At 39.5% G+C, this 72,089-nt stretch overlaps 2 protein-coding genes across 2 annotated transcripts; both read left to right on the top strand.

Moving 5' to 3' along the window:
- Positions 1-23,117: 23,117 nt before the first annotated feature.
- Positions 23,118-37,482, top strand: LOC109052179 (immunoglobulin superfamily member 10-like). The gene is made up of 5 exons (XM_042770707.1): positions 23,118-23,141; positions 28,676-29,066; positions 29,257-33,045; positions 33,213-34,110; positions 34,600-37,482. Exons 1-5 carry the CDS (start codon positions 23,118-23,120, stop codon positions 36,500-36,502), a joined length of 7,005 nt encoding a protein of 2,334 aa, XP_042626641.1. The 3' UTR covers positions 36,503-37,482.
- A 17,792-nt stretch (positions 37,483-55,274) lies between these two features.
- Positions 55,275-58,160, top strand: LOC109081334 (P2Y purinoceptor 12-like). The gene is made up of 2 exons (XM_019096322.2): positions 55,275-55,666; positions 56,480-58,160. The coding sequence occupies exon 2, from the start codon at positions 56,493-56,495 to the stop codon at positions 57,555-57,557; it is 1,065 nt and encodes a 354-aa protein (XP_018951867.1). The 5' UTR covers positions 55,275-55,666; positions 56,480-56,492; the 3' UTR covers positions 57,558-58,160.
- Positions 58,161-72,089: the final 13,929 nt, after the last annotated feature.

The raw sequence follows: 72,089 nt of genomic DNA, 5'->3' as shown, positions 1-72,089 counted from the left end.
AACAAACAAATACAATCACTAGTCAATAGTATATTTAAAACATGACTAGGCCAATTAGAATCCAGGAAAAAAGTCAAGTCTGCTTTATTGTCAATTCTTCCACATGTACAGTACATACATACAGAGAATCAAAATTGCGTTACTCTCAGACCCCCGGTGCATACAGATAACACTAACAGTAGAGCCTAAAAATCTAGATCAAAATATAAAATATAAGATACAACTATACAATAAGGGAATGTAAAAAAGACATAATAAAAAATAAAAATAAAGTTAAATAAAGCAGCGCAAGGCACATGGCAGATAGAGTGCAAACCAGTAAACAGTGCAGATAAAAAGATTTTTAGTGCAAAAAAAAGCTTATTCAGTCTGATTAAAGTGACAAAAGGGCTCAAGAGCAGATATTTTATTTAAACTGACTGATGAGGTGGTAGAATGATGTCAGTTCCATGGTGAATGAGGTAGTGAGCAGACCAATGCTGCACAAAGTGACTGGTGCATGTCATCGTATATTAGTGGGAGGGGGGTGGAAGGACCTGGGGATGTGGGATCTGGGGGGGGGGGGGGGGGTTCATAGTTCAGTGGTGCCTGGGTCAGAAGAGGGACGGAGGGCAAGTTCGGGAGTGAGTTCAGCTTCCTGACAGCCTGATGGATGAAGCTGTCCTTCAGTCTGCTGGCCCTGGCCTGGAGACTCCGCAGTCTCCTCCCTGAAGGCAGCAGACTGAAGAAGCTGTGTGACGGGTGAGTGGGATCACCTGCAATGCAGAGGGCTTTGCGAGTGAGACGGATTCCGTAAATTTCCTGGAGGGAGGGGAGAGAAACACCAATGATCTTCTCAGCTGCTCTCACTATGCGTTGCAGAGTCTTCCGGCAGTACGCGTTGCAGGCGCCATACCACACAGTGATGCAGCTAGTCCGAATGCTCTCTATGGTGCCTCTGTAGAAGGTGTACATGATGGGGTGTGGGGCTCTGGCTCTCCTCAGTTTGTTGAGGAAGTAGAGATGCTGTTGTGATTTCTTGGCCAGTGCTGCGTTGTTGTCGGTGCAGGAGAGGTCCTCTGTGATGTGCACACCCAGGAACTTGGTGCTGCTCACTCTCTCCACAGTCGCACAGTTGATGGTCAGAGGAACATGCTGAGTGTGCGCTCTCCTGAAGTCAACAACAATCTCCTTCATCTTCTCCACGTTCAGAGAGAGATTGTTGTCAGTGCACCACCTGGCCAGGCGGCTCACCTCGCTCCTGTAGTTTGTCTCATCCTTGTTGCTAATGAGACCCCCCACCACAGTCGTGTCATCCGCAAACTTAATGAACAGGTTGGAGTTGTGACGGTGTGCAGTCGTGGGTCAGCAGAGTGAAGAGGAAGGGGCTCAGAACACATACTTGGGGGGGGCCAGTGTTCAGTGTGAAGGTGCTGGATGTGTTGCTACCGACCCGTACTGCCTGAGGTCTTCCAGTCAGAAAGTCCAACTGCCAGTTGCACAGAGAAGTGTTGAGTCCCAGTTTGACCAGTTTGTGAATGAGCTGTTGAGGGTTGATTGTGTTGAATGCTGAACTGAAGTCTATGAACAGCATTCTGTCGTATGAGTCCTTTTTGTCTATATGTGTGAGTGCTGAGTGAAGGGCAGTTGCGATGGCATCATCGGTCGAGCGGTTGGACCGATATGCAAACTGGAATGGGTCCAGGGAGGGGGGGAGGGCAGACTTGATGTGGTGCATGACTAGCCGTTCAAAGCACTTCATGAGGATGGGAGTAAGTGCAACAGGATGGTAGTCATTGAAGCAGGATGGAGACAGCTTCTTGGGGACTGGAATGATGGTGGTAGCTTTGAAGTATGTGGGGAAAACAGCCTGACTTAATGAGATGTTGAAAATGTCTGTGAAGACATCAGTGAGTTCTGCTGCACAGTCTCTCAGTGCACACCCAGGAATGTTGTCAGGACCCGGAGGTTTGCGTGCATTGATCCTGCTGAAGGATCTCCTCATGCTGTCCGGGGTCAGCGTCATCATCTGGTCACCGGGAGGAGGTGGAGTCTTCTGTGCAGTGGAGCTGTTTTGTTTCTCAAAGCAGGCAAAGAAGGTGTTCAGCTCGTTCAGCAAGGAGATGTTGCTGTCACAGGTCCGTGGTGGGGACTTGTAGTCCGTAATGGTCTGTATCCCCTGCCACAGGCTCCGAGTGTCTCTGCTGTCGCTAAATTCAACACCTTGTCAGCCCCCTTCCCACTTTTCCACACACATAAAACCACGGGATAGGTTGGCCCTGGCTGCCCTCAGGCCCACCTCATCTCCAGCTCTGAATACAGCGTTCCGCGTCTCCAGGAGTCTGTAGACCTCCCCTGTCATCCACGGCTTCTGGTTAGGCCGGACAGTGATGGTTTTTGTGACTGTTACATCCTCAGTACAGTTGTTGATGTAGGCGGTGACAGTCTCTGAGTACTCCTATAGGTCAGTGGTGTTATTGTGCGGGGAGTTTAACTCTAAAAATGCGGTTCTGCCGACATCCAGCAGAAACTTACGACTGTATGCGCGCTTACAGACAGGTAGACGCGATGACGACGTACAAAAACACTGCGACTCACAAGACAAAAAACACGAAAACACCGTTCTGTCGGGACAGAAAGAAGCCGCTGCGTGTGGAAGCTGATGACTCTTGGAGATTCACTAAGTGCTTAAGTATCAGTATCTGTGCTTATGAGAAATATAGGTAACACTTTATTTTAAGGACCAATTCTCACTATTAACTAGTTGCTTATTAGCATGATTATTACAATCATATTGGCTGTTTATTGGTACTTATAATGCACATATTAATGTCTTATTCTGCATGACCATGTTTTAGATCCCTTAATCCTATACCATCCCTAAACTTAACAACTGCCTTACTATTAATAAGCGGCAAATTAGGAGTTTGTTCAGGGGAAACATTTAGTGAATATGTGTTCCCTATTCTAAAGTGTTACTGAAATATATATTTCCATATATTTGTGTGTATATACTGCATGAGTAAATAAACATTCAATATATTTATACACATGCAGTACCATATATTATCACATGTACATCTATATATTATAAAGTGTATTACTGAATATAAAATTACATTCATTCTGATATATAAGTAAATTTATTGTCACATATTTTTTCAATATATGAAAGCAGCAATCCCTTATGTATTATTCAGTATATTGTAATATATTTACACAATATATTATTCTGTATATTTTCTAATATACAGTTATATCATTTAATATACAGTATTGATCATTCATTTATTAGGAAATATGTTTTCTTTGTGTGAGGGTATACAGGCCCCAAGCCCATGCCCTAATTAGAGCAAACCAATTACATCATAAATCATTTCATCACATTTCCATTCCTTTTAAAGGTATTTGTCAACCCAACATATAACACACCACCCAGCAAATAACACTCAATGGACTCGTTGGTTGTTCCGGTTGCATTGCATCAGTTCTGTTAGATTACGTCATAACCGCTTGCCATTGCTTGGTTCGGGTTGGCCAGTGCAACTTTTACACCTGAAAAACTTAAACTTAAAACACAAAACAAACAAACAAACAAACAAACAAACAAACACAGAACATTAGATAATGCATGTGATGTCCAGAGGGTAACCTGTAAAATGTGCTTAGGATAATGTCCGTGAACTGCTGGAATCAAGTGTGCACATTTCTCCTGACAGTACAAATACAGGAGGTGAAAATGGTAATTCATGATTTTATTTCTTCACATCTTGATTATTGTAATGCTCTGTACCACAATGTAAGTCAGTCTTCACTGCAGGCGGTACAGAGTGTGGCCTATACACTTGTTACTTGTTAAAAAAAAACAAAAAAAAAACACAAGTTTAGATTAACTTGTTTAAGATAAAATAAGGAATTGATGTGTGCTTTTAAAGCTTTATATGAACTGGCTCCAGGATATATTTCCAGTCTTATTATTTCCCACCCCACCCAGAGATCTCTTAGATCTCAAAACCAGCTGCTTCTTGAAATTCCTCGGTCATACTGCCTCTAAGTTGAAATGGACTACCAATGTTTATTAGATCTTCTACCTCTGTAAATGTGTTTAAAACATGTTTAAGACATATTTGTTTGATGAGGCCTTCACCATTTTTATTTATCTTTTATTTCCTTTTCGGATATTTATTTTTCTTATATTGTATCTTACTGCATTGTATTATTATTATTATTATTATTATTATTATTATACAGTATTTGATTTGAATGTTCCAATGTTCAAAATTACTGTAAAAGAAATAAAGAAATTTTGGATACAAAGACAAATGTTATAACTGCATGTTTTGTTTAAGATACGTGATGAGTTTTGGACAGGGAGACCTTTTAGCAAAACAGTCAGGTCTGTGCAGACTTAGGTAGTGTACCCTGTGGTCTCTAGAAAGGACAGATGTGTTGTTGCTGCTACTGGTTACTAGTCAGGTGCTTGAGAATGACTTGAGGTGCTTGAGGAGTGGTTATATATGTTACCGTCAGTTGTCAGTTAAAAGCATGTTAATATAGTTTGAATCTAAGGTCTTTATTTAGGAAACACAACAAAACCTAGGACTGTAAATTCATTCAGGTGAATGAACACATAACAAACTGAACACATAACAATGAGGACATCATAAACAGACAACACTGTATAATGAAAAGCAGACGACAGGGAGGATAAAGCAGTAACAGTAATGTTCTGGGCACAAATGGAATGACATAATAGATTTTCTTGCAAGTAAACAAAGCAAGGAACATAGTTTACAAAGTTGCTATGATTGCTAACTTACAGTAAAATCTACACAGAATTTCAAACCAAAAAATGACCATAATGATTTAATTAGTCTTAATTTAACTGGTTTGATGAAAACCTGACCTGCTTTGTCCTGTGTTCTGCTGTACTGTGGTCAGCCAGGCCTAGAGCTGGTAGGTAGGTTTTCTAATGACATCTTGTGGCCAGAAGGAGAATTAAATTGCTGCTGCAGTCTCCACTGACTTCCTCTTCTTAATTTAATTTAATTTAATTTAATTTTTTTAAATGATATACCTGGTTTTTACAGGCTATACCTGATTTACTGATATAGCCTGGTTGAACAGTGATGTTGTTGTACGTCCAGCAACAGGCTGACAGAGACTATAGGCAGCTGTGTCCTTACAAGGATGAGCTGGAGATATTTGTTTATTAAAGGGGACATTCTGAAAGGAGAACAGGAGGAGAACATGTTGTTTACAGTGTCAAAAGCATTAGGAAAGTCCATCAGAATAAGAACCAATGATTTGGAATTTGGGTTTGCCAGTCAAAGCATTGCAGCATCAGACAGAATACTTTCCATGGAGTTCCAGATCCTAGACTGTTTGTGTAGATTGTTAGTTATGTAAGAGAAAAGCAGACAGGGACTAGTCTGGTTTGTAGTTTTCATAGGATTAAGAGCAGGGGTGCCAAACTCAGCTCCTGGAGAGCCACAGTCCTGCAGTCCTTCTCCTCCAGCCCAATCAGGTTTGAAAAATCGAACATAGAAATAAATATATAATTGAAAGAGTGTAAGACACCTGAATCTCCCTGAAATGTTACTAAAAAATAATGTTTAAAAAAAATAGGTATATTATTAAAGATGCTGTTTAAAAATATTCCTAAACAAGGGTTGGTTTAACTTCCTTAAAATAATATATTCATATATATATATATATATATATATATATACACATATATATATACATATATATACATATATACATATATATATACATATATACATACATATATATATACATATATACATACATATACACATATATATATACATATATACATATACACATATATATATATATATATATATATATAATACATAATGATGTATATTATATTATAATAAATTATATTATATTATATTGTAACGATCAGTCCACTGAAGGTGAGTGTAGATGAACCCAAGTGCAGTTTATTTACATAGGTGTAATCCAAAATCCAAACAAGATACACAGACTTGACTAGAACAGACTTGTCGTGGCATGAACAGACTTGACGAAACAGACTTGATGTGGCATGAACAGACTAGACTCACTGACAGCAGGTTGCAATATTACGTTAATACACAACAAGGGCTAAAGGCAAAAACATGACTACTTATAGTAAACACTGAGGGTAACATGACATGAACAAACCAATGGGAACAAGACACATGATTAAAGCAACCAATGAGAACAAACAGAACGTCTCAGGTTACGAATGTAACCATGGTTCTCTGAGTAGGGAACGAGACACTGCGTCCTCTAGGGGTCGCTATGGGGAACACCTCGTCGTGACCCGTGTCTGAAGCATACAAATGAAAAAACACCAACGAGCTGGCCGGCGACAGCCTCTCACGTCACTACCGGTGCGACTATAAAACAGGCATCGGGAAAACACGTCATTCACTTCTTCGTCTGAAGCTTGCGTCCAAAGCATGGCAGGGAGCTAGAGGACGCAGTGTCTCGTTCCCTACTCAGGGAACCATGGTTACATTCGTAACCTGAGACGTTCCCTTTCAAGGAACAGTATACCCACAGTATACTGTTCCGCTATGGGGAACAGTATACCCACGCCGCCATGCTGAGGGGAGTGCAGGCCAGAATCATGGCGAACACTAAGTACCAACTCTACCATTTCAATGGGAGTTGCCCCCGGGACGTTTAGACGGCTGTCTGTGACAATACCCCTTACGGCCAAAGGCCTAAGCTACATACCCAACTTAATTGTTAGGGCCTCGGCCCGGTGGTAGAGCTAAAGGCTTGGAATCAGGAAAGATTCCTTTAAAGGGATACGGCTAGGAACCTAGCATTTTATACTAAGTCTTGCCTGTCACACAGGGGCTACAGCTTGCTTCCGCAAAAGCTTGCTGAAGGAGCTGTCTCAACAGATCTCCAGTAGCAACACCCTGTTTAGATAGGTATCCGAGGATACATGGGTGGAGTGGCGCCCAAGATGAACGGGGCTTTTACCAACTCAAGAAAGGGCACGAAGCAACCGCGCGAAGCCCTCACCATATAGGATTTTAGAAAGAACGCAGAGTACTAGCGTGCGAACTTACCACAGTGTGGATTTCAGAAAGTGTGCAAAGACTTCACGTGCACACTTACCATGTCATGGATTTTCAAATACTGTTCTAAGGAAGGGCTCTCGTGGCACTCTGATAGAGCAGCTCATAGATGGAATGGTGCATCTCAAAAAAAATATGTTTGAGAGTCATCAACTCGATCTGTGGAAATAATGCTGGAGCGCTCTGGGAAAAACAGTGAACTCAGTCTCATATGAGAGGAGAACTCCTGAATCCAGAGTAGCACGCTCATAGGCGACCCTTCTTGGAAAAGGGGAGCGCTGCTAAACTACCACGAGAATCGCCCGAATAGCCCCTCATGTTGAGGGAAGCGATGCTTGAAGTGTATAAACAAATACACACTGGCTGAATGGAGCCCAAGGAACCAAGGTCTAATCATCTCAAGAAAGGGAACGAGGCGGAGCGCGTAACCCTTACCATACAGGATTTCAGAAAGTGCGCAGAGTCTTGCGTGCACACTTACCAATATGTGGATTTTTAGAAAGTGCGCAAAGTGTTCACGTGCACACTGACCACCATGTGGTTTTCAGAAAGTACACAGAGCTTAGCGTGTGTACCTAAAGGTTCCTAAGCATCGCAGAGGCGCTGAACCGCACGGGAGAGGCAAGCTCAAATTTTATAAAACCTCTAGCGAGGGGAGCATCACCTGAGGCAGCATATACAAGAAGACTTCTGTAACTGCCACCTTCACTTCTCGCTGGATGCGACAGCACCTAAGCGGCCAGGAGACCCCTCAGGGTGACCTGGCCGGACATCCATGAAATTCCCTGCAGTGCTGTGCCAGGCCTGATGATCAAGGAGGCTCCCGCAGAAACCTGTGATCTCAGCCGCCTAATACCGGAACATGAAGCCGGATGGCTGGTGCTGACGAGTGTTTAGTGAACACTGTAACTGAGCACTGCAAAGGAAACTCACAGAGTTTATTAGTAGACATAACCACCAGCAATTTACACATAAGTATATACAGAAAGGGTTATTTTTATACTCCCACCCTCCTGCGCTGGAGCCCCGCTCAAGGGGCGCCTCCTTTTAGTCCGGACCATCAGTAAGGTGGTTGCTATGAACATAGGACCAGCCAAAAACATTATAGGTCCAGCATAGGAGACTGTTATGCGTTAGAGGTTTCCACCTAACCTCGATCAGGTGGAGAGCTGGTGGTTACAGGGGAATTAGGAAGGGGAGGATAAAAGCAGAAGTTAAAAATCCCTAAAGGGAACGAGTAGATACCTCAGTATCACTCTGACTCAGACGAGAACGCTGCCTCGTCTGGATCACATCCCTTAGGTTCTGCTTACCCCCTTGTGACCCACAATTCCTCTTAACCCTGCCCGCAGGTGGGGGAGGAGCGTAAGTCGCGACACTAGCCTTCTGTGCCCGTCTTTGATCCTCAGATCGAGACAGGTCAGGACCCCTATGTTGTTCGGGCTCAGACCTGGACCTTCGTGGAACGAAGGATCTGAAAGCAGAGGAGTGCGCCTTCGTCTCTCCGAACTTCTCGATCACCGTCTCAACGGAAATACCGAAAAGTTCAGAAGGCGAAACCTGAGCATCGAGAAGAAAGCCTTTTCTTTCTTCCCGATGTCTGCCAGGTTCATCCACAGATGTCTCTCCGCCACCACCATGGCCGCCATAGTCCTGCACTTGGCAGAGGCGGCCTGCTTGGTAGCCTGGAGAGAGGCCTGTGGTGCGGCGCAGCTCGGCTACCTGATCAGGAAAAAGGCTTTCGCCTTTATCCAGGTCTCTTAGCAGATCAGTCTGATATGCTTGAAGCATTTATTTTGTAATAAAGCCACAGCCTGACCTGCTGCTGCGTATGCCTTGCCATTTAAGCAAGATGCATTGCTTGAAGGGGCTTAGATGGCAAGGAGGGAGATTAAGAGAGAGAGAGAGATATTAAAGGCCGAGCTGAAGTCCACAAACAGGATTCTCACATAAGTCCCTGGTCTGTCTAGGTGTTGCAGAACATAATGCAGTCCAATGTTTACTGCATCGTCCACAGACCTGTTTGCTCTGTAGGCAAACTGAAGAGGATCCAGTAAAGGTCCAGTAATGTCCTTCAGGTGGGCCAGCACCAGTTTTTCCAAATGACTTCATGACCACAGACGTTAAAGCCACAGGCCTGTAGTCATTTAGTCCTGTAATTTTGGATTTCTTTGGGATGGGGATGATGGAGGACCGTTTGAAGCATAAAGGGACTTCACACAGCTCCAGTGATCTGTTGAAGATCTGTGTGAAGATGGGGGCCAGCTGGTCAGCACAGGATTTCAGACAAGCTGGTGTTACACAGTCTGGGCCTGGTGCTTTTTTTTCCTTTTCTGCTTCCGGAAGACCTGGCGCACCGCATCCTCGCTTATCTGTATTGCAGGTGTGGGGGGAGAGGGGGGATGCAGGAGGTGTGAATGGTGAGGGCCGTTGTTTGGAGAGGTGTTCAGGACGGGTTGCAAGAGTTGTGAATGGTGAGAACGGTTGTTTGGAGAGGCATTCAAGGTGGGTAGCAGGAGTTGTGAATGGTGTGAATGGTTGTTTGGAGAGGCATTCAAGGTGGGTAGCAGGAGTTGTGAATGGTGAGAACGGTTGTTTGGAGAGGCATTCAAGGTGGGTAGCAGGAGTTGTGAATGGTGTGAACGGTTGTGTGGAGAGGCGTTCAGGGCAGGTGATGGGTGTTTTTCTTTCAAACCTGCAGTAAAACTCGTTCAGATCGTCTGCCAGTCGTTGATTCTCCACAGTACTGGGGGGTGGTGTCTTGTAATTGGTGATCTCTTTCAGACTTTTCCACACTGATGCTGAGTCGTTGGAAGTGAACTGAGTCCTTATTTTATCAGAATAATTCCTCTTTGCCACTTTGATCTCCTTTTCCAGTGTGTATTTAGCCTGTTTATACAAGACATTGTCCCGCTTCCTGTAAGCATCTTCTTTGGCCTGACGGACCTGACTGAGTTTTGCAGTGAACCACGGTTTGTCATTGTTGTAAATTAGTTGAGTCCTGGTAGGAATACACATATCCTCACAGAAACTGATATAAGATGTTACAGTCTCTGTGAGTTCGTCCAGATCAGTGGCAGCAGCTTCAAAAACACTCCAATCAGTGAGGTCAAAACAAGATTGTAAATCCTGCTCTGCTTCATTAGTCCATCCTTTTTACAGTCCTTACTACAGGTTTAGCTGATTTTAGTTTCTGCCTGTAGGTCGGTATAAGATGAACCAGACAGTGATCAGAACGTCCCAAAGCTGCTCGTGGAACAGAGTGATACGCATCCTTTATTGTGGTGTAACAGTGATCCAATATATACTGTCTCTTGTGGGACATGTAACATGCTGTCTGTATTTTGGCAGTTCACGGGAGAGGTTGGCTTTATTAAAGTCCCCAAGAATGATTAAAAACAGAGTCCGGGTGTTGTTGTTCTGTCTCTGTGATCTGGTCAGCGAGTTTCTGTAAAGCCAGACTTACGTGCGCTTGCGGAGGGAAATAAACGAGTGAAACTCCCGCGGCGAATAGAACGGCTTGCAGTTAATGAAGAGTGTTTCGAGATCTGAGCAGCACATCTTTTTTAACACAGTTACATCTGTACACCACCGTTCATTGATGTAAAAGCACGTCCCGCCGCCGCGCGCGATTTCCCCGTTGATTCTGTGTCGCGGTCCGCTCTGAACAGCTGAAAGCCCGGCAGATGGAGCGCGCTGTCCGGAATAGCGTCATGCAGCCAAGTTTCCGTGAAAACACAGAGCAGCAGAGTGTGAGAAATCCTTATTTGTCCGAGAGAGAAGAAGGAGTTTGTCCGTTTTGTTGGGGAGAGAGCGGAGATTTGCCAGATGGATGCTAGGCAACGGCGTTCGAAATCCGCGTTTTCTGAGTCTCACGAGCGCGCCAGCTCTTTTTTCCCCGCCCGCGCGTCCTCTTGAAGCGTGTGATCAGCGCAGCTGCTCCACCGACAAAAATGTCCAGCAAAACATCAGAATAGTCGAAAACCGGTAATATATCGGGAGATGTGTGGTGCCGAATGTCCAGCAATTCGTCCCTGGTGAAACTGATTGCAGGAATATAACTAAAGACAGGACAAACTAACAAAAACACAAAAACAACTGCAGAGCACGTCACGGAGGCAGCCATCCTGTATCGGCGCCAGCGAGTGAAGACATGAAAACAATGAACAAGAAACAAAACCAAAAACAGACATTACATATCCCCCCCTCTAAGGGCGGCTCCAGATGCCCACACAACAAACTAACCCCAAAAATTCCAGGACGGTGGTGGAGTGGAGGAGGAACAGACCATGGAGCAAAGGGGGACCTGGGCCGTGGAGCAGTGACAGATCATGGAACAGAAGGGGACCTGGGCCGTGGAGCAGTGACAGATCATGGAGCAGAGGGGGACCTGGACCGTGGAGCAGTGACAGATCATGGAGCAGAGGTGGACCTGGGCCGTGGAGCAGTGACTGATCATGAAGCAGAGGGGGACCTGGGCGTGGAGCAGTGACAGATCATGGAGCAAACTAACCCCAAAAAATTCCAGGAGGGTGGTGGAGTGGAGGAAGAACAGACCATGGAGCAAAGGGGGACCTGGGCCATGGAGCAGTGTTAGACCATGGAACAGAGGGGGACCTGGGCCATGGAGCAGTGACAGATCATGAAGCAGAGGGGGACCTGGGCCGTGGAGCAGTGACAGATCATGGAGCAGAGGTGGACCTGGGCCGTGGAGCAGTGACAGATCATGGAACAGAGGGGGACCTGGGCCGTGGAGCAGTGACAGATCAATATGGAGCCATGGTGGAGCAGGCCCAGCGGGGAGCCATGATGGTGCAGGCAGAGCTGGAAGCCATGGTGAAGCAGAGACATGGACAGACCACTTGGCCGTGACAGGACAGACAGTGAGTTCTTGGGCAGCCTCCGTGGCCGTTACAGGACAGGCAGTGAGTTCATGAGCGGCCTCCGTGGCCGAGACAGGACAGACAGTGAGTTCGTGGATGGCCTCCTTGGCCGTGACAGGGCAGGCAGAGAGCTCAGGGACGGCCTCCTTGGCCGTGGCAGGACAGGCAGTGAGTTCATGAGCGGCCTCCGTGGCCGAGACAGGACAGGCAGTGAGTTCGTGGATGGCCTCCTTGGCCGTGACAGGGCAGGCAGAGAGCTCAGGGACGGCCTCCTTGGCCGTGGCAGGGCAGGCAGAGAGTTCGTGGACGGCCTTCTTGGCCGTGACAGGGCAGGCAGAGAGCTCGAATGTGGGAGCCACCACCTTGGGAGGTTCTGTAGTGGACCCCGCCTCCTCTGGAGGTTCTGCAGTGGAAGTTGCCACCTCTGGAGGCACTGGAGTGGATTCACGGTCACGAGAAGCCTCAGGAACAGACTCATGGACAGGAAAAGTCTCTGGAGCGCAGTGAGCGGCCCACATGCTCAAAATGGCGACTGCCATTACTAGAAGTCACGAGACTCATATTACGTTAATACACGACAAGGGCTAAAGGCTAAAACATGACTACTTATAGTAAACACTGAGGGTAACATGACAGGAACGAACCAATGAGAACAAACAGAACTGATAATCACATGACCAGACAATAACCAATGAGAACATGACACATACACAAAGCAGAGATACATGAGGGCAAGGGAAGCATGACACCAACAGCATGAATCAAGCTACAAAATAAAAGACATGAAAACAATGAACAAGAAACAAAACTCAAAACAGACAATACATATATTATATTATATTATATTATATTATATTATATTATATTATATTATATTATATAACATTAAAATAAGGTAGAATGTAATTTTATAGATTTAGTGTTCAGAGGCAGGTTTAGGGCCTAATTTTCTGGGGGCAGCTGTGGCCTAATGGTTAGAGACTTGGACTTGTAACCAGAAGGTCGCAGGTTCGAATCTCGGTGCTGGCAGGAGTTGTAGGTGGGAGGGAGTGAATGAACAGCACTATCTTCCACCCTCAATACCCATGGCTGAAGTGGCCTTGAGCAAGGCACTGAACCCCCAGTTGCTCCCCGGGCGCTGGGTATATATAGCTGCCCACTGCTCCGGGTGTGTGTTCACGGTGTGTTCACTTCTCACTGCTGTGTGTGTGCACTTGGATGGGTTAAATGCAGAGCACCAATTTCGAGTATGGGTTACCATACTTGACAAATGTCACGACTTTCACTTTTTTCACTTTCACTAATTTGAAAGGGTAAACGTCAGAGAGTTCATCTACATGGGTAGTTGTTAGTGCAAGGGGTAAATCCAATTAAATCTAGGAATATCAATGACAGATGATTATGGTGGTTAAAATAAACTCATCTTTTCTATAAAATTTTAAGGATTCCTGAGTTAGGGTTAGAGTGGGGAATAGGTCTAGGTTAAATGCCAAATGTTAGACCTCAATATCGTAGGTTTTAAGAATTAAGTCTAGGCCTAGGCTAGCTAGCTAAATAAATAATAAATAAAATACATAAAATAAAAAAGAAAACATAATGCTTACATCAGAAACAACAGGAAAAAAATGCTTAGTGTCTAATTACTGTACATGTGCATTACAAGTGCATGCTGTGGTTGTCACACTCGCTGGTGGGAGATCAAGCACACAATGTAGGAGTTGACTAATGCACAGTCTTTAAAAACAATCCACAGGACAGGAAGACAGGAAATCCAGGAAGACAGGCAAACAAACATAGTGTATACATAAACAATGACTAGCAACCAAAAAAACTAAACAGGGAGACTTCATACAAATTCAAATGAGGGACTAATGACTTAATTAACTAAAACACAGGTGAACTGAATAAGGCAATCAAGGGGGAACAGAAACTAGATCAATGACCAAAACAAAGCGGGAGAACAGGGAAACACAGAAAACACAGAAATAAGGTCTCTAAATGTGACAGTACTCCCCCCTCCGACCACCATAAAACAACAAAGGAGGGACTGAGGAGACTTACGAGAAGGACAGAGGAGTGGAGTTGGAATGGTAACTGGGGATGGCGAAGGGCAGGCAGATGACCAGGGTGGTGACAACAGAGGGAGGAGCCAGGATGGAGACAGGAGGAGACAGGGCGGATCAGACAGCGGGAGGAGCCAGGGAGCAGACAGGAGGGAGCAAGAGCAGGTGCAGGAGGAGCCAGGAGGGATCCAGACCGCAGCCATGAATGCGACCCATGGTGGCGCCAGTGGAGGAAGGAGCCATGTGGAGGAAAGGGTGATGACTCCAGAGGGGCGACTGACAGAGGGTGGAGCAGGTGGGAGAGGAGTCCAGGGCAGAGACAGAGAGCTGCAGAACCAGGGTGACGGGAAGGTTCCAGAGGGCCAAGGCGGAGCAGATGGCTCAAGCAACTGAGGCATAGGCAGGGAACTGGAAGGCCGAGGTGGAGATGGAGCGACAGAGGACCATGGTGCAGCTGGAGGGAGGAGTCCAAAGGAGCTAGACAGACGGATAGAAGAGGCACAGCTGGAGGAGTGTAGTTCTGAGGTGATGGCAGGTTAACAACCAACCAAGGTCGAGCTGGAGGGATGAAGGAGCCCGGCAATGCCGGTGGACTGACGGGCTACGGCAGAGAGGAGGGAGCCAGGAGCCATGGTGGAGCCTCTGGGTTGGCGGGTCGAGGCAAGTCCAGGACTCAGAGGCTGGAGGCAGAGACCTCCACGATGCCAATGGAGACTGGCAGACCTGCGACGAATCCACATCACAGATGGTAGGGCAGATGGTGAAGGGGAATCCATTATTCATCAGCAATCACTCCACAAGCCCCCTCAAGGACCCTCCCCAGACAGCTTATCCTCCGTAGAGGTGTTAAGTTCAATGTAATAAAACATATATAGGTAGTGAGTCGGGTATGCCATATCTAAAAATTCCCACATGTGGTCCTCAAGGTAGTGATCCCCCTGCTTGAGCAGGAGGAGATGAACTGCTGGTACTGTATAAACATTAAGGGGGAAATTAAAACACACACACAAAAAAAAAGGTTCGGTGTTCTGTCAATACAATAATGCAACTCAGAAATCACCAGAAAATGTAGGGGTAAACACAACCAAAATATGATGACACCAAAGTTTAAAAATGAGCATTATTTACAGATTCATAGGACAACCATGGGCACAGAGAATTGCCCCGGCCTATGTGTTTACCTTAGATTTCTAGATGACATCTTTGGAATCTGTAACTCGTGACAGAACTATAACAGTTCTGTCACGGACATCCTCTTCTCCAGAGGATTCTGGATCTTAGGAAGGGGATAACTGTTTCATCATGGGCTAGTCCATATAGGCAAGTTAATTTTTTCAAATGAATGAATTTTGAGTTTTTAGGGATGTTAAGATTTCTTGAATCTGGCTTTGGGTTTCCAGTTGCACCAGTTGATTGAGTGGTGCATAGTGTCATTCCTTAACTGCGAGCACTCTTGTTGTGGGGTTGAAATGAAAGTAAGTCCCTTTTCAAGGACCTCTTTCTAACCCCCACTCAAAAAATAATCGGAAAGTTTAGTAATATTTGACTCTCAGGGAGTGAATGATAACATATTCTCCCCCTCCTTATGTTTGTTTGGGCTAACCAGAAATTCAAGATGTCACAGGCTGTATCGTCACACCAGTGGACTGGATCGCGAGGTACTGTGTGAAACCTTAATCTACTCAGGTCTGGTAAAAAATTACATCTCTCTGCCATTGTTTGGTTTAGTTTCTGAATCAGAATTTGGACTTTTCTATCCAGCCTATTTGAGAAACTAATTAGTGGAACATAAATCTCTGCATTAGGGAATTTTTATTTGGCAAGTCTTAATCAACTGTTGTAATTTTCTCCAAGATGTAAGCCAAGTTTGTTTACTCAGTTATTTAATCTGACTGACATTTTGCATGCTTGGGAGGCACTCTATTTTCTCTAAAACTCCTTGCATATGATAAAAAAGTGGCTACTAGGGATGGGAGCATGATGCGCTTGGCCGCCATCAGGCCTATGGAGAGAAGAGAAAGGGTTATTTTTGATACATGCTACGCTGCTCTGCTTAAAGATGAAAGGTGATACTTGTTTACACTCTTCTACCAGCTGTTTCACAACATCCAATGTTATTTCACAAGTCAAAGTCCCAGTCTCTAAAACTACCTCCTGATCTTTCTCTAAGTCTGCAACAAAAGGAATCCTGGGTTTATATTCTTTGGGTTTGTTCAGTTCAGTTTGTTTTGGAGTACTGAAACATACTTACCTAGTTTGGACTTTGTTTCTTCTTGTCACTTTTAACAGCCCCTGTCCAGACTGTGCCCAGTCCAGATCTTGTAACCGGCCTGGCCAAGGGAAGAAACACCTTAAGGAAAATTTGCTTTTTACTACTCCATGTTAGTGTAATTGCAGAAGTGTATATATATATATATATATATATATATATATATAATTTTTTTTTTTTTTTTTTTTTTTTTTTTTATTGAACACTGAACGATCAACACATTTTGTGGAAGAAGTGTGACTGTTCTGGTCCAGTGAAACAATGGTGAAATAACTGAAATAAAGTAATTCCAGCTACAATGTTCAGTTTAAACATATCCCCATTGTGATTTGAACAGTCAGTGTGGGCCCACTTTTCACATATTTCACACTGAATCCATTCCCTCCCACTTCACCACACTTAACCAAAAGCAGTTGTTTCAGCATCTGAATGCCTGTACTGGATGAGAATGCTTGCTAACCAAAAATATTTTTTAACAAATTGGGTCTTTTTACTGGCCCTCTTTCTTGATTATTTTTTTATTATTTTTATTTTTTATTTTTTTGTGTGTGTGTGTGTTTGCTTGTGCTTATGTCCCCAAGAATTTTCTCATAAGAGAAGATGTGATAAAAGTGGTACACTTAGCTTTCCTCTTCCATTGTCTGCACTGTTGCAATTTTGATATTGCGGGTGACAGTGGACTGGTCATATAGTTACAAAAATGTTTCTTAAATTTACACGCTGAGAAAACAGAGACAACAAGACAATTGTAATAACATAAACAATAAAGCAGTAAACCAATAATTTTCATTATGTGTTTTAGCAGTAGGGCTCGAGCCTTGACTTCAAGACCACTAAGCACAATCAAATTGATTGCAATTAACTCAAACGTAAGTTTATCCACTAAATGAACACCTCTTCCAATAACTACCTTAACTTTCCCAGAAGATCTCCCTAATTTGTATGATGTAATTGTCCCCTACTGAATACAGTTAATTAATTTGAGCATTAGGGTTTACACTGTGTTCTTCATGAGCCGGATCCTCATTTCTGCTGACACAGAGTAAAAGCCACTGTTACATTCATACAGACAAGATTTTTTGTTGGCAATGAAAAAAATTAAGTTAATCACAAAAATGAAAACACTATTATTCAAGAATAAAAAAGTAATCTAAAGTAATCATAACAAACAGATGCTGATGCAATTTCAAATAAGCATTTTAGATATAGAGAAGCTTTAATGTAAGTGAGAGGTCTCTGATAGAAGACAATATCCAACAAAAAAAAAAAAAAAGATGAGTGGGATCTTGGGAAATCATCATGGGAAATGTCAAGTTCAACTTTTTATATTGCTCTTACGAAAGGTTCCAGTTTACTCCAGTGACTACTTTTGCAGAATGAGAGGACAGGATAGTGGAAAGTATTACTCAGATTGTGCAGATGAGCCCCCAGACACCTCAGAGAAATGTTTTGTTTATGCTGTCTGTGACGACATACCGGATGATAAAGCCTTGGAGAAAGTGATGAACAGGTATACACCTGGAGAGATCTTGATGCCATAAATTAGTTAAGTATGAAACAGCTTTCTAATGTGACAAAGTTCCTCTGATTTTTACTGGTCAGTGATCACCAGCAGATGATTTGAGAGCAAGAGCAGAGAGCTGTTTTCTTCTTCCAGTTCTGGGCCATTACAGTCATATTCAGCAATCTAAAACACATGTTTCAATGTGTTGCCCAACATTGGATAAATCTTTGTATTTGGGAAGAGTCAGTCAGCCAGACATGGCATTATGATGCACTTCTTTGACCACATCAGGAGGGATATGAGTTTTGATTAAAATAAAACATGTTCAAAAAGACTGCATCAACCCCTTTTCCTGATCCAGTCTTTCACAATATCCTGCTGGCTTTCCAAGGAATCATCTGGTTAACTGACTTAAACATAATTGCTATGCTTTTGCATTTATTATGCTATGTATTTGACCTATTTGATTATGTCTGCTACCACACACTGGCATGTCTTTTATTATATTTTATCTAAACACATTTAATGCCTTCTACAGGACAGGAATCAGAAGAATGCAGGGTGACAGCAAAGTATTGCAAGAAAGGGGAAATGGGATTGAGAAATGATGCAGGCCAGACTAAATCCTGCTATAAGGTGGACTCTGTGAACATACATCAGTGCTGACATCGTATTAAGCCTAAGGACAGTATCGTATCTACCTGTTTGCACACCTTTTGGCTCTTGGCCCAGTACAGGGCATTGTCAGGGGTGATACCGACGCCTGTGGGGGATGCCCTAGCATTTGGATCCAAATGTCATTGAGGGACTGCAATGTTTTGATGCAACCGTTTCGATCGGCCGACATGTCACATGGTCTGTCACTGACTGCGAATTGTCAGTTTCCGGCCAGCACTGCGTGGAGGTGGTGATGGGATTTTGCTAGCTCAGTATGTGCATTTTAATTTTGATGAGAATGTTTGTTTGTTGTCTTTGGTATTGATAAACTCAATGTAATGTACTGATGTGTCCTTTTCTTTATGTATATAGAGCTTTATACAATACAGATTGTTTTGAAGCAGCTTCACAGTAATAAATAAGAAAATAAAGTTGTTGCAAAATTTTGATGCATTTTCTATTTCAGGTCTACAGCAGCTCTAAAAAAGACAATAGTGTCATTATTCAGCTCTATTTTAATGCAGGTAATACTGATAATTATTGTTGTATGTTAGAAATTTAGTATTTTCCTTTTTGTCACTTTTTTTCATGGCTTTCTGTATTTTTGTCATGTGATCATTCACCCATTTTGTAAAGGTATGTGGGTTTAAAACTTTTAAATAAAGAGCCTGTGTGCTTGAAATGTCACCCGTGTGATAGTCTGTTATTACATTTTTGTCTTTTTGGAGCCTAGGCGTGCTGACTTTTTTCTGTTTTCATTATTTTTGTAGAGCATCCTGTGTTTTTCCAGCAATGTGTGTACTTTTGTTTTGATTTTGTTTCAGTTCAATGTTGATTCAATCCAGTTCAATAACAGTGTCAATGTTGCGAAGTTCATCTATTATAAAACTGTCAGCTGTCAAAACTGTCAAAGTCAGCTCTGAAGATGACAATAGATTCATGATTGTTACACAAATACCCAGCCCATCTATCCATCACTTCTGTCATTATTAGTTTGTATCACCTGTGTATAACTAATTACATTTGGTTGTCATGGTTTGTGTCATTATTAGTTTTGTATCAGTTGTGTATCCAGAGGTGAACAGTAACAAAGTAAATGTACTTAAGTAGTGTACTTAAGTATACTTTTTGAGTATCTGTACTTTAATAGAGTATTATTTATTTATTTATTTTTTTCTGGAAACTTGTGACTTTAACGTCAGTACATTTGAAAGAAAAATATCATACTTTTTACTCCACTACATCTATATCAAGTTCCCCAAGTCGAAAGTCGTTATATGTAGCATTTTGTCCTGAGTGCGCATTTTCAGATTCACCAAACCCTTTTTTTCTGTGAGAATCCGGCCTGCAATCTGGCAGGACCTTCCACATTTCTAAGCCTGCAGTTTTCCGCCTAGCTTTGAAAGGACATTTGGCTGATTTTTTTTTATGCAAATCTGGCAACCTCGGGACCCTCCCTGCTAAAGTAATGTAAACGTCTGCGCTACTGCACAGCTAAAAGCACTCTAAAAAGGCAATTAAGATAATAAAAGATGAAAAAGGCACATGTTATAGTGTGGTGTGATCATCTGTGTGTTCACAATATTGATTTTAAACAGACAACTATGTGATGCCTTAGGCCAGGGGTGTCAAACTCAATTCCTGGAGGGCCGGAGCCCTACTCCAACACACATACCATGTAGTTTTCAAATAAGCCTGAAGGACTTAAGCTGGATCAGGTGTGTTTAAGGGTTGAAGCTACACTTTGCAAAAACTACTAAACCCCTGCCTTAGGCTGAACGCCACACCTTACTACTTAGGCCTACTGGTAAATTGCTGCTAAAAACTGGTCAAGGAAGAATATAAATATGAAAATGATTTTATCGTCAAAACACTGCACACAGATACATATATTTGTTTGCAAACAAATGATCAATAAGTAGGCTTAATGGTCATATAGGTCAAAAAGTTTACAACTTTGGAATCTATACTGGGAATTGATAAGAATTGAAATCAACAAGCATAATCAGAATGGATAAAATTCAAACAATACCCAACCCTAACCACATGTTGTGAAGTTCACTGTCTTCTGAGCATTTTATGAACACTGCAGTTGATGGCAAAATTCAAAAAGATGGTTCTTTGGCACACACCCATGGCCATACTTTGTTTTCTTTTTAATTTTTGTTTTGTTTGCCTAAAATGAACCATATCTTAGCCTTCAAAATTTCTTTGAAAAAGAACTTTGTAACTTTTAAATTAGTATTAAAAGGTGTTCAATGTAGTTGTAGGAGTGTAAAACAACAACAACATGATTATCTTCATTCAATTGTTCCATTTCTATGGGTTTTATAACATAAAAGCTCTTAATTCCAAAGATAATACAAGCTAATCAGTGTATTCAGTAAGTTGCAGTAGTGGTATAAAATATTGTAAGTAGGCCTATACAATGTGACAATAAAACAATTTTACTTTTGATACTTAAATACTTTTAAAAGCATGTACTTCTGTACTTTTACTTAAGTAAAAATCTGTCTTTACAACTTTCACTTGTGTAAGAATCCACCCACCGGCCTAAAAAAGCAGAATCCAGTGGCCTGGTCGAAGGTTTAATGCTTATTCGTTCTTTTATTTGCGCTTTGAATTTATCAGGATTTAGTTTAAATTTTAGTCTAGCTCTGTGTTCAATCCAATTTAAATCCAAAGGTCTTACGGGTTTGGAACGACATGAGGGTGAGTTATTAATGACATAATTTTAATATTTGGGGGAACTAACCCTTTAAATCTGGCCTTACGTGGATCTTATGCTCACAAACTCGCCAGTCTGATGCTAGTCAGAATGTGTAGGTACATTAATACCTGCTTTGCCTGCCACCTACTGCTTGCTTATGACAAAAAAAGTGTAGTTTGACCTATCCTGGCCGTAGATTTGTGGTAACAAAAGCCTCCTGACAGTTTACTAGTCATAATGATTTCAAGAGAGTTCAGAATAAATCAAATATAACATTGTATTATTTTTCAGGTAAAATTGCATCATGCCAATTACATAATAAAACAATTAGAAGCCAATTTAGAAAGAATAATGCAATTGTAGCCGCGTGGCAATCCTGCTCCGGTACATGGTTTACTGTAGCTATATGGAAAATAGCCAAATGTTCCATGCAGGAGACAAATGAATTCAACATAATCACACATTTAACAGTTATCCTAATTTAACACGACACATGGTCAAAAATGCATAGCATCAACAACCTTTTACCTAAGTATTTCAAAGAACACTTACAGCAAAGTAATCGTGTTTTGAAAGAATAAACTTAACTAGCCTATGTGCACATGTAGTAGCACAAACAACTGTACAGTGTGCTCTATGGGCACAATGAATGAAAATGAATACATTTTTTTTAATAAAAATGAAAATGTATACCTGACTTCAGGAAGAGACACAGAATGGAGCATATGAAATACACTCCACACCCCGGGCTGATCTGGGTACAGAATCGCAATGGCTGATTTGCAACTTTCCCTTATTAAATTAAATTAAATTAATGCATTTAGCAGACGCTTTTATCCAAAGCAACTTACAGTGCATTCAGGCTATCAATTTTTACCTATCATGTGTTCCTGGGGAATTGAACCAATTGCACAAAGTCCTTTAGAACGATACCAAACATGAAGGGGAAAAAAACGATATATTCACAAGATACATTATATGTGGTATATACATATTCTTAATAAAAAAAAAGGCAGAAGGAGAGAGGGCAGGTGGAAGAAGGGGGTCATAAATGAGCAAGGAGAGGGTTATTGTTTGCGCTCTTTGGAGATCGCTTCTCCAGATTAGGTTTTGTTGCATTACATTTGTTTTGTGTGAGTTCCTGAGTTTTGGCTTCACTCCTTACACTTGTAATGGAGTAGTATTTGACCAGTAGTATCTGTACTTTCACTCAAGTAATGAAGTTGCGTACTTTGTCCGCCTCTGTGTGTATCATTATTTACCTTGTTTGAGTAGCTATTTAAGCCCTACCTTCACATTCACTCATGGTCTGGGGCCCGTTCTTTGTACCTCGCTTAATACATCTGAGATGATTTGAAAGATGACAGATCTTTTAATCATGATAACTGATCTCTGGCTAATTTGGTTCGTTAAACAAATTTGCAGATTTGATTAAAATATCTGGATGAAGTTGTCTAAGATTAATGCACATTCTCGTGTTCCCCGTAAGGGCAGATGCATTGATACTCAAAACCACGATCAGAAATGCAGCGATTGGCTGGCGGCAAGAAGGCAAACGTAATGATATCATAAAATTAAAAAAAGACAACTGACAAAAAACTTGACAAATTTCTGGACATTTATAAGGAAACAGCCAAGTGAACAAAACTACATAAAGGTTCAAATAGACAAATGAAATGTGCACAGTTTGTATTTTTTACATTATTCCCAATTATTTATATTCACGATTTCTTGCATTTGTACAGGATTTACATTTTTATAATAATATCGTAATTGGCAATTCATGTAATTTTATCTTTGAAGCAGATTTGTTGCGTGACAGCATAAATTAAAGTTTCTTTTGGTTCAAGATAAAGTTATCTGCATCTCCTATGCTCCGTCAAGCCACTCCCATAATAGCTGTCACCACTCAAATTACTGCTTGACTGTATAGCTGTAACGGGATGTCATACTCCGGATACAGACAAGTTAGAACCAAACAGGCAGGTTTATTGTACAGATTTCAACATGCAACAATGGCAGGTGAGTAATGGTGAATAAAGAGTCTTTGATGCAGGGAATGTAGATACTGATGATACTAGTCATCATAATAATACCACAATAATAATGCTTGCTAGCAGCTGGAACAGTCTAGTATGGTCCTCGAGAGCTTTGTCCCCCTGCTCCAGCAGGAGGAGGTGGTATATTCGGGACAAAGAAGGGCAGCCATGAAGAGAAACACAACGAAAACAAAAACACTGAGAGGAAAACAAAAAACAAAATGGAGGCTAGGCACAGAGGTTACGGTTTTGGGTCAGGTCTTCTGTCACGCTATGCTGTTCAGGGATCACGCTTATGTCACGAGGGAACGTTTAGTGGTGTTTAATCAAGGAAACACTGGAATAATCCACAACAGGAGCTTGAGCAACACACATAGAAAACAAGTAGACCCAACAGAGACAGATTGTATAGACTAGGACTTAAATACAGGGGATGATTGGGGAAACACAGGTGCATGGGATGACTAATCAAACTAATACGACAGAACGAGGACAGGAACAAGACCAAAAAAGGAAACACAGGAACTGGAGTTAGATACACACATATGAGAAAGAGAAGTGCTTTCCCCTTCTTGAACAAATTAGAAACAACATATTCTTTAACCCTTACACTAGACAATATATACAATATATTGATCCATATTTCTTCTAATTTCTTATGTTCACTTAAGACACAACCAACTGTGTTTACTTGAATATCATCAAGCATGTTTGTTTTATTTTTTCATGATTCATCGCTTCTGTATTGTTTCTTTATCAGAGGGTCAACAATTAAGCAGTACTGCGAAACTGTATTGTCATAACGCCAAGTCCAACTCAAGAGGATGCCTCAAGCTATGTCACTGTTGTGGAATTACAAATTTATAAAATGTTAAATCTATGTTCCAATGTAATAGCATATAAACTGAAAAAGTTATATACATTGTGTTTTACATTTTTTTATATACATTGAGGTAAAAAAAAAAAGTATCAAATCAGGAAGCCCAGGTGTCTGAGATAATGACCTTTTGTCTTTGTGCTCTTCCTTGCCATTTGGCTTTTTAAGACTGAATGGATTAGCACCTATGCATTTGAATGACACTGTTATGCTGATGGGATCAGGGATGGGGAAACTCCTGTAACAGGAGTTTCCTGTACTGCATTTGCATGCTTTGTTTAGATGGTCTCCACCTCTATGTATCCCCCCCACTTGAAATGTATATAAACCACAATGTATCAATGACTAGTTAGACTTAATGACTACAGCGCCACGCAGAGTGTTCTCAATAAAGAATTCTGCTGAAGATTACCCAAGAGTCTCCTGGTTTTCGCTTCTGAGTTTCCAACAGTTTCAACAGTAAAGATAAACTCCTAAAATGCTGATATTTAGCTGTTAAAGGGCTCTACTGTATGTAGAATTCAGAAACCCTTGTTATTAGCAACACCTGTGGCCGTTAAGTGAGCTGTGGGCAGCAACTCTTTGCTCGTGCTCTTGCACACACTCAATAGTAATGCGAGTGTGGCAACCCACGGGTGCATGTAAAGGATAATTTTGCCAAACTACGCCACTCTGGAAATTCCACCCATAGAAATTAGTGCCTCTAAAGGACACGCAAGTTCATTCACCAAAAATAAACGCTCAGAGACATGGGCAACAATACAAAACAATTTACTTTATTAAATCAGAGTCACTTTATAAACAATCATTAAAAAATTACAGGCCTCAGCCAAAGCGCAGCCCATCATAAGAGTTTAGCTCTATGAATGTCACAGGAACACCAGCTAACTGGGGCTTACCAGCAGGGTCAGGCTGTCAGAGATTTTGTCTGCCTATAGCAGAGAAATCATTCCTTTTACCACACAAACAAAAAAAAAAACACAAAAACACTTTCCACAGATGGACACAGCACACTGTGAATAACACCACCACCACTAGAAGGGAATAGATCGGGCCTCCCTGCCTTTGGCACCCAGATCCTGTGACACAAAAACAGAGCAATCTCAATAAAGAGTCACTAAAATGCACACAGAATAATTAAACATGACACTGAACTGCCCTCATGTTGATTTAAACTAAATGACAAAACCCAAACACAATAATTAACCAAACTGCAAAAGAAATGGGCAAGGCCTATTTGCCCTCAAATAAAAACGAATAAGTTCAAAAAAAAAATCAAGAGGATGCACAATAGAAACAGTTGGTTTTTAACAGTTTACAAAAAAAAAAAAAAAAAAAAAAAAAAGAAAACAGCAAAACAAAAATACAAAACTAGAAAAATACAAAAAAAAAAAAAAAAAGGTTGCATTTAACAAAATATAAGATTAATCAAACAGCCAACAAAATGATGAGCTGCAAAATAAACCCAAAAACGAAAGATAAGGTTCTTTGCAAAATAGAAATAAACTAAAAAAAAAAAAAAACACAGAAAACTATTAGAAAATACGAAGACAAAGAAGAGCAGAGAGCATCACTTTTAACCAAATATAAATAAAGATAACAAACAAAACAAACTATAAAGCAAAATCAACACAAAACAAAACAGCAGTGTTATCCGAACGCACAACGACAAACACTCAACAATTATAATTCAACACTTACAACACCTAGGGTTGCCACCCGAAATAAAAAACAGAATGTTACCATTTAATACTACTATTATATGTTAACCCCTCACCCAAACTTAGCAAACGCCTGTTAGACATACCGATGATGCATCTGATGTGTGCATAGTCACACACACACAACAACGGCAGCCACAGCAGCAGTGCGAGACCCGCACTGCTGGTCCGACCATACGAGAGGGAATGGCAATCAAGCAATCGGAGCTTACTCTCTCCAGTGTCCACACCTGATGCCGGAAGCAGCCACAGTACAGCTTTCACGACGCGTTAGTGACGTTGACAATGACACTGACCTCAAGCACAGGTCTACCGCCCTTTATATCCCCATAGTGACAGCCAATTGGCTTACGACCCACATAATTATTAGGGAAAGTAATGGTCTTCCCCACCACACGAGCAAGCAATGGCCAATGTGATTTACTGATATGATTTCGACAGATGAGGTTCATTAAAATTATACTGTTATGATAGTTCTTCACATAAACATTTGTTTACAGAGCTAATTTTTAATTTTTCATTACACATTGGCAATAAAAAGCAATCAATACTTGAAAATTCATTCATAAAACCAAATTACAAATAACATTGAAAATACATTTACAATACAATTAAAAAAAAAACATTGCCCATCTCTGACTACATACCTGGCTCTAACTACATATTCAAGTTTGAAGATGACACCACAGTGGTCATTCTGATCAGAGGTGACAGTAAGACAGCCTAAGCACCAAGGAGCTGACTGTGGACTACAGTGATAGTACTGAGTCTCAGAGCAGGTGATGAAAACTGCCCAATACATCACTGGTGTTCAGCTGCCCTCCATCAATTACATTCACCACAAATGCTGCCTAGATGGTGAGAAGACTGCTCTCACCCCAGCCACGGATAGTTTACACTTCTCCCATCTGGGAGACATTATGGAGTCTTTTCACACTAGCAGATTCAGGAACAGTTTTTTTCCCTCAGCTGTCAGTCTACTGAACTCTACACTCAGGGACTGACACTACATTTAACTCTGAAAACTAAACACTTAATGTTAAAAAAAAAAAAAAAAAAAAAACATTCAAATCTTTCACAGTAATGCAGTTTGCAATCACATTATTCCAAGCATCTTGATCACTGATGAAAACAGAACAATTAAAACAGAAATACACAAATTATTAAGAAAATTACTGGTGTATGTTTTCCAGATATTTTCTTCAGCTCAAACACAAAGCAATGCGTAATTCAAAATACAGGGAAAATACCTGTGAGAATCAATACAGACAATTCCTTCATATTAACATTGGATTTTACATAGTTTTATTTTTGCTAAGACACAACACATTTACATGAGATGCATCTGTTCATGAAATTCACACATATTGCTGTGATATGACAGTTAATTTCATGACACATGTTATCCAGTTACACAGACATGGTCCATAAGGATGTAAAATGAGAATCTGAAAAGGAAGAAAACTTTTCTTATGACGGTGATGTTTTCCTTTTACGCCGTGTGAACATCTCACACTACAGAGTGTATGAGAGTAGGAGCGTGCGCGGACTGAACGAGACGGTGAGAGCGGAGGAGGATCAGTTTCCAGACTCTCCATTTGCACCATCAGCCGACACATTTCTAAAACAAAGAAATTCATCACACTTGATCTTCTAAACTGTAAAGGGACAAACTGAGGCATTCGACTGTTCCTCACTGGGATAATTGGGATTATTCATTTTATCATGTGGACAGTGTTTCACGTCAGTCTTTTTCTAAATACTTCAACTGAGTATTAGGTAAGGGTTAATAATTGTCATTTTGAACTCTGGAAACATTGCATTTAATCTTTCTATGTTATTGATGAATTATTATTATTATTATAGGCACTCAACACGAGTTGCTAATGCTGCATTTTCACGGAGGAAAAAATGTGTCAAATGTGCAATTTTTGTTTTACTAACATTTGGGATGTGGTCATAACATAAGCCAATAATATATATAGTTAATAATTTTCATAGGAGTATATAGACCGTGTTTGTATTATTTACAATAAGTACAGTTTTTGATATATTATGAATCATTTATTTTTTTATACATTTTTTTTCATGTTTTCTACACACTAAAATATAGCATAATAATGACTGAAAAAGGTGATTCTTGATCTCAAGAGAATTTGTAAAATTTATGTGGCATATAAAATATATTAACATTGTGAATGATAATACACAGCAAAAAATCCAGAGTGAAATCAACTCTGCTGGGAGTACATGTGAGACCACACTCAAGAGTGTGAAAGTGTTAAAATAGGAGTGTTAAATTAACACTGAATCAGAGTTAAAGTTAGTGAGATAATTAAGTGATTAACTGAGTGATGATTGACCATTATTGACGAGACCTGATGTTAACAAGCAGAATCAACAAAGACAAAAATCAAAAAAATTTATGTCACCATTATAGTGGTCAGTGTTTGCTTTAGTTGGGCTCTTGACCCTTACGTTTTTAAAATTAGATTTGGTTTGGCTGTTATAACTCAGTAGTAATAGAGAGACGAGCAAAAATTAAAACATGATTATGTGATATTAGTTATGTTTTTACATAATAATTATTTGATCTGAATCACCAAACTTATTTAAAGCCTAAAACATTGATTTTGAAACTAGTAGATGTCAGATCTAGCCATTGTCCACTGAATCTATAATAATAATATAGTAATTAGAAAACGGAATTGTGATAGTTGAAGTAATTTTGTTTCTATGATTTTTTGCTGTCTGCTGCGGTCATCAAAAAATTCTGAAGCTAGTCTGGAATGAGAGCCCATTTAAATATCAGAAACAGTCACTTTATTTTCATGCCTTAATGCTACATTTTTATTTACTTCTAGGTTCTGAAATTGAGTTATAACAGAATTGAGAAGCTCAACAAGGACACGTTTAGAGGCCTGGACAATCTTTTTCGTCTTCATATAGATCACAATCACATTACCTTCATCCACCCAGAGAGTTTTTATGGATTAAAAATGCTGCAGTTGATCAACCTTGAGGGAAACCTGCTCCAACAGCTTCATCCAGACACTTTTATATCACTGCGGTTCAGCCAGATTTTGAAATGGTCATCTCTCAAGATTATTTACTTGTCAGACAATGCTTTAACCACATTGCCTGCAACTATATTTTCTGGCTGCTACAAGATAGAGAATCTGTTCCTTAGTGGAAACCCCTGGTCATGTGATTGTCGGATGGGTTGGCTTGAACAGTGGCTAGAGAAACACCCTGGTGAGATTCTGGTCTATATTTAACAAATGTTCTGTTAAAAATAGTTAAAAAAGAAAAGTTTTGTTAAAATAGCAAGACAAAAATCAAGTGCAAAAATGTAAATAATCAAAACCCAGAATCTTTCTAGTATGTAACATTGCTTTTATTTACATATGCATACATATAATGAGAATTAATTTTGCTTTTGCAGGTGTTCTAAAATGCAAAAGAGACAGAAAGTTTCTCAAAGAACAGTGTCCCGTTTGTGAATTCCCAATTACCTTGAGAGGCAGCAGCATTCTCCATTTGCAAAGGGATAGCTACACGTGCACCAGACCTTGGATTCATCCTCACTTGAAACAGAGCAATTTTACCTTGGAGGATGGGGACTATCCCTCAGTCTATCCTAAAGATTTTGTTGCACCCATTGGCATGTTGGAAATGAACATCACAGATCAATTCAACAATGATGCCTGGATAGCATGTGTTGTGCAGCGACCTACAGGAATGGAAAACTTAACTGCAAACTTTGGACTGAATGGAAAAGATTTAACTGCCCTGAGTGTGAGCATTTCTACATCGCTTGTCTGCAGCATTGATTATGATAATATACGCCAGATTTGGAATATTTTGGCTATGTATAGCGAGTCCCCGATGAGACTTGAGCGAAAAGTACTACTTTCTCTGCAACCAGACACAGTTTACTCATATAAGCAAGTAGCACCCACGGCAGATGATATTTTTACAGAAATTGAAGCAAAAATAAAAGCCAGTCCTGAATGGTTAATGCAAAGTAAAATCCTGCTACAGCTGGACCGCATTGCAACAACATTTCCGAACCTTACTATCAAGTATTTATCCAAGGTTCAAATACATGTTGACAGCAGAAAAGATAGTACAGAACAGTATGGCTGGGCAATGATTAGAAAGGACAATCAGACCAAGACTGAACACTCAGTCCTTGCTGGTGGAGTGACTGAATTGAACTGCCAGATCTTTGGGGATCCTAAACCCATTGTAGAGTGGATTGTTCCAGATGGAAGTAAGTTACGTGCACCATACAACAGCGAGGATCAAAGGATAGTAGTAGCTTATAATGGAAGGCTTACTTTAAAATCTGTTGAAATCTCAGACACAGGTGTCTATCATTGCATTGCAACTAACTACCTGGATGCAGATGTTCTTGCATTCAGGGTCACTGTGCTGCCTCTGAATACTGAAGAACAAGAGATTAATGGGATCCGAATCGCTCATACCCTTGGTCAGAACCTGCGACTTGATTGTATATCAGCCAGCAGTCCAGAGGCTTCTGTTCAGTGGATACTTCCTGACCACACAATTTTAGACAAGTCCCATGGCAACAGAAAGCTCTACAGAAATGGCACTTTGGTAACACATGGACTGACATCCAGAGACAAGGGATTTTACAGATGCTTAGTTGGGAATTTTCTGGGAGCCGATTTGCTAGCTTTTCACATAACTGTTCATGATGATTTGTCAAATAGCACAGAGTCAAAGGAATCTGGTGATCATGTTGTACAAATTATAGATGATAGCCAGAAACATGGAAGTAGGTATCTCTCTCACAGGGTTAGTGAAGAGTCAAGGAGAATTACCTCAGGCAGACCGTACACTTGGCTACAGTCCAGATTCCATAAGGTTCCAACTGGCAGAAGAGGAAATAGAAGGAACTTTGGAAGAGCATTTAATAAAAAGTACCAGAAAGAAGATGCCACTTTCATTGATACGTCTCAAATCAGAAGAGGAAATATAAAGACAGTAGGTTTAGTTATGTCTAGAACACTTAAAGGACCCTCTGATGACAATGATGCAACCTCAGGGGATGGTATATCTGAAGATGAATTTATTATACTGACAACTGCTCAAACACTTGAGCATAAACCAGTTAGTACCATTAAATTCACAGATTTAAAAATCCCAGAGACTTACAAAATTGGCAACAATGCTTTCATTGCAGTAAAATCTGATAACACTAGTAACAAGTTAGGAGAAGATGAAAAAACAAATTTGGTTACAACAACATCACATTCTCATACTCAGACACCTATTACCCCAATAATGGCCACTTATACTTTGAGTAATCACGGGGCTCAACGAGAAGAGACAGCCCTCTATACAGCCAAGTCAGATTACATATTAAGTCATAGTGATGGAGAAACCCAAATATATAAAAAATCCACAAACAGACCTTCAGAAGCTGCAGAGCTTCTCTTCTCTGGGGATTCAGAAGATGTTACCACTGAAACAACGCCACTTTACAACTTCCAGGGCCCAAATGTCACCTATTTGGAACCTAAGAGTCAGACCATTTTCACAGCAGTCACCACAACCAAAGAAGACCAAGAAAAGATCACATTTCAGACAACTCAAAGAATCATGTCAGAGCTACTTCCTGGGTCCACCATCATCTCCAAACACCAAATCCAAATTGTTCCCTCCAAAAAGATGAGATCAGGAAAGAAAGGTAACTTTCATGGCAGACGTAGGATCATTCGGCCCAGCAAAATTACAGATATACAATCCTTACTCAATAAATTCAAACACCTTTCTTTAAACAAGGAAGACAATCTCACATTTTCACACACTGTGGACAAAATAAAAAATTGTGGCAATGAGAAAATAATTACATCTGGAGTGTCTACAGATAAATGCAAAACATCAGTGGATCAAAGCCTGGTCAACCACACAGATAGGTATCGCATGTCAACTTCCTCTTTGAAAGTGACAGAAAAACCTGTCATGGCAACTCGTTTGTCAGGCTCCGAAAAGACTTATGCTGCCACTGATTTACAAATGTCAGCAACTATTGTGCCCACCATTTCTGTGGATACAAGTGATTATAAAAGTTATTTTAATTCAATAGAGAAAAAACTAACTTTCACAACCACAATGTCCTCTAAAATCACACAGGAGAAGATTCAGTGGCATAGACAGTTTGGAAACCAGGGGGAAATTAAAGAAACCCTCGGCAAGCATCAAAACCCATTTACGCTGTCCACTGAGGAGGAGCAGATGACCTCAGCATCCACAGCAGAACCTTACAAGGCAACTACTACAGTACCTACTACAGAACTGCAGCATAAACATATTATTGTCTCTCCTCCAATGACAAAAGAAAATGGCAATACTCCAGAGATGTCATTTGAAGACTCATCAGGGTCTTCCTCCTTTATAGAAACAAATATCTCTGATAATGTCATAAACCCATCTACAACAGCTGAGTTTTTCAGCTTTCCATCCTTCCGTGAGCTGTCCACAACCACACAGTCAATGGGAGTTTCTCACACTCTATCAGCCCCACCAACGATGAGAATTGAACTAAGGCAAGACAATGCTCAGAATAACTCCTCAGGTTCTCAGACTGGATTGTGGGGAAAGCAAAAGCCTCGTTATCACAGACGAGGCTCCAAAAAGAGAAGGCCCATTAAAAAAACAACCACAAAATCCCCAATTATCACAGTGACTAAAATTGCTGACAAACCTGCTACGGCTAAATCCACAGCTATAACATCACAAATTAAACACAGTGGTGCAATATTAAGGCCTATGCATACACCCCTCAAAGAATCAGAGAGATCTTCATCACCTGTTAATACTGGTTCTGGTAGTGAGGGATGGAGAGACTCAAATATGTCTTCTACTACCAGTTTCCCAGGGATCATATCTTTGACCATTAAACCCAGTATGGCTTCTGATAAACCTCAGAGTAGAACAGTTACCTCAGGCACAATGACAAGTTCAACTTCAAACATTTTCACTCCATTTCCATACAGTAGTAGTACTGGCAATCTGAACGCATATGACCACTCTACAAGGTATTATACCTCATCTTTGAGGGATATTACCTCCAAGCCAAGGATTAATGGTGGAAAAGCTGCCAGCTTTACTGTTCTGTCCAACTCTGATACTTTCCTCCCCTGCGAGGCCACTGGTAACCCTGAGCCCATCATCAGCTGGAACCGATTGACATCTACCACAGGTACAAATGTTAAACAACAAAGCTTACATTTGTAAGAATTATATTGTAATCAATTGTTATTTTCATATTTATTTTACATTCTCATATATATCAAGTCAGAAGCACTGTCTAATATAAAATGTTTGTTTTTTTGTGTTAGCTGATTTTTGTCTCCTTTATATCATCAGGCAAAATGTCAACCATGAAAGGTAAAATGGGCAAATTTGAGGTTCTGAGGAATGGAACATTGTTCATCCAAAAAGCAGACATTAAAGACCAAGGACAGTACATATGTTTTGCCCAGAACGAGTATGGTTCTGACAAGTTTGTGGTTACATTATCAGTTGTGGCCTATCCTACCCAGATATTGGAGAAAAAGATGAGAGATGTCAAGGTTCTTGCTGGGAAAACTGTACACTTGGAATGCAGGACAGATGGCAGACCAGTGCCAATTGTGTTATTGATTCTACCTAATCACACTGAAGTTAAATCGACCACTGAGCATGGCAGAGTATCAGTGACCACTATGGGGACACTAACCATTCAAATGGAGTCAGTTTTGGATCGTGGACAATTTAAGTGTATTGCAAGTAATCCAGCTGGTACTGACACAGCCACTGTTCATCTACAGGTGGTAGCAGCACCGCCTGCAATACTGGAAGAAAAACAGCAGCTGGTGAGTGCTGATATTGGGCAGAATCTCTTTTTGCCATGTAGCACTTATGGTGACCCGCAACCCACAACATACTGGGTCTTACACGATGGCACGATAGTACGGCCTCTAACTTACTCACACACCAAAGTTTCTGTTTTTGGAAATGGTACACTTTCCCTGAGGGATGTACAAATAACTGAAAGTGGAAAATATGAGTGTATTGCAACAAGCTCTACAGGATCAGAACGGCGTTTTGTTACACTTTCTGTGATTAGGACAGAAACTGCCCCTCAGATCACTGAGACATCACAACAAAGAACTGAAGTGATATATGGTGGCCGGCTTCATTTGAACTGCTCTGCAGTTGGAGAGCCAAAACCACAGATTATTTGGAGGCTTCCTTCCAAGGCTCTTGTGGACCAGTCACACAGGTAGGCTATAACAAAAGACAGTATTTTTGTTTGATTGTACAATCTTAAACCTGAAGTGTGCAATGTCTTAATGGCAATATACTTCCCCTATCTCTGAATGAACTAGAGATTCCCCACACCTTTTGAGTTTTGCAGTCATTTGTGAGTACTGAACAAGGATTTTCAAATTTTGTAAAAGTCTTATTGATAAGAAATTTTAGAACTGATCATAATGAATTAAGAAATAATAATTAAAGATTTTTAAACCAAAATGATTAATTCTCATGAGTTTTCTGGACCAATTTTAAAATTACTTGGTTTTCTTTTCCCCCCGAAGAGATTTAACCCTGGAATGAACAGTTTAAGTGAATCTCAATTCGGGCAGGAGTGTTAGTTTTGTAAATGTTCTCAATCCAACAGTGAACAGTTTGAATTTAGTTTTTGTAAACATGCATTTATTTTTAACATCATTTGCCTCCTTTTGTCAAAAATATCATATTTTCATTTCAGAATGGGCAGTCGTATCAAAGTCCTGGAAAATGGTACCCTCATCATTGAATCAGTCAATGAGAAAGATGCTGGGGACTTCCTCTGTGTTGCACGCAACAAAGTAGGGGATGATGTACAGCTAATAAGGATGTCCGTGTCTATGAAACCAGCTCGGATTAAACCGAATGTCTTTAGTAGGAAGAAAGTGCCTTATGGCAATGACCTAAAAGTGGACTGTGTGGCTGCTGGTTTCCCCATGCCAGTGATATCTTGGGGACTTCCTGATGGTACCTTGGTGAATAGTGCCCTGCAAGCAGATGGAACAGAAGGCAATCAGTTTAAACGGTACACATTGTTTAATAATGGAACACTGTACCTTAATAAAGTGGGTTCTGATGAGGAAGGTGATTACACATGTTACGCTGAAAACAAACTGGGTAAGGACAAGATGCATGTTCACATAAGTGTGGTAACTGTAGTGCCACACATTCAGCACTCAGATCTCTCCTATGGCAAAGTGAAGCCCGGTGGAAACGTTCGCTTTGACTGTAAGGCTATAGGTGAGCCCAAGCCAAAGGTTATTTGGATGCTTCCGTCCAAAGACACTATTACTGCATCTAATGAGCGTTACTTAGTGCATGCTAATGGTTCCCTTGATATACAAAATGTTAAATTAGCTGATGCTGGGGAATATGTTTGCATGGCTCATAATGCTGCAGGTAAGGAGAATAAAGTATATAAACTAGACATTGATGGAAACCCACCCATCATCAATGGCTTCAATCAAAATAGAACTGTGTTAAAAGATACAGCAGTCAAATATACTAGAAATCTAATAGACTGCAAAGCTGAAGGGGATCCAGCACCAAAGATTACATGGATCATGCCTGACAATATATTTCTTACCGCTCCCTATTACGGGAGCAGGATTAATGTCCACAGCAATGGTACGCTAGAAATCCGTAATGTGAGACCATCAGATACAGCAGAGTTTATTTGTATGGCTCAGAATGATGGAGGTGAGGCAGTCATGTTGGTTCAAATGGAAGTGACTGACAAGCTCAGGAGGCCTATTTTTAACAACCCCTTTAATGAGAGAGTGGTGACTCGAGTAGGGAGAACTGCAGTGCTTGATGGGCAACCCATGCCTGAAATTATATGGACACTACCCAATCGTACTATGTTTAGTGGAACTCCTGGGTTCAAGGGCTCAAGATATCACCTGGGTGCCGATGGCACATTTGTTATTTATAACTCCAGCATAGAGGACACTGGTAAATACCGTTGTGCTGCAAAGAACAAAGTGGGCTATATTGAGAAGCTGGTCATTTTTGAGGTGATTCAAAAGCCTTATATTCTAACACGGCCAAAGGGGATAATTCAGGGAATTTTTGGACAGTCACTCTTCCTGCATTGCCTGACAGATGGAATCCAGCCCAGCATTTCTTGGACCATGCCAGGAGGTTTTGTTCTTGCACGTCCACAGGTGAGTGGGCACTACCATTTGATGGAAAATGGGACACTTGTTGTACATGAGACAGTCATACATGATCGTGGGAATTACGTGTGCCGAGCAAAGAATGATGCTGGTGAGGCAGTTCTTTCCGTGCCTGTTGTAATTATTGCATATCCACCACGGATCACTAATGGGCCACCACCAACTGTGAGACGAGTAGCTGGAGTTCCTGTTTATCTTACATGTGTTGCTAATGGAATACCTACACCAGAGATAAACTGGGAGCTACCAGATCGGTCTATTCTTTCTACAACTGGAAAAGAACGACCTGTAGGCAGTGAGCTTCTCCACACACAAGGGACGCTTATTATTCGAAACCCCTCAAGAGCTCATTCTGGTAATTACAAGTGTATAGCCTTTAATTACCTGGGCAGAGATACAAGACCAACATATATGACAGTAATATAAGCAGTGTTGGGGAGTAACTAGTTACATGTAACGGCGTTATGTAATTTAATTACAAAATAAATCCAACTGTAATCAGTTACAGTTACTAAGAAAAAATGAGTAATTAAATTACAGTTACTTATGAAAATGTTAACGATTACAAAGGGGATTACATTTGAATATTTACACACATCTACATACTGATTAAACTGATTTCTGTCCCAAATTGCAATGACTGTTCTGAGACATACGGCCCTATAATTCCCGCAATGCAGAAAACACACACTGGTTTGTAGAATCCATTCATAAAAACAGAATTCCTATACCTTAACACAGATGGAATAGGCCACATTTTGGACGAATAAATCAAAAGTAGGTCAGTACACTTGAATTAAAACGCGATATGGACTAGTGTCTGTGAATATTAAGCCGCAAAAAGACAATATGAATCCTGCACGTTCTGCGTGTCTGTGGAAATCAAGCGCGGACTTGGCATCGGGAGAACCGGGACAATTCCCGGTGGCCTAGCAGCCGATTTGGCCCGCTATTTTAATATTATTATTGTATAATTGCCTGCCGAATGTACTGAAGTGATTATTTCAGAGTCCGACATTCGATAATTAAATCTCTAATAAATCATGAATCGGTTAGTCATGACTGTCAGTGATTCGGCTCGCACGCTCTCCACGCCTCCGCCAAACGGTTTGGATCAGACTCAGATTAAACAATGCAAGAGAGAGAATGAGTGGACTGTGGAAGCGCACAGTTGGAGCAGAGAAGCAAAACTACTGTTCAGGGTTTCAAGTGCAGGTCAGTTCCATCTGTAAAGATGCTATTGTAGTTCTGTCTTTGTTTACTTAGCCTATGCAGCAGAAGCCCATTGCTCATCAGTCATCACTCAAAATACTGTATAAAGGACATCTATTGTAATGTTACAATAGAAATTTAGCAGAAAAATAATCATATTTTATAATAGGTTTAGGGGGAGCTAGGGCAGACAACAACACATCCCTTATGAAAATTAACCTGATTTTACTATAAATCCAAAGACAATGGTTACTATTGTTAAACCATGATAACCACAAATAATAAAAAAAAATTTAAATTTAATTTATTTAAAAATAAATACAAATGGTGGTCCATTTGCCAAAAAAAAAAAAAAACTGGTTACTGTACTTTTACTATAATAAAAGCATAGTTAATTTTTGTAAGGGAAAGACATGATTCATGTTCAGTATTAGGATTTTTCTATAAAGATATTTTTGTGATGTACTAATTTTGATGTAGGCAATTTAGAAAGGATAGTTTTGTTAAATCTTGGGTATTAAAGTCATGAGAGAAATAGATATCAGGGCAAAATAAAGAGACTGAAAAGAAAAATGGAACTTTTAATTATTTTGCATGTCCCCAACCTACACTCTAAAAAACGGAAGATTTAGACCTTTTTTATGTCAGGTCCATACAAAAAATAGGGTTGTACATGTTTCAGAATTTGTTTGTGTGAGTTTAAGATTTCCCGGCCTGAAATTATTTCCCAGTCCGCCCCTCATGGAAATTAATGGCACAGACATGCGGTTTGATTTACTACACATAGGCCTCCTGATGCTAGCAGTGTTTTCAGCCTCTGCTGCCTCAATATATGAGTACATGAAAACATAAACATAATCTCTAGAACTGCTCTGAGTGACTTCATGAGCATTTTACTTATTTTGAGAAAACTGTCATCATATCATATACAAAGAGACACCAATGTTTCAAAAAGACACCAATGTTTAAGGAGTTCAGTACACAGAATAAGACACATTCTTATTAGATAACCATATTTGAGTTGATGTATATGCTTTTATTTATTAAAATTTTTTAATTAACTATTTTTTTTCCCAAACCATTGTTAGATGCAGTGTTTCCTGTAATTATGCAAAGATTTGGTTTCAAAAACAGTATCAGTAAACGTTTTCCTATGATTTTAAATCTGCATTGAACTTCAGATCAATCTCAACGTAAAAGGCAGTACTAAAGTCTGATTTTGTGGTGGATGTGTTCAAATTTGATCATCTTAATATAAGTGATGAAGGATTTTGAAAGTCTGACAGTGTTGAGCACTACTGTGAGGTTAACCCTGCGTGGTGTAAATGTTTAGAAAAATTATTAACAGTTGAAAATAAACATTCATTATAAATTTAGAAAAGTAATCAAAAAGTAATCAAAAGTAATCAGTTACATTACTTTAATAAAGTAATTGAAAAAGTTACACTACTATTACATTTTAAGTAGGGTAACTTGTAATCTGTAACCTACATTTCCAAAGTAACCTTCCCAACACTGAATATAAGTTGGGTCATGGCTTCATGACCACTGTGATTACTGACAATACAGTACATACAATTATGTTACTTTGGTTTTCCAGGTAGTCTAAAGGTCTAGCAAAGTTTTAATAGACAAAATAAGGGTAATTATATTATGCCATTTGGGAGGAAAACAAAATGATGCACAAAATCAAATATTCAGTCATAAAGTATTTTAGCACATGGTTAGGCTATTTCATGGTGGTTGCACATGCCATGTGTTTCTACTAAAAGTGAATGTTAAGTTATCAAATTATTATGATTTTCCTGATGAACATGTTTATTTTTGTAACATAAGCTAAAATAAAAACAAATAAAAATAAGATAATGATTGGAGTTTTTATAACATGTTTGCAGTATTGCAACCCTGGTACCATTTGGGCAAAATTTATTGGGACATGTTTATCCTAATTCCCTAAAAGTGTTACTGGGACAGGCTATTACTGCTTAGTAACTTTACTTTTTTTTTTTTTTTTTTTTTTTTTTGTAGTTTGAGTGTCATTGTTGGCAAGGATATTAAGCATGCCTAACTGTGGTTGTGGAACATATTTGTGAAAATTACTTGCTTCTGTTGACTGCTGAAGATGTTTATTTATAATGGGACCTCAACATGCAATGTTCCCATTATCCTTTTGAAAATAGTCCTGGGGTCAAACAACCAGGCTTGTCACAGACAAATGCTTATGATGGCCCTCTTGGGTTAGCTTCATCTGCTTTTCTTTTGACTATATATTTATATTTGTCAATGTAGCTTATTTTGTCCTGCAAAGTATTATACTGAGTTGAAAAATAATTAATCAGTTTTCCACTCTTGCTTTTAAGGTTTAAACATTTATAAAGATTGTCTCGCCTAAAGGATTATTTATATAAAACAGATGTATGTACGCATGTTCTTAAACACATTCACACACACACACACACACACACACACACACACACACACACACACACACACACACACACACACACACACACACATTTAGTAGGAGAATGATTCCAAGAGCAGGAATGAGGCCCAATCTTTGGTTTAAACTAAAGGCTCTCCAGGTTTTCCTTTCACCAAGAAACATTCCATGGCTTCCCACTTTTTGACCTTTGCTTGGATCAACACCTTTCACCACCACCCCTGGAATTTCACAATAGGATTTGAGAATCCACACCTCTGATCTTCAGACACAAGGGACAGATTAATCTTTAGACAGATTCATTCTGCCTGCATTCATGAAGTCTAGGATCTTGTATGCCTATTGGAGTGAACATAATAAAGATACATGAAGGTGTCAAACTATAAGCTTAAATTTAAATTTTGTTCATGTAATTAAGTTATATCTTAAACCAGCTAGGGAGACAGATTGCTTTTATAACACAATCTCATGTGTGAGAAGGGATCCGTTTTGAGTTAATTGCTTTTAAGCATATAGATACATTTTAATTTCAAGCCAACAACACGTGTACTAAGAAACTGTGACGCCTTTCTGTAGAGTGCAAACTACTCCAGCAGTCTAATATAATTTTGTCTCCTTAGGAATATTTAGGAAAACTGATTAATTTGAGCTTGTTATGCTGACTGAATGTGTAGTTGATGTGTTGTCCCGATCAGGAATTAAACCTGGATGTTCAGTGGTTATGGCTTGGATAAATAGTTATATATTTAAAACACTTAATAGACACCTGATGAGAACAATATTTAAATCCACACATCTTGATAACTTCAAAACATTCCTCAAAATGTAAGTATTCTGAAAGAGGGAGTCAGAAACATGTGTCCATGACAGACATAATTGATGGAGTGACCTCATCACCTTCAGAGCTGCAGTAGGTAGGTCAGTCTTTATGGTTGGACTAAAAGTGTTGAGGTGTTGATTTACTGCCTGCCAAGGCAACCGGAGTCTTGACTTTCAAACTGTCTGGAAACTGGAAATTCTGACAGAATAACACTGGATGATTTCTTCAGTTGGCCCGTGAATGGTCTAGGTCACCAGCAGATGGCATCAGGCCACAAATAAATATATTCAATATTTAGGTTTTAGGTCTTAATTGCTGATGACGATACCTTTCTAAGTACTCAGACTAACAGTTGTCAACTGGTGGATGATAAACAGGTGAAATCCAAATGCTCATATATGAAAGGAGAGACCTGAAACATAGCTGAAGACTAGAATATCACAGATTCTTGCAAAATGATGCCATACGAACCAGTGCTATAGCAACACCCTATCATCATGAAGGCTGCTTTGGCATGAAGAAAATGTAAAAAATGTAGTCTATTTCTAAATACATTTGTAACTGATTTTAATTATATATCATTTATGTTACTATATTCTGATAATGCTGCTTGGAATGTAGTGCTATAGAGCTTAAAATTTTTAGTTTGAGGTTCATTGGAGTAACAAAGTATCACTGTTTCTTAATAATTCCACAACTTCAGTAGCTTCAATCTCCAGTGAGGTTTGTCCTGTGTCGATGAATAACCTGTGGTCACAGTATGTTTTTACAGTGGTTGGAGGTCAAGTTGTGGCTCAGTCTATCAGACAGATGTTAACCACTCCTACGCATGTTAGGATACTTGCAAGTCTTGACTAGATGTTCTCTGTACTAGAGATCTGACCACAGAAGAATCTCAAACAAGGAGTCACTAGGGTCACAGAGAGTATTTGGTGGTGGTGATATGTGAAAGTCTGTGTTTGTGTGTCAGTACAGCATTTTGTGGAACCATACACTTCAAAAAAAAAAAAAAAAAAAAAACAGCTGTAGAGCTAAATATAATTTTACATTTTTGATCTCTTAAACTGTCACTTATCTTTAATTGGTCTTTGTCAGGTGACATCACACCAGAGGTGGAAAGTAACGAATTACATTTACTCGCGTTACTGTAATTGAGTAGCTTTTTTGTGTACTTCTACTTTTTAAAGTAATTTTTTTTAATCTGTAATTTTACTTTTACTTAAGTATATTTTGTTTGAAGTATTGTACTTCGCTACATTTTAAAACACATTAATTACTGAGTTAAAAAAATAAAAATAAAATCGCTCCCTGGAAACTACGTCAGTAAATAATGGGCAGGAGGGCAAACTGGCGCTAAAATCACAAGAAAGATGCAGACGGACAAAACAGGTGTTAGTGGTGCAGACACCATTGAAAACGAAACCGCGTCATATTCTGAAGTTGAACTCGAAGGAAATTAAGTGAACCCCTGGCCATATTTATGCATAATTATGCAGTGTAAGCTGTGTTTGTCTAGGGAGACCAAACTAGCAGCTTATAAAATCTCGACAAGACATCAACCCTTCGCAAGCATGTAGAGGTAAGCTAAATAATTGCATCGTAGCAGGAGGTTTTGCACAAATTAGCCAAAAAGACTGGTGCGGAGTGTGCGATCTATATCGTCTGCGATAATATCATAATTGTTGTTTTAATGATGTGTGCGCGCATTTATAGTGCGTTCTTTCACTGTGTGATTCAGAATTGTAAAATAAAATTAAAATAAAATGATCTCAAAATTGAAGATAATAGGGCAGAAAATTTACATATTTATATCATTTCATATAGTAAATCAAAATCACAAAAAGAATGCCGTCTTTTCCTCCAAAAATCATCATGATTTTATATATATATATATATATATATATATATATATAACAACAGTTCAGTAAACAAGTTAAGAGACTTGTGTTTTAGAAACCATATTGCCTGTTTTTGCTCTATTTCTACAACAAAAAATAATTCCAAACACAGCCACCAAAGTACAGTTTTGCGTCTCTGAGCAACATGACAGTGTTTCGTTCCTGAATGAATCAACCATTTAAATGATTCGGTTCAATCGCAATGACTCACTTATTAACAGTGATTTGCTGACACATACTGCCCATTTTAATTTCACATTTAAAGTATCTTTTGATTTTTTGTAATAATTTTAATTTTAATAATTAATTTCTTATAATTTCAAATGAGAATTCAACATTTTATGTCTTGTATATCAAAACATTATTCATGCATTTGTAACTGCAGGTTAAATGCATTCTTGTCCTGCACTAAATAGTGTGTAAATACATCTAAATGCCACCTCCAATGAAGCTTCTGCATTTCCTCTGCATTGAAAAGATGAGTTTGTTGATACTGATTTGCCTGGTAACAGCCCAATTTAATTAAAAACAACTTGTTTGAGATTAATAGGCCTATCCCAGGGGTGTCAAACTCAGTTCCTGGAGGGCCGTAGCCCTGCAGAGTTTAGTTCTAACCCTGCCCCAGCACACATATCATGTAGTTTTCAAGTAAGCCTAAATGATTAGATTAGCTGGATCAGGTGAGTTTAATTAAGGTTATATCTAAACTGTGCAGGACTGTGTTTGACACCGTAAATCCCATTTTTGCCTCCCTCCCACTGTTAAAATGTAACTAAGTAATTTTTACTCTGAGTAAATTTTAAATGAGCTACTTTTTACTTTTACTTGAGTAGATTTTTAGACTGGTACTTTTACTTGTACTTAAAGGGTTAGTTCAGCCAAAAACGAAAATTATGTCATTAATGACTCACCCTCATGTTGTTCCAAACCCGCAAGACCTCCGTTCATCTTCGGAACACAGTTTAAGATATTTTAGATTTAGTCCGAGAGCTTTCTGTCCCTCCATTGAAAATATATGTACGGTATACTGTCCACGTCCAGAAAGGTAATAAAAACATCATCAAAGTAGTCCATGTGACATCAGAGGGTCCGTTAGAATTTATTGAAGCATCGAAAATACATTTTGCTCCAAAAATAAAAAAAATTACAACTTTATTCATCATTTTCTTCTCTTCCGGGTCTGTTGTGAACGCGACTGCTGTGCTGCTGACGTGTTCTCTGGTGCGCCCAATAACAAAGATAACACGTCAGCAGCGTCGTACGTCAGCGCCGTCACTGCAGTGTTGTGAACGCGCTCACAACAGACCCGGAAGAGAAGAAAATGATGAATAAAGTCATAATTTTTGTTATTTTTGGAGCATAATGTATAAAGAGTTCACTCAAAAACCATGAAAGACAGTTTTGGGGATGCTGTTGTCACAGGTACTGTGCTCTCAGGAGACAAGTGCATGACACAGGAGTAATCAGCACACAATATTTAATTCCAACTTCAAATCAAGAGAATAACCAGGAGACTGATAAATCAGAAGCATCTAAGAGAAAACTAAACATGATGGTGAATGAACCAAGACTAAGGGAGAGCTGAGGACTTACAAGCAAAACCAAAACAAAGGGAACCAACAAGATGATTAATACAACACAGGTGGAAACAACTAACTCCGACTAACTCTGGGGACTCAGGAGACGGAGGGCTGGACAGGCCTAGCGGAGGTGAAGGAGGGCTTTCTGGAATGGATTCAGGGGTGAGGGTAGGAGCTGAGAACTCCGGAGGTAACGCCATGTCGCTGAGAGGCCAGCGGGCTTGTGTCAGCCGGCAGGCTCAACTTCGTGGAGGCCGACAATCCTGGGCTGAGAATGAGGGAGAAACTTCAGAGGACTCGGGAGGAAAGGAAGGAGTGAGCTTATTGGAGTGGCATGTGGAGGGAGCTGGCTTGTGGTGAGCTGGAGCGTCTACATGCTTCCAGATGGAGCTGTGGAAGCAATGGAGCTGGCAGAGGCAGCCCATCGGCGAGATGCTGGGGAGCGAGCGCCGCCGTTTCCCCCGTGACCGCTAAGCAGGCCGGCGGCTCCCAGCCTGCGGGACGAACTGATGCCAACAGAGGTCCCCTCAATCCCCGCTCAGACGTGGCTGGCAGGCTGCATTGTACACCGAGACCTGCCGGCTGGAGTCCCTGAAGACAGCCATTTCGGGCTCTACTGAACTCGGGCAACACAGTCAGCCTCATCCAGTCCCACCTCCTCCCACCCCGCAACGTAACGAAGGCTGTTCTCCCTATAACATGTATACACGGGGACACGCGACAAGTACCGGCCCTCCGAGTAACAATCTCCGCCACCCCAGGTGCTTGGTCAGTCAAAGTAGGAATAGTGAAGGACCTACCCATGCCCATCCTGTTCGGAAGAGACTGGCCGGGATTTGACCACCTGCTGGCTGCCACCATGCAGCCTGCCAGCCTGAAAAGGAGCCACCGACCACAGGGATCAGTGAAAGGACCTCGGCGACACCCCGTTCTACTGGCCTTGGACAGCGGGAGATATGATAAGTCCCCTTCCCAAAATCCTAATCTGTTTTACGATGTCTTCCAACAGGTGACAGGAGGGGGCTCGGTTGGCCGAGCACAGCACGAAGATAACAGGCTGAAACACTGCTGGACGCAAGTGTGCGCAGTGGAGGGCAAAAAGTCACGGCCTGGACCCCATCCTCTCCTGCACTTCATTGTCCAGAACGGCCTGCTTTATTATGTCACACAGTGAAGGGGAGAGGAAAAACGGTTATTGGTAGTGCCACGCTCGACGGATACGGTGTTGGAATTGGCTTACGCCCATCCTCTAGCGGGACATCTCGGGGCAGCCAATACCAAGCAACGCATCCGTGACTGTTTTCACAGGCCCGGCCGAGATAAGGTCTTTACAGGGGATCTGTCTCTGGGGCTCTAGTTGTCCTGGTCTCTGCTGTCTTTCAGGGGTGTAGAGGTCCTTTCTAGGTGCTGATCCACCATCTGGGCTGGATACGTACTGGATCTGGGCGACTGCAGTGACCCTCTGACTTGGATATAGACTGGATCTGGTGGCTATGGTGACCTCGGAATAAGAGAGAAACAGACTAATATTAGCGTAGATGCCATTCTTCTAATGATGTAGCAAGTACATCGGGTGTTATGGGAAGTGTTCCCGGTTCAAGTTTACCTAATTAATGCAGCCTAAAAATCCTTTAACGGATTTGGATATTAGAAGTGTATTAGTGTGCTATGTGTAAGCCAGGTTAAAGAGATGGGTCTTTAATCTAGATTTAAACTGCAAGAGTGTTTGCCTCCCGAACAATGTTAGGTTGGTTATTCCAGAGTTTCGGCGCTGAATAGGAAAAGGATCTGCCGCCAGCAGTTGACTTTGATATTCTAGGTATTATCAAATTGCCAGAGTTTTGAGAACGGAGCGGACATGGAGGACTATAATGTAACAAGAGCTCGTTCAAATACTGGCTTTATAAGTAATAAGCAAGATTTTAAAATCTATACGATGTTTGATAGGGAGCCAGTGCAGTGTTGACAGAACCGGGCTAATATGATCATACTTCCTGGTTCTAGTAAGAACTCTAGCTGCTGCATTTTGGACTAACTGGAATTTGTTTACTAAGGCTATTGGCAGGTACCGCTCTCTGAAGACGCAAAGCCTAAAACCACTTTCTCGACCCCTAGTGGCCACTGGCAGTACCAGACCTTTCCCTTCGGGCTACACGGAGCTCCCGCCACATTCCAGCGGCTTATGGACATCCTGTTGTGACCACATCAGAACTACGCAGCCGCCTACCTGGATGACGTGGTGATCCACTCCAAGCATTGGGAGGACCACCTAGTTCGTCTGCGGAGGGTGCTGATGGAGCTACAAAGGGCTGGAATCACCGCCAACCATCACAAATGTCCCCTGGCTCTCACTGAAGCAAAGTACCTGGGTTTCCAGGTAGGGCATGGCCTCATCAGACCCTCGCCATCGAAGTGTGCGAGACGTGAATTTAAATTGTATTTATTTACAGAGGTATATGATGTCACACTTGACATGAAGACGTTGAGCAGCGCAAATCCATGAATGACTGTTCCGAAGTGAAGTAAACTTCAACAGATTTCCCCTGCTCAGGGAGTAGGGAGCAATAAACACTGTGTAGGGACCAGGTCAATGGGAACACAGTTCATGCACGGAGCTCACGTCTAACGAGCTGATTATCTCAATCAGGTGTGTTTACAAAGAGAGACATGCAAAATATGCAGAGCTGGGGGGCGCAAGGACTGGAATTGAGAACCGCTGCCCTAATTGCAGATTCATTAATTGGGGCATTAATATTTTTATACTTAGATTATTTGTGGGGATCAAACTGTAAAACCATGTGTCCCAACCAGACGTGACGTGATGCAATAAAAAGAATCTTTTCCATGTAGTTTTTGTCCTTACCACCCATGACAGCGACACGTGACAATAAGCAACATGGTATTCTATTTAAGGAATGTTTTTATTTTATTTTCTGTGACCTCGTGGCATGAACAACATACAAAATATTACAATGATAATCTCAGGTAGCGATTATGTGCTTTATTCAATGTTAAAAGTGTCTAATGTGAGTTTGAATATTATTTTGCGTGATCTTTATAGCCATAGTGAAAGTAACAATAGATATTTTACCTCTATATCTTGAAAATAAATTAGGCTAAAGCAAACTTACGTTAAAACTATGAACTCACTGCGAACCAACATCCATAACAAAGATGGTATCAGTCAGTCAGTCACTCACTCACTCAACTGTTCAGTCCATTCACATTTGAATCATCTATTTTCAGTGTCCACTTTTCTTTACTTCACACTTGCCATGTTTTTGCTGTCACGTTGTATCTACACTGGGCACGACAAAGCATTGCAAATCATTTGAACTTTGTGTCAGCATGTCATAAATAGAACGAGTCAGCAGTTTACTGTTTATTTGTTGTACCGTGCTGCGCTGCATCCAGTGTAGACAGCATCACTAGTTCTACTGTATTTTCACGAGTTCACGCTTACATATAATTAGCTGAATTATGGTAATGTATATTTGGCGTGCTGTCCAGGGAAGGGCTCCGAGCTCGGGAATGGCCCGAACCTAGAGTACCCCCCCCCTCCCCGTATAAGTGTAGAATGAAATTGAAATGAGGAGATGGGGCAGAGGAGGGATGCTGATAATCCGTTAATGGATAAAGGTAAGTCAGCTGTATTCATACTATGGTGCTGATTAACTTGAGTGCGCTCCAACGTTGCACTCCTCCCGAACCTTGTTTATAAAACATCATTCCACAAGTTCACGCTTACATATAATTAGCTGAAGTATGGTAATGCATATTTGGTGTGCTGTCCGGGGAAGGGCTCCGAGCTCTGGAATTGCCTGAATCTAGAGTACCCCCAAAAAGCAATTGAGCAAAGGACAGCCACTAGACTAAGAACACCCCCCAAAATAAGCACTGAGTACTGGCGGCAGCTGATGTTTTGAGACATCACCTGATTGGCAACCCGGAAGAGCCTACATACTCAGGTGGGAGCGACTTATGCCTTGGAAGGGTAGGCCCTACTGGCTGCTGGTATTGGACCATGTGGTCTGGGGCACCCGGTCGGGAGGGCTCAAGCCGATGCTCAATAGGAGCTCACAGCGTTGAAACGGGTGAGCCCTACCAGCCCAAGACTCACTGCATCAGACGGGTAAGCCTTGCCGGGCGGGGAGAGAGAAAAGGAAAACCCGACTGGAAGGGCTCTCGCAGCATCTGATTGGGTATCATGCTCAGAATATTGAATGGGTAAGCCTCGCCAGGTGGGGGGAAAAGACTTGAGGATGGCAGAGAGGGCTTGAACAGCGTTCAGCGGGAGGTCAAGACTCATGGCGTCAGACGGCTAAACCTCGCCAACTGTCGAACAGAAAGGTAAAGTTATGTGGCCGGGAAACTCTCGCCGACATCCGATGGGAGCACACAGCACCGAACGGGTAAGACTCGCTGACCGTAGAATGGAAAAGCTAAGGTTTCATTTTCATCAAAATAAATTTTAATTATCTGATTAATCAACAGAATAATCCACAGAAAACTCTGTTACCCAATTAATCGTAAGTGATGGCCTTATATGTAACATACACTGTAAAAAAAAGTCTGTAGTTTTTACAAAATAATTTTGGCAGCTGTGGTTGCCAGAATACTTTTGTAAAAAATACAGAAAACTGTAAACACAATTACGGCCAAAAACTGTAAATTTTACAGTATAAAACTGTTATTTACAAACAAGAAAATTTTAATGTAAACCAGTAAATTCAACAACGCACACTGCTATTAAAATCTGTTTTGTACCTTTAACATACTGACAACCACCATAATAATGCAGGTGGTAAAAGAGAAAGCCACATGAAGAATCGAAGTTCATCACAAGTAGCTTCGCCACAAGCAGAAGTTTATATTAATATATAGAAGGTGCACAAAGTCATTCATGCAAACACAAAACACCATCATGGTGACACACGATACTTAAACAATTCAATAAACTTTCATTAAACAGCAGAAGATGTAACATAAAGCCCAAATGTACAACTGATAACAACAAAAAACTATTAAAAAACATGATTATTTAAACAAAATACTTTCAAATGTGGAGCGTCACACAGGGAATTCTGGGAATATCAGTTTACAGTTTTTGACTGTAAATTATACATTGATTTGTTCTTTTTTTATTTCTAAAAACTGTAAAATTAACAGCATTTTACTGTAAAAAAATTACATGAAATGTCTGGTTAGATCTTTTACAGTTTTTTCCCTGTATATAGTACAGGAACTTACTGTTAACCTATTAACACTTTTTTTTTGTAGCGTTTTTACAAAATTGTACAGTTAAAATGACACTTATTTTTTACAGTGTAATATAATTCCCATGGAAGGGAGGTATGCATTGTAAATGACAGCAGTAAATGATCTGAATTTCTTGTGCTGTCACTATGATCGGCAAAACTGTACCTCAGTATGTATGCCTAAATTTTACAGAGCAAACATATGTATGATGGATTTCAGCCAAAATAAGATTCTGTGGGTTATATATGCTGAACTGGAAACATTTATTTTGACCCCTACCTTCCTTACCTTCTGTTGCTACAATTATTACTGAAGAAGAATTTCTTTCCAACACTTCAGACTGTGTTGAGCAAAGAGAAGGGTCTATGTAAAAATAAATCTGTTCATAGTGCAAGCTTTCAACATTTTTGCAGAAGCAGTAATCCAACACTGAACAAACACAGACCTGCCTACTCATTCAGGTTTTTTATGTGCCTTTACTAGTCTGACCATCTGCCAGAGAAAATCTGCTCTTAAAGGCCGTTACGAGACACTGAGGATGCATTGACCATTAAGAAACTTTGTCTTTTTGTCAATTCTATGCAACATTTTCATGCAATGTTTTATGGTCTATCTGAATTATCTTGTGCATGAAAAGGTCAGTCATTCTTAGATTTCATAGCTCAGCAATGTCTATTTAAAGAAAGATTAAATGTCCTCCTCCAGGGCTGTGGAAAGAGACAAATCTTTCCTTTACTATTCTGTACAAACCTCCAGCATTTCAGCAGTTTGTCTGGCAGGAGCAGGCTATGATAGACACAAAGATGTTGAAATGTTTAAATTTTCATTTTAGAACAATGGGAGAAAAAGGCATAATTTCAATAAGGCTTATTGAGTTTGTTTATGGACAGTGACATTAATATGAACTCTGCACTGTTAAAATGTTTAGTGTGAAATTACAGTATATTCAAGGTTAATAACTGCATTAATTTCACAGTGGGACTTCTCTTTTTTAACTGCACTCTCAGAAATGTCTTGTGAACAAACAGCATCATACTGTGTTTTCTACAGTGCAGATGTGCTCTGAAGGCTCCCAGCATGCAATGCAGCATGAAAAGAGTCATGTTGTAGAGTTTTTTAATTCTTGTTGGTTTTATTTGTGCTACTGAACTTGTTTTTGGTTCACTTTTAGCAGATTGTGTTTGGGTTTATTTTGTAATGTTGGTGTGACCAGGTATTGTGTTTCCCTGTTTCGAATGAATGGAAGGAGGGGCAATTAGAAGCAATGTGCATTACTATCGGGGTGCGTCACTTCTGATTATCCCAGGGGTTGTTCCTTTCGCTAGTAACCCATTGGCTATTGCTTTATTGTTTACGGCATTACTCTATGGTGTGTGGTTCTGTAAAGGTGATTCTATCTGGTAATGCTTTAAGCTGAGAGCTTCAGACAGGAGGTCCTTTCGATCCATTTGTCTTAAGTGTCAATTTTTGGAAATTGATAATTATACATCACCTGAAAGCTGATGAAATAAGCTTTCCATTAATGTATGGTTTGTTAGGAGGACAATATCTGGCTGAGATACAACTATTTGAAAATCTGGAATCTGAGGGAGCAAAAAAATCTAAATACTGAAAAAAATGCCTTTGAAGCTGTCCAAATGAATTCTTAAAAATGCATATTACTAATCAAAAATTAAGTTTTGATATATTTACAGTAGGAAATTTACAAAATATCTTCATGGAACATGATCTTTACTTAATATCCTAATGATTTTTGGCATAAAAGAAAAATCAATAATTTTGACACATACAATGTTTTTATTTTTTTATTTTTTATTTTTATTTTTTTTGGCTATTGCTAAAAATATACCCCAGCGACTTAAGACTGGTTTTGTGGTCCAGGATCACATTTGTGTGCTGGTGGTGGGTTGAACACTGTGTGAGGTGTTGCAGTATGGGGCACAGATTTGTGTGTTAGTGAGGTTTGTTTTCCTTTGAAGATTGATTTATAATATTCTGGTTCTTCTTCCCTCAGCCCTGTATGTGAATAAGAGTTTTTGTTTTGTGCTTTTGATATTATTATTGATGAGTGATGGTGTCAATTCCCCTTTTTGGTGTAAAAGATTTTATGGAAAGAGTCGAGGGCATGGTCTTCCATTATATGTTAAAGATTTTTATGTGATTTGACATAATAAAGAATTTTGTATTGTGCACGTGTTTCTGGACGATTTTAGTGCAACAAACTTGTGTGCCTTAATCTAGTTTCAGTTGTTTTCTGTGTTATACATCAGAGTGGCATAGTCGGGTTTCATTGCAATTGAGTAATTATTGTATTTATTGTAATATTTGGACCCTAGTGGTCTCTTCCTTGCTAGTCTGGCCACATTGGCTTATATAGTAGGTGTTGTTTTTATTTGTTGAGTGTTACCATTGTTGTGTTTTGGATGTCGAGTATTGATGTCATATCTTTCGAAGACGTTTCTCAGCAGTTGCTTCATGTTAATGCTAATAATAGTTTTATTCAGGAAATTAGCTTATTTCATATTCTAGCTTGTCATCGTTTTGAAAAAAAAAAAATGTTTTCATTTGTCACACTTCTGACATGACTAGATCAGAAAGGGTCAAAGAGCCTAAACAAATGCTAATCAATAATCACCATTATGGTGAATTTCTCACAGTGGCAGTTAAAGACGTTATAATGTGAATTCACAGTAAAACAAATACAGATTTCTGGCATGAAACTCAATCTGACATAATGACATCATATTACATGGCACAGCTGATTGGTTCTACTCCTTTATCAGCAGCCAATGAGCTTGCTGCTTAACATTCAAATACCTGGCTATTGTTTGCTGGAGCAGTTCACAGCGCACTTCAGAAACCCTCCACCTTCCTCAGCTCCACCTATATAGATCTGCTATGAGGATGCATTGAATGCAGAGTTGAGAGAATCAAACCATTATAAATCCCAGAAGACACTGTGGTGAACAACGTATGAAAGCCTGCAAATTTTAATCTATTCGCTGAAGAGATTCCCACCGCAAGGTTGCAAATATGTGACGATTCCTGAAAGTATATATTTGTCGTTTTGTTTTGATTAATTAACACAGGCAAAGAATATGTAATATTTTACATAGCCTAATCATTTTCACAAATACATGAGGTAAATAAAAAGCTATAAAATAATATTCCAAAATTGAATTGAATAAAGGTGTAATTACACAAACTTTATTTTAATTAACAAAATGGCCAAATTTTGGAAAGACTAAAAAGTTAACATTTTGAGTGATATTGTTTCATTATAGATTTGTAATACAGATATTTGATAGTAACATTGATTTAAACAGAAACTGCATAGATGTTGGATGGTAGAACTGTTTTAGAAAGTCTGAGAAACATTAGGAAACTGGTTTCCTAGCGGAATCAGTCATGAGTTTACTTATTTGGCTATTTTTGTTTTTATAACATTGAGATTTAAGAAACGCATGTGTGAACAATTAATCCTTGCAAAGTAAATTAACCTTTTGTTGTAATTGGTTTTCAGTAACCCATCTAATCACTACAGATGCAATTCTCAATTGTGCCCGTGACAAAAATTATAAACAAAAATGATAAACCAGAAGTGATCCCAAATCCTATTCTTCAGTCATGTCCTGCTCCTTGGTGAGATAAAACTGCTCCATTGCAAAGTTCTTTTGATTATTTATTTTATATGGTAAAAGCCTTCCACAAGATATATTAAATACAATTATGATTGACCAATACCATAGTATGGGAATGCGTTATTTCAATGATTTGAATTTCAGAATATACATTTGGACAAATACAGAAAAATACATTATCCACATTTATGTATGCATTTATGAATTTATTCATTCCCATATGTAAGCGTAATAATTAATCATGTATGTTTTCATTGACATTTACCACAAAATTCACAAATCTTTATACACTTTACATACTCGATAAATATTTTAGACTGTTGACTTTGTGATAGTATTTCACAATTCTTTCATTCTGAGTAATAATTTAGTCTGTTTGTTTGTTTGTTTATTTATTTTATCATTAGCATATTTAGTCATCGGGGCTAAACAGTGGATCAGTGGGTAGCAGTGATGCGCGGGTCAGTGTATAAACAACCCGCACCCGACCGACGTTTTCAATTAACCCGCCCGCAACTCGGACCGCAAAAAAAGAAAAAGAAAATATTGTACCCGACCCCCTTCCTGACCCGCATTTTTTAAAAGTAGTAATGCTCATCGTAGGGCATGGGGCGTAGACTTGGGGGGACGCGAGACGTGTCCCTATCAATGTCCAGCGACTGCCAAACTGTCCCTAGCGATAATTTTGAAAAAAACAATTAAATATATGTATATGTTTTGTAATTTCGCATCTGATGACGCATCTTAACATCATACCATTGATATTATTACCTAAAAAGTTAAAGTACCGTAAATAGGCTACGTTAGAAAACGGCGCGCTTTCAAGGACGCGCATTTATTATTTTTAAATGGGCGGAATGTAGTCACTCACCGGACAAGAAGCGCAACAGCTGATGATACTGAACTGCAGTGTGCCGGTTAGAGCGGTTCTCGTTCTCGAGTCAAGAACCGGTTGAATCGGTTTTCGGATCACCAGTAGCCTACACTGAACCGAGAACCGTTTCTGTCGGACGCGTCCGATTTGAGAACCGAGGAGCTGATGATACTGCGCATGCGTGATTCAGCGTGAAGCTCACTGACACACAGCGCGTCTGAACCGAACTGATTCTTTTGGTGATTAATTCTGAACTGATTCTGTGCTAATGTTATGAGCGCGGGGAAACCGAAGGCTTGAATGAAGGGCAATCTGGCAAATGTAAGTTTATTTAATAACAAATAAATCGCAATGGATTATGTATAGTAAGTGGATCATGGTTTCTGCGCTGATGACACCTAATTTATTTACTTTATATCTTCAAGACTTAAATCCTCGTATGCACATTGCTGTTGCTGTATTTGGGTGCGTTGTTGCAAAACTTAATTGTAAACTTTTCATGATTTTGAGGTTTTTAACTGACTAAAGTTATGATTACTGACTTTGTATATTTGAATGTTTGATAGATTTGACGCCATTACGTCATCGCCAATGACGTCATTACGTCGAGCGTAAAATAACCGGTGAACTGGTTTTTTCAACCGGTTTATTGAATCGAACTGTCCGAAAGAACCTGTTCGCGGAAAAGAACCGAACTTCCCATCACTAGACTGAGCTCATGCGTCATCTTCGCGCCAGTTATTCAGCCAATAAAGTGTAGGCCTATGTATTTCAAAATTGTGTCTAGTACTATATAAATTGCAAAGGTTTAATTGGCATCTTTATTTTCAAACGACCCGACCGACCGCGACCCGAATATCATTAAAAATATTTTTGGATGACTCGTAACCGTGGGTAACCGCTCATTTTGGATCAACCCGCGCATCACTGGTGGGTAGTGCTGTTGCATTAAAGCAAGAAAGACCCTGGTTGATTTTTCTTTTTTCTTTTGAAGCAAATAGGATCTCAAAATCACATTTGCAAATTTTATTGGCAGGTGCACGTAGAGCACACACTACATGGTAATATCGATTGCAAATCTGCCACCTTTTGAAAAAGCTGTGTAACCTGAAGAAATTTTACAGTCTGACACACCCATTTTACATCTCTACCTGAAGCCACGTTTTTGTGAATTGGAAAGTGTACAAATAATTATGGGTGACTAAAGAATGCAAAAGATACAGTTTTAATGCCTCCTTCAAAATACACCAAATGACAGCTACAAAACTAAATGGTGACAATAACATGATTTCTTTAACACATAACGTGTAACAAGATGATATTTAACATTTGTTCGTACATTGTACTGCCAGAGGACGATAAGTTCCCCCAGCTGAAGGGTTTTTTCTTTCACTACCTAAATGTTGTTGTTGTTTTTGCCACAGGGGTGCTTTGAGACATTATAAAGCAGAATTTTCTGTAAAGATACTTTAAAACAACGTGGATTGTTAAAAGCTACGTACAAAGCTAAAAGCTACTACATTTTTTTTTTTTTTTTAATGTATTTGAAAATGCTATTTAAATACATATTTAAATTCAAGGTCGTTGTTTTTTTCAGTGGTTTTTTAGTCACAAACTCAGTTTGGCTCAGTCAGCACAACAGATATTGAACCAAAACACAGTTGATGTAACAGCAGCTTTCAGACCGTTTTAAACTTCTCCTTGTGTCTGCATGGTATAGCAGGAAACAAAAAGCAGAAGGAGGAAAGTAAGAATCATTTCCTTTCAGAAAGGCCCTAAAATCAAACTTGTTTCCAAAAACCATGAAGTGACTGGACCTATTTCAAGTAAAAGCATCACATTTGATCCTGGCGTCTTGTTGAGGTAGGTGTTAAATTTTCATAATACAATGACTCTTTACTCAAGTAACTTTAAAAACAAGCACCACAAAATATTTTACAGTGTGCAATTTTGATTATTAATGTCTTTTAGGAATAATACATTAATGAATTAACCTCTTTTACTCTCCACTTCTCTAGATTATATTTTAAAATGGAAATGTATTTTCATTAGAATTACTGGTTACATGAAATATTTGTTAATATTATACTTTATTTATTAAATAATTCCAATATTGTAATATTGTAAACAATTAATAAATAAATAGTAGTATTGAGATTACATTTGTAATGTGAGTATAAAGTCTTTAAGAAAGTAATATTCTTTTAAAATCACTTAAAATGGCTTAATATTTATAATCAATGACCTCTAACATTTAGCTCATCATAAACACTGTCTACTGGGAAAACACTGTAATCCAAGGGAAAAGGCTGTTAAGCTTTTTCTCTTCCATTGAAAACTGTCAAATAAATAGCATTTCTGTCACAATAGTAGTTGGACCTTCTTTTTTTTTTTTTTTTTTTTTTTTAAATTACAAAGGAATGGCAGAAGCTTGAAATTTCCACCAAATTGACTCTGACAGCTCTGAATGTAAAACATTGTCAGCTCACTTTAGAAGTAATGTGCTGTGATTTTGAGCACACAGTTTTATGCACTGACCTCTAATAACATATTTAACAATAAATCCTTTGTATTATACACTTAAAATATGACTCAAGGACTATGTTAAAAACTGTGGCTGATATTGCCTGAAGTTCTTCTATTCTAAACATAGCCAATGTGTGTTTTATGTAACAGAAATTACACATCCATGGAGCTCACAACAGCGCTGGCATTCATCACGGACACTGACTCCAACCAGACTGTCAGGAATGAGTCATCAGAGGCCTGTTCACGCGAGAGCGCTCTGAAGACAACTGTGTTCCCTCTTCTCTACACTGTCCTCTTCATCCTGGGCCTGTCACTGAACAGCTTGGCAGCATGGGTGTTCTTCCGAATCCCTAGTAAATCTCACTTCATCATCTATCTGAAGAACATCGTGGTGGCTGATATTATCATGACCCTCACCTTCCCCTTCAAGATCCTCGCCGATGCGAACTTAGCATCCGTCAGCGAGCGTGTGTTCGTCTGTCGCGTGTCATCCGTGCTCTTCTACATCACTATGTACATCAGCATCCTGTTCTTCGGCTTGATCAGCATCGATCGCTGCAGAAAGACCATTTGGCCCTTCGTGGGCACCAACCCTAGACGCCTGCTGCACAGAAAGCTCCTCTCGGGATTCATATGGACATCGCTGTTGGCTCTTTCGCTGCCCAACATAATCCTGACGAGCCGTCCCAACACTTCGAGCCACTTTAAATGCAGTGACCTCAAGACAGAGATGGGACTGAAGTGGCACGAGTTGGTCAACCACGTGTGCCAGGTGATCTTTTGGGGGAACCTTGTGACGGTGATAGTATGCTACACGCTCATCTCGAAAGAGCTCTATAAGTCTTACGCCCGCACACAAGCTCAACACCAGCCAAGACCAGGAACGAACACTCCTCAGAAGAAGAACATTCAAGCCAATGTGTTCCTAGTGTTGGCGGTCTTCTTTGTTTGCTTCGTTCCCTTCCACTTCTCCCGAGTGCCGTACACCATCAGCCAGACACGAGGACGCATGTTCAATTGCCAGCAGAAGCTGTTTTTCTTCCAGCTGAAGGAGAGCACGCTGTGGCTTTCCTCTCTTAATTCTGTGCTGGATCCTCTCATCTACTTCTTCCTCTGTAAGTCGTTCAGGAGCTCGCTGTTTAACACCCTGCGTCTGTCTCCGGGCCGCTGCAGGGAGCTCGGGACAGACACGGCCAGCACTCCTCTGGGCAACACACAGACGTAATGGACAGACTCTCAGACTTTCTGTGTCGTTGGGAACACTCTCATCCACATGAAAATGCTAGGGTTCTCCTACACTAATAATCTTACTGACATTAATATAATTATTTGTTTAAACGTATTTTCATGCTGTAACGGCTACATGGGTGAGTCAAATGTTTTAGAACATATCTGGCTTATATCCTTGATTCAAACCTGTCATGACTGGCTCATAACTCATAACTCATACCTCAGAGTCAGGCATTGAGGAAACAATTTATTTTGATAGTCCATTTAGTCATTCTACTAACTGTAAGTAATTCTGAATCTACATGTCAACTAGCAGTTAAGCGCAAAGTCCCGGATTTACTGTAAAAGGGATTTTAGAGAATAAAGTAAAATAGTAAAAGAACTAGAATTTATTGTAATGCTTTGAACTATTTGCCAGTAATATTTTTATTTTAAAATATGTGCACTTTCACACATAATCATATGCCGAAAACAGCAATGTTTCTTGTGTTGTCACATTAAAACAAATAACATGGATCAGAGTTATGTATTTTCCAATGAAAAATCAAAAATGGCAACTTTTAACCAAAGAAAATAAAAAAGTTCAGCAAACAACACAGTGTAACATGTCTAGTGTGTTTTCATTGTTTTTAGTTGCTGTGTTCATTAGTTATCTCATTAGTTCCCTTTGTCAGAGTCATGCTTATACACCTTGAGTTCTCCGTCTCTGTCCGTCTTTGTCTATGTCTAAAGTGTCTGTGATTTAGTCTGTGACAAAATCACAAACACCAAAAAAAAAAAACGTATAAAAGTCAATCTCTATAACCACATATTTTTGTTTTGTAAGTGTTTATGTTCCTGTTTATGTCCCCATTTAGTTCTATTAATTTCAGGTGTTTCTCATTATTAGTTAATCTCCTCACCTGTCTGCCCCTCGTTATCTGCCCTATTTGAGTTCTAGCCTACTCTGTTCTCCCTGGTCTGGAACTGTTAATGTTAACCCTTGCTACGTGTGTTTTCCTGTTTCCCTGGATGTTATTAAACACTGTATGTTTGAATTGGACTCTGCGTCTCCTTGTTCCTCGCTCTGTGCTCCACACAGTAGCAGACTGTGACAGTAAGGATATCCTTCATTCTGACTGTTGAAGGAGAGTAAATGTTAAAATCGAGTTTTATTTCATGTGTTTTTGTGTTTTTAATTTCATGTGTTTTTAATATTATTATAGGGTGAGATCTGTTAGTGTTTACAGTAATGTTTTATTTTGGAATGTAAAAGGGTTTCTGGTATGTGTAAGTTTGTGGGGTTACCGTTATGCTGAAGAGTAGAGCCTGCGGTGAGGATGAGGATTGGCCAAAAACCAGTAAGACTATATTTTACTTTACTTAAAGAGTAATGTCTGTGTGCTCTAAATACTTAGGTATGTGCTAGTGATGGGAAGTTCTGATCATTTTGCTGACTTGGATCTCTGAATCCCGTTCATCAAAATGAACAAATCTTTTTTTTTTCTTTTTTTAGTTTTTTTTAAGTCATTTCACTTATTTCAGTAGAATATAATTTAATTGTTACATGTTAATAGCCAAATTCCCCAACACATCTACTTACATGTGTTGATCATCTTTTTAATGAGGGAAAAAAAAACAATTTAACCAAGGCCAAATTATGAGAAACAGAAAGCATCAATTAATTGCTTCAGGCTATGCAGTCTGTTAGTTTACTTCACCACCCCATCTGAGTCGTTCGTTCTTTTGTCACGCGCCTGCTTCCCAGCTCAATAACAAACACAAACATTACATATTATTAACTCTGTGTTATTATTATATGTAGGCATCTTTGCTTTATCAAAGTGATTTTCCCTATCATACGAATAAAGTTTAAAGCATTAACCAACTCTTTATTACCACAATGTTATGGAAAAGAACCATCATGACACAAATGTACAAATTGTAAGAAATAAAAAAGCTACAATTTGAGACAATATGTGTGTGCATCTACTGCATGAGTAAATAATATATTCATAAAAATGCAATACCATATCTTATCACATGTACATCTATGTTTTAAAGTGTACTACTTAATATAAAATTACATTGTGATATATAAATAAATATATTGTTGCATATTTTTCAACACATGAAAAGCAGCAAATCCTTATGTATTATTCAATATATTGTAACATAATAACAATATATTACTCTATATATTTTCAATATATCGTTAAATCAATTAATCTATTGATCATTCATACAGTATTTAAGGAAATATATTTTCTATGCGTAAGGGATAAATGGTGTGGGATTGCAAATTTAAGAGTCCTGTATTGTAGCAAACTTCCACTGGATGACTTAAAAGTATTTAAATTAATGATGTTTTAATATTAATATATTAAAATGATCTAACTCTAAAGTAAATTTAAATAAAAAATAAAGATCTGAAATCATATTTCTTTTCCCCCCATAATAATCATTGTTTTTATTTAGGTTTTTCTTGAAACTTCTGGAATCACTGATTAAATTGTGGTGCCTTATACTGTGGGACCTTTGAGTCAAAATGTTTGAGATCCACTGATATAATCAAGTCAGATCATTTTTATTTCTATAGCAATTTATACAATCCAAACTGATTGACAGAGATAAACAGAAAAAAAAAACAAAAAAAAAAAAAAAAAACAGAATCATTATGGAACAATCTCAACCATGGAAACAGTTCAGATTCTGCTGTAAAGCTGCTCTTAAAGACCAAGGTGACATTATTTAGCTCAAGTTAGTTCAGTGTTGATTCAGCTTAGATCAGTATGAGTGTGAAATTCATCTATTTTGAAACAAGTTCAATTCAGCTACAAGCAGTTTTACAGAAAGCAGTAATGTTGTTATTCAGCTTCGGTTCATAATCAATAAAATGAATAAATATAGTGAAGGTTGTGGACCTAATATTCTAAACAACGATCACAAACATTAAAATATAAACACATAAGGTTCTAAATGTCAGTTGGTGCTACGGGCAAAAGTATCTTTACTAATTCATAAAGGTATGGATATTTTTTTTTAATGTATTTTTTGTATGTTTGTTTCTTATTTCATTATAAATATAAAACAAATAGAAAAGGAATGTAACTGCATAATACTGTTGATATTACTGCAATGCGGACAAATAATAATTTTTATTCTAGAGCACAATGCTCCTACAACAGTAATTTCCTGCTTCTGTTAATTCGAAAGTTACAGTATTCATTTATTTAAATTTTAAAACAACTACTGTAATTATATATATATATATATATATATATATATATATATATATATATATATATATATATACACACAAATGTGCGTACACAGCAAAATCTCCAGTGTTAATTTAACACTCTGAGTGTGGACTCATATAAACACCGAAGTAGTGTTAAAAGTAACACTGAAGCAGTGTTAAAGTTAATGAGATAATTAGGTGATTAATTGAGTGATTATTGACCATTATTGAAGACACCTGATGTTAACAAGCACAATCACCAAATGAGAAAAACACAATTTGTGTGTCACCATTATAGTGGTCAGTGTTTGCTTTACTTGGGATCTTGACCCTTGACTTTTTAACATTAAATTTTGTTGGCTGATATAACTGAGTTATAACAGACAGATAAGCAGAGAGTGAAAGTCATCAGGTGGTGATGATTATGTTTTAATGTAATCATTATGTGACCTGAATCATTGAACTCATTCAGAGTCTTTTATCTGAGTTATATTTCCTTGATTGAATATAACAACTTTTGATGCCACAGTGAAGAAGTCTGTATTTGCTATACGTTTTGTAAGGGTCCCTTGCAAACTGTTCTGATTTCTTTTTCAAGATTCATTATTTTAGGCACACACAGACATCAAGAATCAGTGTATGAATCTCAACAATGGTGACAAACAGCATATTCAGATAAACAGATCAACTCTGAACATCACAAAACTAAATACTAAAAAGTCACATAAAAACGGCAAAAATGATGAGTTTTTATTGGCTATAATCATGCTTTTTTGATGGTCACCATTGTTGTGATGCTCACGCTGACTCTTGATGTCTGTGTGTCTAAATAAAAAAATGATTTATTTATTATGTAGCTGTAACTTTTAAAAACATCTGTCTGATTAGGCCAAAAATGCAAGGTCTTGTTTTTTTCATTTAACTTATGTAATAAATAAAGACAATTCAACTCAAGTATTCAGATCCAAAGCATAACCAGCAACACATGATCACATTTCCTCTGGTTTGTTTGTCTGTTATAACGCAGTTACAGTACCACAAAACCTAAAGTTAACCACTTAAGGGTCAAGATCCCAACTAAAGCAAATACTGACCACTATAATGGTGACACACAAATTGTGATTGTATTCTTTGGTGATTCTGCTTGTTAAAATCAGGTGTCTTCAATAATAGTCAATCCTCACTCAATCAATCACCTAATTATCTCATTAACTTCAACACTGCTTCAGTGTTACTTTTAACACTACTTCAGTGTTTATATGAGTCCACACTCAGAGTGTTAAAATAACACTGGGGATTTTGCTGTGTATTTGTGTGTGACTTTAAAATACAGCAAAAAGCCATATATTCTGTTGTTGTGTCATATGGTTGTTCCTTCTAAAGGGGAACTTCCCAAACTTTCGGTTTCAGGGTTGCGGCACATTTTTTAGCATAAAATGTAATGCTGTTTAAGATCTGAATTGATTAGATCTGAAACAGCACATACAATATTTCTACACCAGAGCAAACATACACAAAATACATATCAGAATCAGAATACATTATGTATCCGTGTTCCTGTGGCTCAGTGGTAGAGCATTGTGTTAGCGGCACAAGTTGTGGGTTTGATTCCCAGGGAACACGTTAGATAAAAAAATGTTAGCCTGAAGTCAGCAGTATTCCAAAATTCCACTTTTTTTTCACTTCACTAAGTACTCGTGTGACAGGAATTATATAACTACATTTTGTAACAACAACATGTATAAGAGTAACTGAAATCATTTGATCCGGGGGCTGGAGATGGGTAGGTTTAGGGCTGGAAATGGGATCCAGGGAGTGGTGATGGGTAAAGTGGGAGGTGTTGGATCTCGAGTTGGAGTTGGTGCACCACTGTAATACCAGTGTACTTACATGGTAACTCTTCAGGAACTGTACACTTAATATAAAGTGTAACATTCAGGACACCAAACACAATTCATATGTAAAGCCTAACTTACTGACTGCTGCTGTGTAACATCAGAGTAACATCAGAGTAATTACATGATAAATTAAATATAAAGTGTAACATTTTCTTTACCAAAAAGTGCTGTCAGTCCTGTTACTCATTTATACTTTCATTGACAAAAATTGTTGTTACCAATGTCCTGTTACACATTTGTACTTACACATACCATTCAGTGGTTTGTTACATGTGTGTAGTTACACAAACATTAGAGCTGTAGATACGATGTGCCAATGTGTACTCAGACTGTGGCTACATACTATGTACACATCTAGTTACTATGTAAGTACACAGTTATTAGGGACACTTAATATAAAATGGGAATCATATTTGATTATTTTCTCTGAATTTCTGAAGTGGTATGGAGCATCTGGTTTCTCTGGTAAGTGGGAATGGAAAAGCTTTGCTCAAAGCCTTAAGCTTTATACACATTGCACAATTTTAGCGATTCTACAAGATCATTGCAAATCACACTGCAATATGGATCTGATAAACTTGGGTATGACATGTATGCAGACTATATGATGATGACACCAACTGACTCGTAGGCTACGACATTACTATAGAATTATAAAACATCATTAGCATGTGCTAGTGGTAAACAAAAAGAGCATGATGAATCACACTTTGGCAGTTGTAGTTTTTATGTATGCTGAAAAAAAGTGGAAGTGGTGAAAGAGGAAGGGATAAGAGCTTGAGGTAAGCATGTTTTAGCTCTGTGTCGCATTTATTTCATGTCGCATTGTTATTGGCTGGTCAGTAAACACGGGTCATGGCAGCAAATACGCTGTGAGATGATCATGCTGAATTTCTGATACTGTCAGAAAATGATTGTAGGTTATCTTTGGTCACAAGACCATGACAATGGCCATCTGTGAACCTCTCTCACTGTACAAAGGACCACCGTTTAGGAGCCACAATCACAGAAATCGACATGATTGCTTCACAATGGCAATCTTTCGTCTGGGACAGCTGAAAATCGTGCAGCGTGTAAAAGGCTTTAAAGCTGTGATTACACAAGACTTTAGCCTTTGAGATTTTGGCCACTGCAATGGTTGGGATATGATGTCAGTAAATAAATAACAAATAATAATTTAATTCAAAACATGGAGGTATATCATCTACTTGCAGCTTTAAAGTTTGTGTTCTTTGAATTCAGTCAAGAGATCACCCTGTAAGACATATTGATCTTCATTGGTAACTCGTTTTCATGACATGTGAGGTTCAGAAAATTCCCCAAATTTTCCTTTGCAGTGAAATGCGAAACTGTTTATGTTTTCCTGCATTCACATGCGTATGAATGAAAGTGAATGGAGAAGTGTCTAGTGTGACTGCCTTTAAACTCAGCCATGTGAATCTGCATTAATCTACATTAATAGTCTTCTGAAAATAATATTTAAGACTTCTTTTTAGAATATTTGAGCTATTCAAGAATTATTAAAAGCCTAAAATCTTTAAGACGTCCTATGATGTTTTAAAGACCCATGGGAACCCTGTGTTCCTCCTTGGTGGACTGAACTGCCAACCTCCATCTGATCTGTTGACACGGTCACAACTTTCAAGAAACAGCTGAAAACACACCTCTTCCTCAAGCTCTTACAGTAACTGATAAATGGGTGTAAACAAATACACTTACTATGACTCTTTTTTTATTATTTGTTAGTTTATTTATTGTTTCAACTTGGTGTTGTGTGCAATGAATATTGTTGCTCATGATAAATTGCTTGTGGTGTTCCTCGTTTATAAGCTGATTTGGAATTAAGCATCTGTTAAATGAATACATTTTCTCAATCTCTTCTTTACTGTATTTTGCACCATGCAAGGTTAAACATAAGGGGTAGTTGTGCAAAAATGATCAGAAAGTAATTAGTTTTATTTGTATAAACTGATATTTCATAATTTTTTTTGCACATCTGCCAATTATACATTTACCGTATTTAAACAGCAATGTTAAAATTGTAGCTAATAGTAAGAGAAAGTATGTTGATCTGGAGTGCATTTCCTAAAAGCAGCTATGGTCACAAGTTCCGTCATTACCGATAGAGTTCAATGAAACTAACGACCATAGTGAGCTAATGATGGTTTTGGGAAACACAGCCCTGGATAGTGTTTTCATTATGTCAGCTAGAATCTCCCATGCTGAATCTTTGGTTTCATTTTTTGCCAGCCACCTTTGCCTTTGTTTTGAAGAAATGATGGCAAGTCATATTTTACTGACCCATATAAAATGAGGAAAATCAATATAAAAATAAAACTGAAATTGAAATGTGTAAAATGAATACACAGCTCTTTGAAGATAGAGACATAACACTGAGCATATGATTCTTCTAATTCTATGTCAGAAGTCACAAACCTCAGCAAAAGTATGTGGTTTGTAGCAGTGTTGTTTCTGACAGATCTGGGCAGAAGTGTGCTGACTTTTGGTCTTTGACCAGATAAATGACCTTTTAGCAAGACATTTTTTATTTATTTTTTAGACTTTATTTTTTATTGAAATTTGGCCCATGACATCAATTCTCAATTAAGCATTTAAGTTCTAATTCTGCTACAGTACACAAGCCCCTGTCATCCCATGTCACAGCCACCACAGTAAACAAAACGAGTGCCCACATCCACATTTGTTTGCATTTCTTTTGCTCTGTTCCTCCAACAAACATGGTTCAACACAAAGCAAATCCCAGCAACACAGTGGTGTTTCATTTGTGAATGATTCAATGTTAGAATGAATTAGGTGAGTCAGTGATTCAATGATCCATTAATAAAGATAGTTGCTGCGTCCCAATGTGCCTACTCATACTACACCATTAAAGTATGTAAATGTTTTGGTGAAGAAAAAGTACAATCTTCTGAGTGTGTAGTGGAAGAGTAGGCAAGCATTGGGACATACTATCACCTCATACAATTGCATCTTTAACGGACTGCTCTGACGCACAGATTCATGCACCCTGTTACTGTAAACTGGCCTGTCAATCATCTTGTCACAGTTTATATCCTCCACATTTAATTTAATTTAACTTTCCACCATATTGGAGAGAAAAGAAGTAGCACGCTGATCTTCAAGCCACAGGCCTTTACGACCAATCGGATGTTTATAAAAGTGTACATTGCTGTTGCAGATGAACCATAACACAGATAACATTAAATAAATGTTTTTTACCATTTTAAATGTTGATTAATTAGTAAGTCAAACCCCTTTATCTAAACCTCTCTATTTAACCGTCGGTTGCGCGTGTCCAGCATGTTTGTAGATTTTAACGTGTTTTATTCATGTTTGTAGTTCTCAACCAAATCATTTGTCAAAGTGCAATGGATCGTGGGTAATATTAGCCATTAGTGCATGGATCCACACTTCAGAAATCGACCTCAAATAGTAGACCATCCGGGGACTTTTAAGCATACGCTTTTCAACATACTATGCTTTGGGACACACAGAAGAAACAGTCGAGCAACAGATAAGGACAGCAGTTTGTAAGTGTTTTGCCTCGTTTTCTCATTAGACTACTGCGTGATCGTCGTTGCTTGGAAAACTTTGCTTTATTTACTGTGTGTCTTACCCTGGTAAATACGTGCTGAAGTGGCGGTTGGTTTTTCGTTTGCCTATCGCGGGACTGGCCAGTTTCGGTCTGCTAAATAGGGAGGCGTGACCAGCTGACTTCAATCACAGGTAAATGGGCAAATATATAAGTGGTAGGTTTTTACCTTGCGGCAGTGGTTGCAGCAGCCCTCGTGTGAAGCCTCCTCGTGTGAAGACCGACGAGTGTAAAGACCATCGACTCTACCTGCGCGACTCCTCCGAGCAAGGACTCCGACAGGGCACTTGAGTATTGCTTTTCTCCCCTTTAATTTTTGTATAACTTGTCCTCAAATACTTATTTCGGTCACTTGTAGTCACTATGTGCTTTCAGATCTCTACTATCACTACTAATACTCGGAGAGCACGCTATGTACATCGAAGGAAGGCCTGCCTGACAAATCTACGGCCTGTCCCTCTGACCTATACTACTACGCTCTCTATTCCAGTTGGTCTCTGGAACTGCCAGTCTGCTGTTAACAAAGCAGACTTCATTTCTTCTATTGCTACTCATTCCGGTCTCAACCTCATGGCACTGACTGAGACTTGGATCAAACCTGAAGACACTGCCACTCCCGCAGCCCTCTCCACTAATTTCACTTGTTCCCACACCCCTCATACCACTGGGAGGGGTGGAGGTACTGGTCTTCTTATATCGTCTTCTTATATTGGAAATATGATCTTCAACCATCGCCTACAGGTAACGGTTCATTTGAATCAAATGCTATTACTGCAACCCACCCTGTTAAAATCCACTTTGTGGTCATTTATCGTCCCCCAGGTCAATTGGGAAACTTCTTGGAGGAGTTGGACATGCTGCTATCAAACTATCCTGAAGATGGTACTCCTCTGGTACTGCTTGGTGACTTCATCATCCACCTAGATAAACCCCAGGCTGCTGACTTCAACACTCTGCTCGCCTCATTTGATCTCAAGCGAGTGTCTACTACAGCAAATCACAAATCAGGCAACAAACTGGACCTCATCTACACACGCTGCTGCTCCGTGGACAACTCTTTAGTTGCTCCACTGCACACCTCAGACCACTTCCTCATTACTGCTAACCTAGCACTTACTCCTGAAGTGGCACACACTCCAACGCAGGTCACCCTTCGATGGAACCTACGCTCACTCTCTCCATCTCAACTATCCTCTGTGGTTTCATCCTCACTTCCTTCACTCTCTCAGTTTTCAGCTCTGGACACAAACAGTGCTACGGACACTTTTTGTTCAACTCTAACCTCTTGCTTGGACAACTTTCGCCCACTGTCGTCTAGACCAGCACGCACCACCCCATCTGCCCCCTGGCTGTCCAATGTTCTCCGTGAACATCGCTCTAAACTCAGGGCTGCAGAGAGGAAATGGCATAAATCAAGAAACTCTACCGACCTCAGTGTGTATCAGTCTCTCCTCTCTTCCTTCTCTGCAAATGTCTTCACTGCTAAAACATCATACTACCACAACAAAATTAACAACTGTTGTGACACTCGGACACTCTTCAAAACATTCTCTTCTCTTCTTAATCCACCTCCACCTCCTCCTCCATCGACTCTTACAGCTGACGACTTTGCAGTTTTCTTCACGAATAAGACAAGAACCATCAGTGACCAATTCTCCACACAGAAACAGAGAGCTGGTTGAACACAACTCGTTCAAGTGTCTTTGCAATGAATGGAAGAAGGGATACCGGTCTGTAGTTTTCTAGAAGTTACTGAGAATAACTTCAAAACAACTAATGCACACTCGCTCTCCTCCTTCTCTCCACTCTCAGAGACGGACGTTTCCAAACTTATCCTGTCCAGTCATCCTACTACTTGGCCACTTGATCCGATCCCTACTCACCTCCTTCAAGTGATTTCTTCTTCAGTCATACCTTCACTTACTCACATTATCAACTCCTCTCTTCACTCTGGAACATTTCCCTCACCATTTAAGCAGGCTCGGGTAAGCCCACTGCTGAAGAAACCATCTCTAAATCCAGCACTTCTAGAAAACTACAGACCGGTATCCCTTCTTCCATTCATTGCAAAGACACTTGAACGAGTTGTGTTCAACCAGCTCTCTGTTTCTGTGTGGAGAGTTGGTCACTGATGGTTCTTGTCTTATTTGTTTCTTTTACAGAACAACCTCCTGGACAGCAACCAATCTGGCTTCAAAAGCGGCCACTCAACTGAGACTGCCCTGCTCTTAGTTACTGAAGCCCTGCGACTGGCAAGAGCAGCTTCAAAATCCTCAGTACTCATTTTGCTGGACCTGTCTGCTTCTTTTGACACAGTTAATCACCAGATTCTCCTGTCCACCCTCAGAAAGATGGTCATCTCTGGAACCGCACTCCAGTGGTTTAAGTCCTACATTTCTGATAGATCCTTCAGGGTGTCTTGGAGGGGTTAAGTTTCTAAGTCACAAAAACTTGCTTTGGGGGTTCCTCAAGGCATTCAGAAGCATGGCTTTTCCTATCACTGCTACGCTGATGACACTCAACTCTACTTCTCATTCCAACCAGATGACCCGACGGTAGTTGCTCGCATTTCAGCCTGTCTGAGTGACATTTCTAGCTGGATGAATGACCATCACCTTCAGCTCATCCTTACTAAGACTGAACTGCTGGTGGTTCCAGCTAACCCATCGTTTCATCAGAACTTCTCTATACAGCTGGGTTCGTCAACCATAACTCCTTCCAGGACAGCCAGAATCTAGAAGTTGTGATGGATCATCAGTTAAGCTTCACAGACCATATTGCTACAATGACCTGGTCATGCAGATTTGCCTTATACAACATTAGGAAGATTAGACCTTTCCTGTCAGAGCAAGCCACCCAACTTCTTGTCCAAGCTCTTGTTCTCTCCAGACTGGACTATTGTAATGCTCTCCTGGCGGCCCTTCCTGCATGTACTATCAAGCCTCTGCAACTAATCCAGAATGCAGCAGCGAGGGTTGTCTTCAATGAGTCAAAAACAGCTCACATTACTCCTCTCCTCATCAGGTTACACTGGCTACCAGTAGCCGCTCGCATCAAATTCAAGGTACTGATGCTTGCCTACAAGACGACCACTGGCATGGCACCAACATACCTAAGCTCATTAGTTCAGTCTTATGCACCCTCCAGAAGTTTGCGCTCTGCAAGTAAACGACGCCTTGTGGTGCCATCCCAAAGAGGTTCAAAATCACTCTCACTGACCTTTTCCTGGACTGCGCCCAGCTGAGAACAGCTGAGTCTTTACTCATTTTCAAAAAACATCTAAAGACTCATCTTTTTTGCCAGCACTTAACCAACTAATACTAGTACTTACCTTTTCTTTTCTTGTCTATCATATTCTTTAAAAAAATAAAAAAATAAAAAAAAAAAACCTGGCTACGTGTTCTGTACTAGACTAACTGAGACTTGTCATAGCACTTGTATACCATTGTTGTTCTCTTGTTGATCTGATTGCTTCTGTTGTTCTCATTTGTAAGTCGCTTTGGATAAAAGCGTCTGCTTAATGATTAAATGTAAAATGATTAAATGTAAATGTATTCTAATCTCACATACTATTTAGGATGGATAGTATGAACATTCTGAATCAGCTGGTTTGAACAGATCAGCTGAGTGAATGATTCAGTGACTCTTACTAGTGACACTTTCTAAGAAATGACACCACCTACAACAACGGGGAAAAAAGAATGAGAGAGAGTTGTTTCTGTCTGCAATCCCAGCCCTCACAGGGAAACTCTTCAAGGATTTATTTGCAAAATAAAGTTGTTGTACAGCAGTTAAGAATAAAAGATAAACAATAGCGATAACTCAAAAAGATATGATAAGATGCTTCTAGCGGTAACGGAGGTATTTTTTTAAAGGGTACTTTTATTTTGACGGGTTGCCCCATTTTTAGTATGTTCGCGGGAGATGCAAAGACATCTGGGAGGAAGGAGGGGAGAGAGCAATTTTTACGAGAGCAGACACGCCATGATCGCTGTGTGAGAAGTCTATATTTTTCCACCTGAGATTTAATGAAAGACAGTGGTATACGGTCAGTTTAAGTTTCGTGAGTTTAGTGCACACTAACATTATCGTGTGAAACTGGAGACATAGTTGAAGCAGAAGTTCGGTTGAGTGTGTCATCAAATGGAGAAGAGTGTTGAAGACTGGCTGTGAGCACGAGAGAGAGTTGCTGGAGCTGTGAGTTTCATTCGGAACACTTGGTTTTTGTCATTCCGACTGTGCACATTTTTGAGAGTTCTGCTGTTTTTACAAGTCCTCCATGAACTGTGTTATCGAGTGAGAGACATTGATTTTGTCACTTGAGTGCACTTGTTGAAATGAGTCACTTAAGTGCACTTGTTAGAGCGCAAGAATGCATGTAGTTTTCTACGGATATTTTTTCTTTACTTTTTGAGTATTTTTGCATTCTTTTTGAGCATTTTGGAAGAGACTGAAATCGTTATGATCAAGTTTTACTTTTGAAAATCCCTTTTTGAGAAACACTGCAAGCAAGACACTGTTTAGGTGTGTCGCATGCGTCCCGTGGTTGAGCACCATTTTGTTCCAGAGAGATCTGAGTTTTTCGACATCTCACTGTCCTGTCTCAACTGTTTGTCTCATTGTTGCAGGTCATCCATCAAGTCATTCCTCAATTTATCTCTCAGGTCATCGCATCCAAGTCATCGTTGCTACAGATTGGTACAAGAGTTTGTTACACACACACAAACACTTTACTGATATTGATTGAATCGAACTGAGTGTTTGAATGAACTGAGAGTGTCAATTTAAACTGTGACTGGTATAACTGAGTCAAAAGGAAACTGAATCATTGATTCATAAGAATCATTTGAGTGAAGTCACGAGTGTTTTCTATTTGAAGTGAGTTATTTGGAGTGAATCATTTGTGAACTGATTGTTATTCTAGACGTGTCATACACAGGTTTGATGGTTAAACAATTGGTGGTGCACCACAGGTAAAGTTTATAGTGACAACTTTATTTGAGTAATCTGTTTTATTTAATTTTTTTACATTAATTTCATGTCTTGTTCTGATCTTCTTTTTTTATCCTGCACTGCAGAAGAAAAAAGAGGCATCATAAAAAAGGAGAAAAATAAATCTGATTAAATGTTAAATTATATCCTAAGAATATTATTATTGTTGAACTTACCTCTGTTAGGTACCGGGGCGGTGGGAATATGAATTGTTACTGTTATATTGCCTCACAACACTGCATTGTAGTGCCATCCCAAAGAAGCACAAAATCACTTTCACTGAATTTTACCTTAACTGTTCCCTCCTGGTGGAATGACCTACCCAACTCAATCCAAGCAGCTTAGTCTTTCGCCATCTTCAAGAAACGGCTAAAGTCACATCTTTTCCATCTACACTTGACCCACTAATACTAGCACTCTCTATATTATTTTCTATTCTATATACTTGTTTTCTTTTTATTAATTAAAATACAACTCTAACACTAGCATTCTCTATTATTTTTCTTTTCCATCTACTTGTTTTCGTTTTAATTATTATGAGAAAAATAATAATAACTTGACCCTCTAACACTACCTCTATCTATTCTATCTTTTTTCTAGCTACTTTTTATTATTTTTATGTATTATGAGAAAAGGCAGTTATAAATTGTTGCTGTTTTGTTGTTTTGATTGCTTCTATTGCCTTCATTTGTAAGTCGCTTTGGATAAAAGCGTCTGCTAAATGATGATTTGATATAAATGTAAATTTAATGCTGTATACAGTAAGTGATTCCTATTTCATACAGAAATAATTCATAACAT

Source organism: Cyprinus carpio, chromosome A15, assembly GCF_018340385.1.
Source record: "Cyprinus carpio isolate SPL01 chromosome A15, ASM1834038v1, whole genome shotgun sequence".
Classification (NCBI taxonomy): Eukaryota; Metazoa; Chordata; class Actinopteri; order Cypriniformes; family Cyprinidae; genus Cyprinus; species Cyprinus carpio.
This window is presented reverse-complemented; position numbering and strand designations above follow the sequence as displayed.

Bases quoted from the DNA above. Each gene is read 5' to 3' on its own strand.
- LOC109052179 (XM_042770707.1), top strand. From the start codon at position 23,118: ATGTCATACTCCGGATACAGACAA. The intron at 23,142-28,675 runs GTTAGAACCAAA...ATTTACTTCTAG, and splicing joins CATACTCCGGATACAGACAA to GTTCTGAAATTGAGTTATAA. The intron at 34,111-34,599 runs GTAGGCTATAAC...TTTTCATTTCAG, and splicing joins CTTGTGGACCAGTCACACAG to AATGGGCAGTCGTATCAAAG.
- LOC109081334 (XM_019096322.2), top strand. From the start codon at position 56,493: ATGGAGCTCACAACAGCGCTGGCATTCATCACGGACACTGACTCCAAC.